Here is a 72,089-nt window from a genome sequence, read left to right on the forward strand (position 1 = left end):
GAACAAAACAACAATAAATCCCCGTGCTTTCCCTGACTCCAGTGTCGTGTCTCTCCGTGAATAGTTCGTGCCTCAGTGCTCTCCGCTCCCGTGTCTCAGCACTCCTCGTGCTGGCTGCCGTCTGGCGCTCCACACTTCTCCTGGGGACACAATAGACGCAGCTGTCAGGACACATACAGTGGGGCAAAAAAGTATTTAGTCAGCCACCGATTGTGCAAGTTCCCCCACTTAAAATGATGACAGAGGTCAGTAATTTGCACCAGAGGTACACTTCAACTGTGAGAGACAGAATGTGAAAAAAAAATCCATGAATCCACATGGTAGGATTTGTAAAGAATTTATTCGTAAATCAGGGTGGAAAATAAGTATTTGGTCAATAACAAAAATACAACTCAATACTTTGTAACATAACCTTTGTTGGCAATAACAGAGGTCAAACGTTTACTATAGGTCTTTACCAGGTTTGCACACACAGTAGCTGGTATTTTGGCCCATTCCTCCATGCAGATCTTCTCGAGAGCAGTGATGTTATGGGGCTGTCGCCGAGCAACACGGACTTTCAACTCCCGCCACAGATTTTCTATGGGGTTGAGGTCTGGAGACTGGCTAGGCCACTCCAGGACCTTCAAATGCTTCTTACGGAGCCACTCCTTTGTTGCCCGGGCGGTGTGTTTTGGATCATTGTCATGTTGGAAGACCCAGCCTCGTTTCATCTTCAAAGTTCTCACTGATGGAAGGAGGTTTTGGCTCAAAATCTCACGATACATGGCCCCATTCATTCTGTCCTTAGCAAGGATCAGTCGTCCTGTCCCCTTGGCAGAAAAACAGCCCCATAACATGATGTTTCCACCCCCATGCTTCACAGTAGGTATGGTGTTCTTGGGATGCAACTCAGTATTCTTCTTCCTCCAAACACGACGAGTTGAGTTTATACCAAAAAGTTCTACTTTGGTTTCATCTGACCACATGACATTCTCCCAATCCTCTGCTGTATCATCCATGTGCTCTCTGGCAAACTTCAGACGGGCCTGGACATGCACTGGCTTCAGCAGCGGAACACGTCTGGCACTGCGGGATTTGATTCCCTGCCGTTGTAGTGTGTTACTGATGGTGACCTTTGTTACTTTGGTCCCAGCTCTCTGCAGGTCATTCACCAGGTCCCCCCGTGTGGTTCTGGGATCTTTGCTCACCGTTCTCATGATCATTTTGACCCCATGGGATGAGATCTTGTGTGGAGCCCCAGATCGAGGGAGATTATCAGTGGTCTTGTATGTCTTCCATTTTCTGATGATTGCTCCCACAGTTGATTTTTTCACACCAAGCTGCTTGCCTATTGTAGATTCACTCTTCCCAGTCTGGTGCAGGTCTACAATACTTTTCCTGGTGTCCTTCGAAAGCTCTTTGGTCTTGGCCATGGCGGAGTTTGGAGTCTGACTGTTTGAGGCTGTGGACAGGTGTCTTTTATACAGATGATGAGTTCAAACATGTGCCATTCATACAGGTAACGAGTGGGGGACAGAAAAGCTTCTTACAGAAGACGTTACAGGTCTGTGAGAGCCAGAGATTTTCCTTGTTTGAGGTGACCAAATACTTATTTTCCACCCTGATTTACGAATAAATTCTTTACAAATCCTACCATGTGAATTCATGGATTTTTTTTTCACATTCTGTCTCTCACAGTTGAAGTGTACCTCTGGTGCAAATTACTGACCTCTGTCATCATTTTAAGTGGGGGAACTTGCACAATCGGTGGCTGACTAAATACTTTTTTGCCCCACTGTATAACCGCGGGCATACACACACTAACCTAGCTCAACAGGATGACTAACATGAAGTCTCACGGAATGATCCCGCGTCGGTGGGAGCTCCAAGACTCTCCTAAGTAGCTCCCCCGACGAGGCCTGATCAGCAGCAGGTGTGTGGCTTCAGGTGTGGCCAGACCGTCAGCAGGGCCACACCCACCAGGCCTGAAGGCGCCCGCCGAAACACATATACACACACGCAAACAGGGAGAAAGACAGCAACACCAAATATACATACAATAATAATAATATAATACATAACTGCTCAGGGATCCTGGGTCGCTCAGACCCAGGACCCTGACAGTATTGCAGTCCAAGCAATAGGAATGGCTAAAAGTAAACTGTGTTCCTTTCATTTAAAATCAATATTTTGTAACAATGCAATTTACACTCTTCAGTGTGTAAGATCAAGGTTAGTTACTGTATTTGGTATAATTTGTTATTTTGATTTTGTGATACTTCCTCTTCTTTTTATAGTTTTCACATACACAAAAATCTTTATGGTCTCTTAAAACAGTCGTAAAGTAATCAAGAAAAAAGCTGCAGAGACCTGTTTACCCCACATACTGGTTTTAGTGAGCTTTTCCTGTTTAGGTGTCTATGATGTAACCATATCTCGAGTGGAATCAGATTTCCCTAAAACTGCACGCTTTATAGTGTCATTACAGCTAGCTTTGTATCAACCTTTATTTAATCCATTAATATACGGGCTTAAAATGAAGGAAATTTCTAAACATCTAAAAAGGTTGTTTTGTCCAACAAAAATTATTTGATGCGTCAATAAATTCCTCATTTCAGAAAATGTACTTATTAAATATTATAAACTCATGAAATTGATTTGGTCCACATATTTTACACCTTTTTTTGAATAAATTAATCAGTGAATTTAAAATGTTTTTACTGTTTATGATTGCTCAGGGTGCATGTCTATTGTAACATAAATGTTATAGTTTAAATGTTATAGTTACAGTTAAAATACTGGTTTTTAGACTGCTGCACAGCACAAGAACTCAAGAGTAAAACATTTACAAATTCCAGCAAAATGAATTAAACTAATGCTGACATATACTATGTTCAGAGAGTTTTCTTCATCCGTTAATTTTATACAGTGTTAATTTTTACTTTTCTTTAAATAAATTTGCAAAATGTATAACATTTACAGCTGTACTTCTGTGAAAACAAAATTAAATCTTTCCTCTCTGAGCTTTTATTTTTAGAAATTGTATACTGAGTAGGGACAAATGTTGTGTGGTCTATGACACAATTTACAAATAACAAAATAAACCGTTTTATTGTTAAACATACATAGCTTTGTGAAGAAATCAAACAAATCAAACAAGCCTGCCTGAGGCCTGTTTGAAACTAGAACCTTGATGCTGTGACAGTGATAACATTACACCAGTAGTACACTAGTAATGCAGGGGAGTGTAAAAGAAGAGGGCGACCTGATTGCATTTCATAAAAATATTCCTTTTTTTCTCAAATATGTGTACGAGAGGTGATGAAGACTAAATCGATGAATATGTAACTGTTCTTGAGGTCTGTTAGATCAGACCTTATTGTATGAATTCTTATCTGAATATCTTACAAACTAGAGAGATTACATTGGAATTACTGTTTTATGAAGCAATATGGTCTGAACTGTGAGAAAGTCTAAAGGTGGAGAAAAAGAAAACTCCCCTTTGTTCTGAAAAGGGAGTATCACAAAATGGTAACAATACAAGAATACACTGTTAGACAAAATGCGCAAAATCCCTACCCTCACCTATGGCCACGAGCTGTGGGTAGTGACCGAAAGAACGAGATCGCGGATACAAGCGGCAGAAACGAGCTTCCTCCGAAGGGTGGCTGGCCTCTCCCTTAGAGATAGGGTGAGAAGTTCGGCCATCCAGGAGGGGCTCAGAGTAGAGCCGCTGCTGCTCCACATCGAAAGGAGCCAGCTGAGGTGGTTCGGGCATCTGACAAGGATGCCCCCTGGGCACCTCCTGGGTGAGGTGTTCCAGGCATGTCCCACCGGGAGGAGGCCCCGGGGCAGACCCAGGACACGCTGGAGAGATTATATCTCTCGGCTGGCCTGGGAACGCCTTGGTGTTCCCCCGGATAAGCTGGAGGAGGTGGCTGGGGAGAGGGAGGTCTGGGCCTCTTTGCTTAGGCTGCTGCCCCCGCGACCCGGCCTCGGATAAAGCGGATGAAGATGGATGGATGGATGGATGTTAGACAAAATAAAATAAACTGCTATCAAGCTGGCCACACTTAAGCAGTCAGTGGGTTACTGTTCTTTCTATCTTTCCTTCTTTCTTTTCCCTTTAATCTTTCTTTCCTTTTACTTCTTTGTTTCCTCTGGGCCCAAGGCTTAGTGACTGATGTGTGTTTATAGCTCTTTAGAGAAATGAGGAGTGGTGTGTGTGCAATAGGTTTCCTTTCTTCTCTACTTTTGTCCTATTCCTTGTCTCCCATGCATAAAATTGCTGTTCACATTCACACACATGCACACACGATCATAGACAGTAGGCACATTTTATCTAATCAGTTTCCTGTAGATAAATCAAAGAGCGCCTTCTACATTTATAAAAGAGAGAGAGAGAGAGAAGGTCTGTGCTACTTTTTGACTGAAGGTTCCTCTGATATATATGTTTTATTTCTGTGATGTCTTTCTGTCTCCCTGCAGACAAGTATAAAGGAGGGTGTTAAAAGTCCGCTTGTTCACTGTAGCTGTTTTATACTACGTTACCCATGATGCACCTCGGTATCCGTACTTCCTGTTGGGAACGTGTTCAGCGCAGTTCTGCACAGATGAGAGGTGTGTCGGAGGAGTAACGTATTTACTTGCATTCCTGTGTGAGTTAATACTGTGTGCGTACTTACCATGTGAGTATTGTAAGATGAGAGTGATGCTTGTTTGACTTTATCTGTGTATTTTGCTACGTAAGAAGCTAGTCCCGTTGCTATCGCTAAGATGCGTTTTTTTGGCCTACTACAGGCAGCCTTGTGTTCAGCCCATATTTCATTCCATATACGACTTACTGTCAAGCATTGTGGTTGTAGGTGGATGTAACTATTTACTATGTTTATTCTCTGAAGCGTTGTAATCTGCAGAGGTCTGGTTTGCCAATGTATATACGAGCCAGAAATTCACGGGGGCAGCAACCCAAGCAGAGATCCCTCTCCCCAGCCACCTCCTTCAGCTTGTCCGGGGGAACACCAAGGTGTTCCCACGCCAGAAAGAGATATAATCTCTCCAGTGTGTCCTGGGTCTGCCCCGCAGCCTCCTCTCGGTGAGACATGCCCGGAAATCCTTACCCAGGAGGCATCCTTGTCACCTTGTCTACTCTGAGCCCCTCCTGAATAGCCCAACTTCTCACCCTATCTCTAAGGGAGAGGCAAGCCACCCTTTGGAGGAATCCCATTTCCGCCGCTTGTGTCTGCGATCTCATTCTTTTGGTCACTACCCACAGCTCGTGACCATAAGTGAGGTAGGGACGTAGATCGACCGGTAAATTGAGAGCTTTGCTTTTACACTTAGCTCTCGCTTCATCACAGGGGCCGCATCACTGCGGCAGCTGCACCGTCTGTCTGTCGATCTCCCGTCCCCTTCTCCCGTCACTCGTGAACAAGACCCGTTGCTATCGTTACACTCGCTACACTCCTCCACTTGGGGCAGGAACTCGTCCCTGACCCGGAGTGGGCACTCCACCCTTTCCCGGCTGAGGACCATGGCCTCTGATTTGGAGGTGCTGATTCTCATTCCCACGGCTTCACACTCGGCTACAAACCGTTCCAAGGGGAGCTGGAGGCCATCACCCGATGAAGCCAACAGAACCACATCATCAGCAAAAAGCATAAATGCGATCCTGGGACCACCCAAGTGAAAGCCTTCCGCCACTTGGCTATGCCTAGAAATTCTGTCGATAAAAATTATGAACAGAATCGGTGACAAAGGGCAGCACTGGCGGAGCCCATCACCTACCAGGATCGAGTCCGACTTATTGCTGGCTATGCGGCCCAAGCTCTTGCAACGGTTGTTTAATGGACTGAATGGCCGCCCGTAGCAATGAGCCAGATACCCCATGCTCCCGGAGCACCCCCCACCCCACTGGACCCTTGAGGGACACGGTTGAATGCTTTCTCCAAGACCACAAGACACATGTACTGTAGACTGATTGAGCAAACACCCATACACCCCACAAGTATCCTTGAGAGGATAAAGAGCTGATCCAGTGTTCCACAACCAGACGAAAACCGCATTGTTCCTCCTGTATCCGAGGTTCAACTAATGGATGGCCTCTCCTCTCCAGTACCCTGGCATAGACTTTCCCAGGGAGGCTGAAGAGTGTGATTCCCCTGTAGTTGGAACACACCCTCCATTCCTCTTTCTTAAAGATGGGGACCACCACCCCGGTCTGCCAGTCCAGGGGTACTGGCCCTGATCTCCACGCATCATTGTAGAGACATGTCAACCAAGACAGCCCTACAACATCCAGAGCCTTCAGGAACTCGGGGCGGACCTCGTCCACCCCAGGGGCTCTATCACCAAGGAGTTGTTGAACTGCCTCAGTGACCTCGCCCCCAGAGATTGGCGGGTCATCCCCTTCGTCCCCAGACTCTGCCTCCGCCACAGAAGACATGCCAGTGGGATTGAGGAGGTCATTGAAGTATTCTTTTCACCGCCCGACAATTTTCTCAGTCGAAGTCAGCAGCACTTCACCCGCACTATACACAGTGCAGGTAGAACACAGCTTTCCCCTCCTGAGCCGCCTGACGGTTTGCCAGAATCTCTTCGAGGCAGTTCAAAAGTTTTTTTCCATGGCCTCTCCGAACTCCTCAAACACCCAAGTTTTTGCTTCAGCCACCACCCGCGCCACATTCCGCATTGGCCTGTCGGTACCTATCAGCTGCCTCCGGAGTCCCACAGGCTAAACAAGCCCAGTAGGACTCCTTCAGCTTGTTGGCTCCCCTCACCTCTGGTGTCCACCATTTGGTTCAGGGATTACCACCACAAAAGGCACCAACTAGCTTGCGGCCGCAGCTCACTGCAGCGACTTCGGCAATGGAGGTGCTGAACATGGTCCATTGGGACTCAATGTTCCCAGTCTCCCTCGGAATGCTGTTGAAGCTCTGCCGGAGGTGTGATTTGAAGAATTTCCGGACCGGGGCCTCTGCTAGGCATTCCCAGCACACCCTCACTGTACTTTTAGGCGCCTCCCACGCCACCTGATCCAACTCACCACCAGGTGGTGATCAGTTGACAGCTCAGTCCCTATCTTTACCCGAGTGTCTAAAACAAATGGCCTCAGGGTTTACAAACTCGATCATCGACCCGTGGCCTAGAGTGTCCTGGTGCCACGTGCACTTATGGACACTCTTGTGTTTGAACATGGTGTTTGTTATGGCCAAACTGTGGTTTGCACAGAAGTCCAATAACAAAACACCACTTGGGTTCAGATCCAGGAGGCCGTTCCTCCCATTCACGCCCCTCCAGGTCTTGCTGTCATTGCCCACGTGAGCACTGAAGTCTCCCAGTAGGACAACAGAGTCCCCAGGATGAGCACCCTCCAGTACCCCACCCAGGGACTCCAAGAAGGCTGGGTACTCTGAATTGCCGCTCGGCACATCAGCGCAGACAACGGTCAGAACCCGTTCCCTGACCCGAAGGCGAAGGGAACAAACCCTCTCGTCCACTGGGAGAAACCCCAACATACCAGCATCAAGCTGAGGGGATACCAAGATACCCACCCCAGTCTGCCGCCTCTCACCGGGGGCAACTCCAGACTGAGACAGAGTCCAGCCCCTCTCCAGGAGGCTGTTCCAGAGCCCAAGCCATGCTTTGACATGAGCCCGACTATATCTAGCTGGTACCTCTCAACCTCACCCACTAACTCAGGCTCCTTCCTCACCAGAGAGGTGACATTCCATGTCCCAATTGCCAGTCTTGGTAGCCGGGGATCGGTCCACCAGGTCCTCCGCTACTGGCCACCGCCCGACTCACATTGAACCCGACCCCTACGGTGCCTCCTGCGGATGGTGGGCCTGCAGGAAGATGGGCCCATGTCCCTTTTTTAGTCCACGGTGCCCGACTAAGGCCCGGCCACCAGATGCTCGCCCTCGGGCACCCTCACCAGGCCTGGCTCCAGGGTGGGGCCCCGGTAACCCTTTCCTGGGCAGGGTGAACTGTTCCCTTGATGGTCTTGTTATAGGGGTTTTCTAAATTGCTCTATGTCTGGTCCCTCATCCAGGACCAATTTGCCATGGGATACCGTACCAGGGGACAAAAGCCTCCAGACAACATAGCCCCTGGGATCTCTGGGACACACAAACACCTCCACCACGACAAGGTGGTGATTTTTTCACTAGTTTTGATTTTGCCTACAGGCAGTATCACTACTGGTAGCATTAGACAATACCTGGAAACTAGTTGCACATGTAGTTCAATACCTCCAGCAGGACTGGTATCTGCTCCATTGTACTAGAAGGAACAGGATTATGGAATTATTTTTCTATTATAAGTCACACACTAGGAAAAACTTAATCCAAGCAAATAATTTAATTTTACAGGAGCAATTAAATTCCTTGTGAGTAAATGCTATAAATTCAATAACCTGTGTGTGTAGAATTTAGCAGAGATAAGAGCTTTTGTTAATAGTGTGAACATATCAATCCGGGACCATCCAGTCTGGTAGTGCGTACTGTCCAGTTCGCAGACCATATTTCTCTGCTATTAGTTCTTCTTAACTGGCTCCCAGTCAAATCCAGAATTTAATTTAAAATAATTTCCTTCACATACAAACTCTGAGCACTTCCCTTTCAGACTGCAGGCTTACATGTGGTTCCTGGAGTCTTTAAAAGTAGAATAGGAGGCCAAGTCTTCAGTTCTATGGCCCATCTTGTATGGATCCAGCTTCCAGTTTGGATTTGTGAAAGACACACTCTGTACATTTAATATTAGAATAATATCATGCATAAGAAGCTTTAAAATAGACCTCATGGGTTAACAGCTGAGTTACACTGGAGACATTGTAACTGTATCATAAGTACTGCTTTAACCTCAATAACTTCAGGGTGACACTGGATACATTGCAGCTGTGGGGTTGTCACAGGAAATCATGTTTCACTAAATAAATTAATCTTCTCTGTAGTCTTGTTCTTTTTTTGTCCTGTTTGTCTCCTCAATATTCAACATTGTAGTTATATCATGTTTTATAACTTGTCAGTAAAATGACCAAAGTGAGATTTTTCAGCACATCTCTATGCACTGCACATAAATTGGTTTGTTTTAGCCCTATTTATGGTGTTCCTAAAAACTAAATTCAGACAGTGCAGTTAAATATTTTAACAGGTTTTTTTTAAGACTTGGAGCCAGCTGAATTTAGCTGTTGAACACTGGGGCTACCCTTCCGTGAATTGGCTACAGACGTTATCTTGGTGGAGGGGTTTGTGTGTCCCAGGGATCCCAGGGGCTATGTTGTTGGGGGGCTTTTGGCCCCTGGTAGGGTCTCCCATGGCAAATCGGTCCTGGATGAGGGACCAGACAACTAGCAATTCAAAGGACCCCTATGAGTAGAAAATTAAGGCAACAGTTCATCCTGCCCGGGACAGAGTTACCGGGGCCCTGCTCTGGAGCCATGTCTGGCCCATGCCTGAGGGCAAGCATCTCGTGGCTGGGCCTTAGTCCATGGGGACCGGCCGGGCACAGCCCAAAAAAGGGACATGGGCCCATCCTTCTGTAGGCCCACCACTGGCAGGAGGCACTGTAGGGGTTGTGTGCAATGTCTGCCTGATGGCAGCCAGGAGCAGAGGGCCTTGCGGACCGATTCCCGGCTACCTAGACTAGCAATTGGGACATGGACTGTCACCTCTCTGGTGGGGAAAGAGCCTGACTTAGTGCATGAGTTTGAGAGGTACTGGCTAGATATAGTGTGGGTCACCTCAACGCATGGCTTGTGCTCTGGAACCAGTCCCCTGAAGAGGACCTCTGTCACAGGCTGCAGTTGCCATGGGTGAGAGGCGGCAGGCTGGGGTCGGTATCCTTGTTTCCCTTTGGCTTGCTGCCTCAAAGTTGGGGTTTCATTCTGTCTTCTCGCTTCCTGATTTTTCTGTTTTACGTCACAATTAAACCTGGGTTTTCGGTTGCGGAACATATGCACTGTCCTGGGAGGGGCGTCTATGGACATGCACCAGCTAATGTAGTCACTCACAGTCTCTGTGTATTCATAGTTTTTGCCTGTGGGGCCTCTTTGAAAGTGCTCCAGTCTGTGGCCTCTAAGCGTCCCTGCAGGCTAGCTTTCACACTTTCAGTTCAGGTAGGGCTTTGTCTTTAGCCTTTTGTTGTAAACTGGTTTGACCCGGATTACTGTGATCAGACTTTCCAAAGTGGGATTTTGGTTCAGCTGAAAAGCGATTTCTGATGTTGCTGTAGCAGTCATCCAATGTTTTATTTCCCCTGATGGGGAAAGTCATAAACTGATGGAATTTAGGCCTATTTTTCCAGAGATTGTAATGGTTGCGTAACAGACACAAATGGTGCAAAAAAAGGTGCTCTTTACTCTACAGCTGTTTACCCTAAATATCTCAATGACTTTTTATCTGAAAAACAGGTCATATCCTATTCGGCATGTCTTTTTCAGTATTTTCTGTTTTACAGTCTAGCTTGCTCAGAGTTTTTTCTCTTGGCAGCCATGGCCTATGACAGATATGTGGCTATATGCAAATCTCTTCAATATCCAACCATCATGAGAAAAAAAGACTGTGAGTATTTTCCTGTTCATAGCTTTGCTTGTGCCTGCTTTTATATGACAATCCAAGCAATAGGGAGTGCTAAAGCTAAATTGTGTTCCTTTTATTTAAATGAAACATTTTGTAACAACAGAATTTATACTTTTCAGTGTGTAAGATCAGAATTATTTGCTGCCTTTGCTTTGGTTTGTTTGCTAGATCTTGGAATACTCCCTCTGTTATTCATACTTTACACATACACAAAAATATTCTTAATGTCTTATCGAAGTTGTAAAGAAATTAGGAAGAAAGCTGCAGAGACCTGTTTACCCCACCTTACAGTTTTAATTACCTTTTCCTGTTTAGGTTGCTATGATGTCGTTATAGCCCGAGTGGAATCAGATTTTCCAAAAACTGTACGCTTAATAATGACATTACAACTAGCTTTGTATCATCCTTTGTTCAATCCATTTGTATATGGGCTTAAAATGAAGGAAATTTTTAAACACCTGAAAAGCTTGCTTTCTCCACCCCCTGCCAAAAAAAAGAAAAAATTTGATGCATTAATTCTGAATTGTTAAGATTCTTAAGCTATTTTAAAAATAGTTTTGTTAAATATTAAAGTCTTGAAATTGATTTATTCTGCGTTTTTTGCATCATTGTTATAAATTTAATCTGCAGAATTTAAACCTGTTTTTCCCTGTTTTTTGATCACGATTTCTCTGGTACATGTTTATTGTAACATAAATATGTTATGCTTTATATTTTGAATTACAAGAACTCAAGAGTAAAAAATCTACTAACTCCAGTAGTATAAATTAAAGTGACAGGTATTATGTTAAACCTCCAAGAGAATTTTCTTTATCAGTTAACTGTATACAGCAATATTCTTACTGTAACTCAAACTAAATAAGCATTGTGTGGAGTTTCAAGATGTTTTTGTGGAGGAAATATACTACCACTAAATAAGAACTGTTTTATGTTTATTTATGTTTTATTTACAAATAACAAAAGTTATTTCTTCATGATACTTTCAGTGTTTTTACCTGCTATTTAGTAATCAATAGTTTCAGCATCCGTAGAGCACAAACATTTTGTTGCAGGTTAATTTTGATTTAAGATTCCTTAAGAGTAAAGAGCATTAGCCATAGAGGCCCATGTGAATAAGCCAAACTAAGTTTGGCATTTCACTCCCACCTCTTCATCTTCAGCCAATTAAGAATTAACCTTTAACTTAGCCTAACTTGTACTGTATTTTGGACTTACAGGCCACACAGGCCTCATGTAGGTTTGAAACCAAAATCTTGATGCTTTGACAGTGTTAACAATGCACTAGAAGTACACTAGTAGAATAAGGGGAATGCAGAAATTAAAGAGTAATCTCCCTTAGTAAGGCCAAGGCCTCCAGTAGTAAGGCCAAAATGATTTCATGACCTAATACTGAATACTAAGGTGCACTGATTTGATTGAATACACTACAAAGACATGATATCTAATGTTAAAACTGATAAACTTCATTGTAGTTTTGCAAATCTTCTTTCACAGTTAGTGGAGAAGATGACTGTGTAGAAGTGAGAAGGAGGACCCAAGTGCTGACACAGAAAGAGTAAACATTATTCTAGGGTGATAAAACAGTTTTAAAAAGGCAAATGCCAAACTAAACCATAACCTAAACTAGGAGAGCTAAGTCTAAACATAAAAAACCCCTGCAATGTGAACGTGAACATAGAAACCTGACATGAGAAACTTGAAACACGAAAACCTGCCATGAATTTATAAACCTGGAAATATGGCAAGACATGGATACAAACCAGAAAAACAGATAAGGAATGAATGAAAACGCACAGACAAAATACACATAGGAGGAGATGAGGGGAAGTGGAAACACGTGGAAAACAGCTGATACAAATGAACATAATAACACCACAGGGGACGTGAAACTAAACACAATGCACATGGAAACACCAGAGTCTTTATAATATAGCCGGCACAACCCTGCTCATGGCCGGCTGGGGCCGTCATCCGTCGCTCTGGAGCAGCTCGCGCCTTGACCTTGGACCCAGGTCGAGCAGGCTCCCCTGGCACAGGGACCTCTGTCTCCCCACACGGTTCCTCCACTGCTCCCGGCTGGAGCAGCCTTTCATACGGCGGCTCATCCCCCTCCAACAGGCACGGGCCCTCTTGCCCCTCGTTCACTTCTGGTTGGAGCTTCTCCTCCACCACTCCACTGCTCCCGACAGAAGTAGCCCTTCAGCCGGCTGTTCCCCCTCCTCTGGCTAGCGTGCACCCCCATGCGCCTCATCCACCACCTCTGGCTGCCGAAGTGCCCCACACGGCTCCTCCACCGCTTCCCCACCACCAGGTTCCACCTGTGGGGTTAGCGGCAGCAGTGTGGACCACGCCTGGAGCATCATTGCAGCTCTGCGATTTGCCCCAGATGGCGGTCAGCCTGGTCCCGCAACTATTCCTGCTGGCGCCATGCCTCCGTCACCTGCTCCAGCTGGGTGGCTGCCATTTCGGCCACCATTTGGGCCAGCTCCCCCCTTTCCTGGCTCTGGTTTGTTCCCCATCGTACCGCGTCCCGGGATTTTGGCACCACTGTGGTGTGGTTGAGACACGACAGGTCCACAGGTTGTTATTCAGAGCCATCCTTATTCATTCTGCGGCTGCAGCTCTCGGCTGGCATTTGCATATACATCACACCACAATACACAATCAATCAATCAATCAATCAATCTTTATTTATAAAGCACTTTTCATACAGAAAAAATGTAGCACAAAGTGCTTTACATAGTTAAAAGCAGCCCACCCCACCCTCCAACTCACTCCCCACACTCTCAATACACATATATCCCCCCACCCCCACCCACACACACATACACACACGCGCACACTTAAAGAGTAAAAATTGGGCTAGGCTCGCATGAGCCAAGTGAGGAAACATTATAACAGAGAGCCGTCTGCACCGGGAGCCGGTCACAGACCGCAGCCTCCGGGCTGGGCACACAGCCGGAGGGAGGCAAAGGAGCCCCCCAACCAGGCTGAGAGGACCCCCAGAAACCCAGCAGCCACGGTCAATAACAGCCCCGGTGCAGAGAGCGCCCTCCGAGGAAACACTGGAGATATGACGCAATACGATGTATACAGGGTAAAATGATAAAATAAATAAGAACAGGATACAATATAAATATAAATATAAATTGTCACGGTCCGGGGCAGCGGCCGTGTGGAGAGTGGAAGGAGGACCCAAAACGCAGCACTTATTCAGATGTGAGGGTGATTTATTGTTAATAACAAACACAAAGTGGAGATGGCAAACAGAACTAAGGACGAAACTAAACTGGGATAAACTACACAGAGGAGTGGCAAACCTGAACATGAAGGGAGAACAGCAGGGAGAACACGCAGAGGATTACACCAGGTAGGAACACAGACGACGCGACGAGGAGCAGAGGAAATCACACGCTATAAATACACAAAGAGACACTGGGAAATCACACACAGATGGGGGAAACAGCTGGACCTGATTAACCTGACGAGACAGGGGAACACTAACACCAGGGACCAACAGAGGGAGCACAAACCCAGAACCCAGTGTCTAAAATCCCAAACACAAACCATCCCAAAACAGCCACGAATAATAATGAAAGTAATAACAATAAGTACATAAACATAAAGTCACTGAGTCATGGTCGCAGGACCATGACAGTACCCCCCCCTCAAGGGCTGGCCCCCGACAGCCACAGAAACACACCACCAGATCCGGGCGGGCGGCAGGGGGCCCAGGACGGAGGGACCGGACCACGACCACGGACGGAGGCCCCAGAGTCCCAAAACAAAGATGAACACAAAACCCACAGGGGAGCAGAGTCCAAAGCACAGTTCAGAAGGCCGTCCACGAAGAAGGCAGCGGCGGCGCGTAAAGAGTTCAGGAGGCCGGCCGTGCGGAAGGCAACGGCGGCGCGTAAAGAGTTCAGGAGGCCGGCCGTGCGGAAGGCAACGGCGGCGCGTAAAGAGTTCAGGAGGCCGGCCGTGCGGAAGGCAGCGGCGGCCACACAGGCGATGGCGGTCCGGGGGCCGGCCGTGCGGAAGGCAACGGCGGCCACTCAGGCGATGGCGGTCCGGGGGCCGGCCGTGCGGAAGGCAACGGCGGCCAGTCAGGCGACGGCGCTCGGCCAGTAGCCTAGCCAGCGGTCCAGAAAACGGCCGTTTAGCTCCAGACCCAAACGAGGCTGGGCCAGGCGAGGCTGAGGGCACGGAAGCCGGGACCGCAGCAGGCGGAGATGATGATGCAGACACAAAGGCTGGACCAGACGAGGATGCAGACACGGAGGCTGGACCAGGCGAGGATGCAGACACGGAGGCTGGACCAGGCGAGGATGCAGACACGGAGGCTGGACCAGACGATGGAGACACGGAGGCTGGACCAGACGATGCTGATGATGCTGATGATGGACCAGACGAAGATGAAGATGAAACCGGGCCAGGCGAGGATGAAACCGGGCCAGGCGAGGATGAAACCGGGCCAGGCGATGAAGAAGCTGCAGCTGAAGCTGGGCCAGGCGAAATTGACGCTGTAGCTGAAGCTGGGCCAGGTGAGGATGAAGCTGGACCAGAATCAGGCGAGGATGAAACTGGGCCAGGCGTGGCTGACGCTGAAGCTGGAGCTGAAGCTGGAGCCGGGCCAGGTGAGGATGAAGCTGGACCAGAATCAGGTGAGGCTGAAGCCAAGGATGAAGCCGGACCAGGCGTGGATGAAGCCGGACCAGGCGTGGATGAAACCGGGCCAGGCGTGGATGAAACCGGGCCAGGCGAGGATGAAACCGGGCCAGGCGAGGATGAAGCTGGACCAGAATCAGGCGAGGATGAAGCCGGGCCAGGCGATGATGAAGCTGTAGCTGAAGCTGGGCCAGGTGAGGATGAAGCTGGACCAGAATCAGGCGAGGCTGAAGCCAAGGATGAAACCGGACCAGGCGTGGATGAAACTGGACCAGGCGTGGATGAAGCTGGACCAGGCGTGGATGAAGCCGGGCCAGGCGATGATGAAGCTGTAGCTGAAGCTGGGCCAGGTGAGGATGAAGCTGGACCAGAATCAGGCGAGGCTGAAGCGTCAGGCTGAGGCGTGGCAGTAGCAGGTGGTAGCGCTGCAGGTGATGGTACTGCAGGAGGCGGCGCTGCAGCCACAGGTGGAGAAGCAGCCACAGGTGGAGAAGCAGCCGCAGGTGGCCGGACGGGATCCTTGGGCCCCCCAGCCGACGTGGCAGCAGGTGTGGCATGAGGCTGGACGAGCTCCTCGGGCCCCCCAGCTGAAGAAGCAGGAGGCCGGACGGGCTCCTCGGGCCCCCCAGCCGACGTGGCAGTCAGTGTGGCATGAGGCTGGACGGGCTCCTCGGGCCCCCCAGCAGGCGAAGCAGGAGGCTGGACGGGCTCCCCGGGCCCCCCAGCAGGCGAAACAGGAGGCTGGACGAGCTCCTCGGGCCCCCCAGCAGGCGAAACAGGAGGCTGGACGGGTTTCTCGGGCCCCCCAGCAGGCGAAACAGGAGGCTGGACAGGCTCCTCGGGCCCCCCAGCGAAAACAGCCGCAGAACCAGTGGGCACCGGGGCCCCCGGCACACATGAAACAAAACCAGCAGGCACGTGGGCCTCTGGCACACATGAAACAAAACCAGTAGGCACGTGGGCCTCTGGCACACATGAAACAAAACCAGTAGGCACGTGGGCCTCTGGCACATGTGAAACAAAACCAGTAGGCACGTGGGCCTCTGGCACACATACGGAGGGCTGCAGCTGCGCAGAGCACTGACCCTGCTCAGGCAGTGACAGCCCGGTGCAGTTCACAGCTGGCATCTTGGCCACCAGGGGTCCAGAGTAAGCTGAGGGCAGCAACCCCGCCTCTGGGGAAGCCCCGGAGTGAGTAACAGTCACTAATGTTGCCAGCTGTTGAGGAACAGGTCCGTAATGTAACAGTTTGTCTCCCTGCTCAGAAACGGCGGTGGAAAAATAGTGTGAAAATTGTGGCTTAAGGGAGGCTAATGGTTGAGCTACAGACTGGGAAGCTTGTGGCTGGACACAGAACTGAGCCGGAGAATGGTGATAGAGTCCTGGCTCAGAAGGAGCGGCAGAGAAACAGTCTCTCGGTTTCACAGAGGGTCTGTACACGCCCACTTGCGAAGGGTCCGTTACCACGAAGGTGGGTAAGCGATCCGAACAGTCTCCCATCCCGCTCTGGATAGCCCCAGAAAACAGAGTCTCGGAATCTGGGGAAGCCAGAACATGTCGCTCGCTCACCGCCTCGGACTGCTCGGAAGTAAAAGCAGACGGGGGGGTGAAGACCGAGGTCCAGAAGGAGGAACTCCCGCTCCCACGAACAAAGCGAGCCCAGAAGCCATGGGAGACTGGTCACCAGACGCTGTAGCCGCCTCTCTACAGCGCGCTGGGACGTGCCACCCGGGCTTTCCAGCCACAGGTCGATCAGCTCCTGTGTGGCATCGATGAGATTTTCCCGTAGTTCCCTGGATGGATTAAGCGCTGCTGGGTCCATGTTGTGGTCGCGTCGTACTGTCACGGTCCGGGGCAGCGGCCGTGTGGAGAGTGGAAGGAGGACCCAAAACGCAGCACTTATTCAGATGTGAGGGTGATTTATTGTTAATAACAAACACAAAGTGGAGATGGCAAACAGAACTAAGGACGAAACTAAACTGGGATAAACTACACAGAGGAGTGGCAAACCTGAACATGAAGGGAGAACAGCAGGGAGAACACGCAGAGGATTACACCAGGTAGGAACACAGACGACGCGACGAGGAGCAGAGGAAATCACACGCTATAAATACACAAAGAGACACTGGGAAATCACACACAGATGGGGGAAACAGCTGGACCTGATTAACCTGACGAGACAGGGGAACACTAACACCAGGGACCAACAGAGGGAGCACAAACCCAGAACCCAGTGTCTAAAATCCCAAACACAAACCATCCCAAAACAGCCATGAATAATAATGAAAGTAATAACAATAAGAACATAAACATAAAGTCACTGAGTCATGGTCGCAGGACCATGACATAAATAGAGTAAGAAGATTAAAAAATGAATAAGAATAAAATCAAGAAATATTAGGTAAATCCTAAATTAATAATAGAATAACAGGATAGAATAAATAAGCATAAAAAATAAATAAACGCTAAGTAAAAGCTAAATTAAAAAGGTGGGTCTTGAGCCTGTTCTTAAAAACATGTACGTTCTCTGCGGCCCTGAGCTCCTCCGGCAGGCTGTTCCACAGACGAGTACCATACCACTGAAAAGCTGCCTCTCCGTGAGTATGTGTCCTGACTTTAGGGACAATCAAAAGGCCAGTACCAGAGGACCTCAGGGTCCGCGAGGGTTCGTATGGTAAAAGCAGATCTGAGAGATAAGAAGGCCCAAGACCATTAAGACATTTAAAAACCAAAAAAAGAACTTTAAAATCGATCCTGAAACACACGGGGAGCCAGTGCAGCGATTCTAAAACCGGTGTAATGTGGGCCCGCCCTCTGGTCTTCGTCAGCACACGAGCTGCCGAGTTTTGCAAGAGTTGTAAAGTTGAAATATTCTTCTTAGGAAGACCAGAGAGCAGGGCATTACAGTAATCAATGCGACTGGTAATAAAAGCATACATCAGCATCTCCGTGTTGGCCCGAGAGAGAATAGGGCGGACTCTGGCTATATTTTTTAGATGATAAAATCCAATTTTGGTTACATGTTTAACATGTGGGATAAAACCAAGCTCAGAGTCAAAAATAACACCCAGGTTTTTCACTTGTAGCGAAGGACATAGTGAAAATGCCTCTAATTTAGACAAGAGTTTCTCTCTCTGAGCCTCAGGACCGACAATTAAAACTTCAGTTTTGTCCTGGTTAAGCTGTAAAAAGTTTTCTGCCATCCAAGATCTTATATCCAAGATACAGTTAAAAAGGGCATCCATTGGTCTGGTGTCATCAGGAGACACGGAGATGTACAGCTGCGTGTCATCAGCGTAACTGTGGAAGTTCACTCCATGCCTCCTGATGACACTGCCGAGAGGCAACATATACAAATTAAAAAGTACAGGGCCTAGAACCGACCCTTGAGGCACACCACATGTCATTTTATGGATCTTAGAGGAGCATGTATCCATACTCACCATAAAAGTTCTGTCAGAGAGATAGGAAGTGAACCAGTTATGTACAGCACCAGAGAGGCCCACCATGTGTTTCAGTCTGTTTAAAAGAATAGCGTGGTCTACTGTATCAAAGGCTGCGCTTAGATCCAGTAGCACCAGGACTGAGAGCTTTTGGGAGTCCCAGTTACATCTAAGATCATTTAGAACCTTTAGGAGAGCAGTCTCTGTGCTGTGGTTCACCCTAAATCCAGACTGGAATATCTCCAGGATCTGTCTATCATTGAGAAAATCAGTAATCTGAGTAAAAACAAGTTTTTCTAAGACTTTACTTAAAAATGGTAAGTTGGATACAGGTCTGTAGTTATTAAAATCATTACAATCCAAATTGCTCTTCTTCAGAAGGGGCCTCACCACCGCCGTTTTAAAGGCAGCAGGGAAGACACCCAACTGAAGAGAGCAATTCATCATGTATAAAAGCTCAGCCTCAAAAAATCCATAAAGTGTTTTAAAGAGTGAAGAAGGAATTGGATCTAAAAGACATGTGGTGGGTCTCACTGTGGAGAAAACCTTCTGAAAGTTCTCAGCATTAACCAGGACAAAGCTGTCCAGTGTCTCCTCAGGTACAATCGAGCCCTCAGATGTGTTTACAATCATATTGCGATTAGATAAAATATCAGATCTGATGGCGCTGATCTTTCCCCTGAAGTGGTCTGCAAACTGCTCACAGAGCGAGTCTGTGGGGGTTCTTTTGGAGCTTTTAAAATCAGGGTTAAATAAATGATCTATGGTGGAAAAGAGGACCTTGGGATTATTTTTGTTAATACTGATTATTTTGGCGAAGTATGAATTTCTTGACTTCCTTAATGTATTATTGTACATTTTAAGTTGCTCGGAAAATATTTGATGGTTGATATTATTTTTATTTTTCCTCCATCTCCTTTCTGCTGCCCTGCAATTTCTTTTGAGTTTTTTGACTTCTTCGTTTCTCCAGGGTGATGCATGTTTTACGTTAATCTTTTTGGTGGTGAGTGGAGCAACGGAGTCAAGGCTTTTCTTCAGTTTGCTGTTAAAATAACTAAAAATCAAATCGCAGGGTGCAGGTAAAATCACAGGGGGGCATTCGTCTAAAACCCTGGTAAAATTTGCAGCCACTACAGAGGTTAGATAGCGCCTCCTCACAGTTCGCACCGAGGTCTTCCGCTGAATAAAACCGGTGATGTTAAAAAACACACAGTAGTGGTCAGAGACAGCCAAGTCAACAACAGAGGACACGCTGGTGGACAGCCCATGGGTGATGACCAGGTCCAGAGTGTGTCCTCTGTTGTGAGTCGGCTGCGTGACGTGCTGGATAAAATCCAAACAGTGAAGAATGTTTAAGAATTATTTTGTTGCAGGGTCAGAAGGATTATCTATGGTTGCCACTGGTTGCCACTCTGCCCAACCCCTAATTCCCCAACATATGCTCCCATCCAAGTAAGGTCTATTTCAGGGACGTCCTTGCTTACTTCAGAAGGACATTCTGCATGTGTTACAATACGATAACTGAGACCCCGGACTGTTGAGCAACTGAAATTGTACATGGGAGAATGGGAAAAAATTCCACCTATGCAGCTTCAACAATTAGTGTCCTCTGTTCCCAAACGCTTATTGGTGTTGTTAAAAGGAAAGGTAACATAATACAGTGGTAAACATGCCCCTGTTGCAGCTTTTTTGGAATGTGTTGAAGGCATCAAATTCAAAATGAGTGAAGATTTTCAAAACAACAATAAAGTGTATCAGGTTGAACATCAGATAATTAGTCTTTGTAGTGTATTCATCTGAATATACTCGAGGTTGAAAAGGATTTGCAAATCATTATATTCTGTTTTTATTTAAGTTTTACACAACATCCCAACTTCATTGGAATTGGCATTGTACAGGGTGGGCCATTTATATGGATACACCATAATAACATGGGAATGGTTGGTGATATTAAAGTCCTGTTTGTGGCACATTAGTATATGTGAGGGGGGAAACTCGGCAAGGTGGGTGGTGACCATGGTGGCCATTTCATCAGTGGCTGTCCTAGCTTCATTTAGCAAGAGCCCACAGCGTAGCACTCGCCGCATGTCACTGGAGAGTGGCATTAGTCGAACATCCCTTCGGTGGATATTAGCTACTCACAAATGGCACCCTTACAAACTCCAGCTACTGCAGCATCTCAACGAGGATGACCCAGATCGGCGCACAGAATTTGCAGAATGGGCAAAGCAAAAATTGGAACAGGAACCTCATTTCACGCAGAAGAGTTTGTTCAGTGATGAGGCAAACTTTTATGTGAATGGTGAAGTTAACAAACAAAACCACCGCTATTGGTCTGACACTAACCCACATTGGATGGATCCCTCCAAGACTGTTGGACCAACAAAAGAGATGGTTTGGTGTGGTATATGGAATACAACGATAGTGGGTCCATTCTTCATCAATGGTAACCTCAAGGCCACTGGATATTTGAAATTGCTACATGATGATGTGTTTCCCTCTTTATGCACTGAAGCTGGCACGTTCCCTGAGTTTTTCCAGCAAGATGGCGCACCACCACATTATGGGTGCCAGGTCCGAGCATTCCTAGATGAACAGTTTCCTGGAAAGTAGATTGGTCGTCATAGGCCAGTTGAATGGCCCCCAAGGTCTCCCGATCTGACCCCCTTAGACTTTTGTCTTTGGGGTCATCTGAAGGCAATTGTCTATGGTGTGAAGATACGAAATGTGCAGCACCTGAAACTACGGATACTGGATGCCTGTGCTGGCATTTCTCCTGCGGTGTTGCTATAAGTATGTGAAGAGTGGGAGAAGAGGTTTGCATTGACAATCCAACACAATAGGCAGCACATTGAACACATTTTATAAGTGGTCAGAAACTTGTAAATAACTCATGAAAGAATAAAGTTACGTTGAAACCAAGCACACCGTTGTTTTTCTTGTGACATTACCAATAAGTTTGATGTGTCACATGGCCCTCTTCCTATTGAAAAAAAACAAAAGTTGTATTCAAGATGGCCGGCTTCTAAACGGCCACCATCGTCACCATCCATCTTGAGGAGTTTGCCCCCTCACATATACTAATGTGCCACAAACAGAACTTTAATATCACCAACCATATAACCCATGTTATTACGGTGTATCCATATAAATGGCCCACGCTGTACATCCCCAGAGGTTATTGAGAATGTCCAAGCTAAGATCCTGAAGGAACTGCAAATAGAAACAGACAAACTATTGGCTTTTAACCAACGGACATAGTAATCTTCTCGTCGTGTTCGGGTCAAACCTGACCGATTTAAGACTTAACACACTCATAAATATTGTCTCAAGGCCTTATTGTCTCAAAGCTTTATGATATCCTCCACACTATGCACTTGAACATATAAAAGTGATGAATACCTCTTTCACTGAATTTTGAGTGTTTTATTCAACCTTGTTACACCTGTGGTGTTCCCAGTCAAACGTGACCACCATAGAATATGAATGGGAATGCATGCATTCACTCACTCACTGACTGAACGACCCACTGAGTGACCCACCGAACAACCAAATGAAAGACCCACTGAACAACCCACTGAATTACCCACTAAACAACCACTGAACGACTACTAAGGAACCCACTGAACAACCCAGTGAGCGACCCACTGAACTGAATTTGGTGGTTAAAAATGTTTTTTGTGTTAATTTAAGAGCAGCTAAAACGGACCAGTCGATTTTGACCGGGAACACTAAAGTAAGGGGCAGGAGGTGAACATGACCGGAGGGTGGAAAGGCAAAGTAAAAAGCCTTTAGTGACAGATGTAGCTATACCAAGTGATATCAACATCAGTGTTGTGATATTTTGATACCATGATAGCATTTACAGGATATTGTTTTATAGTGATATCATACATGAAACTGTTACTCAATAAGGCCCATTTACTAGTTGTTTTTCTCTTTCTCTCTGACCCAAGAATTGATGTGTAAGAATCACAGGCTGGTACCCCAAGGTCGAAAACACCACAGAGACGAGACCACTTCCTTACTCCCATCCTCCCTTTTTCTTTATCTCTTAGAAAAAGGCTCGTTAAAGGCCAGGTGGTTTGTTTCAGAATTCACTAATGAAAGAACTCTGTATTCTATGTCTAGGAGTGTATTTTGCTGGGATGATCATAAATTGTAACTGAAGAGATAAACTACACAAAGGATACTTCTCTGCTCACAAGGCAGGAAGACGTTTCCTTATTTGGTCTGTACTGGAACTTGCTGACACACGAACCTTTTTTTCCTCTATATAAGCTGTTATGTACTAAATAAACCTTTGAGTCGATTGGGAAGGCAACCTAAAGCAGTCTCTGTTTTCTTGTTCTCCCAAGCTGCTCCCGAGCTCGTACTAACACGCTGAATGGCATACCTGAGTGTTACTTTAAATAATTAGGAATCTTAGAAGGAAAGGACAGAACTCTGCTTATCGCTCGTGCCTTGGAGGGAAAACCGGGATGGACATTTTTTTCCTTCAATTTGGCGTCAGAAGTGGGATGGACTGACAGAAGGTAAATATGCGTCTTTCATATTTATATAAAGACCGTATTATACCTCTCTCAGTGATCGATCCATAAAAAAAACGGGATATGCTGACGAAGTTTCACTTAGTGATCCAGAGAGATACACTGACGACTTCCTCAGTCCCCGAATAAAGTAAATTAACCCTTGTGTGGTGTTGGTGGACCCGCTAGAGTTGTGGCTTTCCAAATTAACACTATCAAACAATTTTATGTTAAATTACTATGAATTAATGTGCTTCTCGTTTTTCTTTTATATAAAATGTTATAAATAAATCAGTTATAATCAAGTGGAGTGAGTGGAAAGACACAACACATTTATACGTAAAAAAAAAAAATAATAATTAATTGTTTAATTTTTCTTTTGAAAAAAACAAAAAAAACCAAAAAAAAAAACAAAAAAAAAACACGGGTCTCAAGGGTTAAAAGCAGTAAATTAAAAGCAGAAAGACACAGGAAGTTGCCTGTTGTTTTGCGAGAAGTTGCTCGTTAAGCGAGAAGTTGCTCGTTAAGTGAGAAGTTGCTCACCAAAAAGTGACACAGGAAGTTGCCTGTTGTTAAGCGAGAAGTTGCTCGTTAAGTGAGAGTTGCTCACCCAAACAAAAATTGCTAGCAATAAATTTAAAGTGACCTCAGCTGTGCCGCAGCGAAAATACTAACCTAAATCCTCCTAGCGTGTAAACCCCTCTGGAAATCACTGAACATGGGTCAGAATTATTCAAAGACCACAGACAGGTCCGATAAAAAATCTAAAGTACCTGTAAAACCAAAAATTAATAAAATACAAAATAAAGTCTCAAATAACGGCTCAGTACAACTCCCATTTCCGGTTACGTGTAACCTACGTCCGCGAATCGGTGAAGACGTCCATGATCACGTATCCAGAACATGCGGAAGTGCTTATGTGACTGACTTTGTTTACAACTTACGGACTGTAAGTTCAATGCATTCTAATTTATTTCCGGAGCCCTATCCCGAACGATTATCGCCAGAAAACAGGTCAGTAAAACTGAAGGCCAGTGCAGATACTACCACGAAAGCTAAAAGTGTTAAGATAAAGTTGAATTTTGATGTAGAAGGCTCAGAGGAAAGTGAGAAACTAATGTATGCAGGATTACCCGCTCCAGCACAGCAAGGAAGTTTCAGAGGACGGAAGGATAAAAGTAGAGATATGTGTTTTTATTGTGGCTCAGTTTTCCAGCAGCCGCAGACACCCAGAGCAAAAATGAATTTGTGTATTTCATTTAACATAAAGGGTGAAATGTTTGCTGACACTGATAACAGCTTATGTTTTCTCTGCCCTTTGCATCGACATGATGGAGAAGGAACATCCTCTGTGTCAGCTGGACCCTCAGCAGAGAATGAACTCAACATCCTTTTTGTCCGGTACTCTATGTCACACACTGTGCCAAAAAAACGTGTACAAATACAACAAGCCACACTTTTGTTTCTCTCACACTGTTCAACAACATGATAACTGCTCACACAAGTGAAGGTCAAACAGTGATTTTGTCACATAACTCAGACATAGGTTACGAAATATGTCGACACATAGATGTAACCTACCTTATATTGACTTTATACCTTAAATACAACAAGCCAGTATATGTCAGGCAATGTCCCATTTCTGTCGAAAAAGCCTCAGCCCTAGATGTCATGATAGGAGATTTATTGACTACAGGAGTAATAAAGCCCACACTCCTGTCAATCCTGTGCCAAAGCCTAACAAACCTGGCGTATGGCGTTTCATACAAGACTTAAGGCAAATTAATGCAGTCAACATTCCTCTGCCACCTCTCGTTTCAGATGTTCACAGCATATTGACATGCATTGCATACACATTTTACCGTGGTGGATTTATGCTCCGCTCCTTTTTCTCAGTACCTGTGCATGAAGACACACAGCCGTTATTTGCATTCACACATAGAAATAAGCAGTACACTTGGACTCGTCTGCCTCAAGGCATGATAGACAGCCCTGCTGCTTTCTCAATGGTGGTCCGTGCTACCCTGGACAGCTTCACTCCTCCAGGGCTGTACTGGATGACCTCCTCCTCTGTGCTGAAAGTGAAAAACTATGTCAAACTGCTACACACATGCTTCTCCAGCACCTCCAAAAGACTGGCCACAAAGCATCAGCAAAGAAAATGCAGTACTGTCAGACTTCTGTTCAATATTTGGGATTCACACTGTCTCACGGAAAACGTTCCATGACTGCAGACAGGGTCAAAGCTGTGACCTCTGTCCCTCGTCCCACTACACAGAAGGAAATGTTGTCCTTCCTGGGCATGGTGAACTATTGCAGACAGTGGATACCAGACTGTTCTTTTCATGACCACATTCTGCGTGACTGTTGTAAAAAAGACAAGCCTCCTCGAATACTGTGGTCCACAGAAATGACTGCCTCTTTCAATGCATTAAAGGGAGTGCTGACCTCCGCCACTCAAAGGTGCTGCCTGAATTGTTCAGGGAATGCCGGCCTGCCTGAGGGCAGTAGCAGCTTGCTCTATCATGATAAGGGACTGCGAGAAGCTTACACTCTCACATGACACTATTCTACACACCAATCACCAGGTCACGACCATTCTAGCAAACATAACTACACAACATATGCAAATCTCACTATAAAAGCGAGCAGCACACCTGATTCGCCAGAACATTTATTGATCCTATGCTGTGTTCTTATGACCGACAGGATGGCTCAGACAGGCTTGACGATCATGACTGCATGACACGTATACAGGAATCCACAGCACCACGTCCAGATTTAGAGCAAACACCTATCCCAGACTCAGCCACGGTTTATGTGGACGGGTCCTGTTCAAGGCCGAATGACAACTCATTTCTTTGTGGCTATTCAGTGGTAACAGTGCCTGACATCATACTAGAGGCTCACTCATTACCATTTCACTCAGCACAAAAAGCAGAGCTCATGGCTTTAATACGCGCCTGTGAGCTCCATGTGGATAGGCGTGTGACGATTTACACAGACAGCCGCTATGCATTTGGCGTCGTACATGACTTTGGCACATTGTGGAGACAAAGAGGATTTAGATCTGCTGATGGAAAACCGATTGCTAATTCTGATCTTGTGCAAAGATTTTTGCAGGCTATACAGCTACCATCGGCCGTTGCAGTTGTGAAAACGAAAGGACACAGTACAGCTGACACAGACGAAGCAACAGGTAATGCTCTAGTAGACGTGACAGCCAAGGCTGCAGCTGCATCACAGCTCCCACCTCCGCAGGAAGTATTATCTGTGCCCCTACAGCTGCCACTTGTTACACTCCCAGACTATTTAGAAACAAATGTTGATTTAAAATTCATACAAGAGCAAGCCTCTGCATGTGATTACACCTATTGGGAGAATAATGACTGTACCTTAGATGACAGAGATGGCTTATACAAAATCTTAAGGGTTTGATTGCCCTCCCATATTCCCTGATGCCAGTCCTTGCCCGACATTTTCACTGTGTGAGTCATGTCGGACAAAGAGGGGTAATAGGGGCAATAAAATCAAGATTTGTAATTGAGAAAACATCACATGCAGTAAAAAGCATATTAGCAACCTGTCTAACATGTGCGCGAACTAATGTAGGTAGCTCAAAAGCAAAACATCAGCATTTACCACAACCAGATTTTCCATTTCATACATTATGACTCCATCTGCAGTAACCAAATTATTTCCATTTGAAATAAGACTATTTCCAACACCATGGTCAGCTTCCAGAGGGGCACCGCTAGTAGAAGGTGATGTAGATATTGCATTGTCCGACTATGTCTACAATCTGGTAGAAACACTGAATAATAACTATCAGAAAGTTTGTCTCTCTCAGCCTTTCCCCTCCACAGTTCCACCAGTGGAGACAAGGAGATGCGTGTTGGTGAAGTCGCTAAAACCAAGGACACTTTGGGAGGCCGCGCGTGTTCCAGCCCCAGACTGTACTGGCAGTGACGAAGAACCAGCATCCTCACAGACGGACAACCTCAGTGGATTCATGCCAGCAGGGTTAAGACCAGCCCAATCGGACCATCTCAGGCGTCGATCAAGCAGATGACATCTCCGGCGGGCCAGCGCCAGGATCCAATTCAATCCACATACACACACAATCACTGATTAACACACAACGCCTGAAAGAGCCAAGACTCAGAGAGCTCTTTGATGCTTCACCTGAACAACAACAAGGTACTCAAACATCCAGCAGGAACAGAAAGCCAAAAGTACCACATGATGTCTAACCTGATAAAGCTAGACTCATTCCATCCTGATAATGGAGAAAATGAAATGCCCATTGTCATCATACGACGCTTATTCTGTGTCTCTCGAACCTGGGACCAGGCCAGGAGACGACTGAAGAACTGTTTTTCTTATATATTTAGGTTATTTATCATATCTATCGCATTAACCTTAGGATTTTTCTTTGCTATTTTGTATTGTAAACTGCAACCATGTTCATATTTCTGCAGGTCATATTTTGCTGACGATACCTCATGCTCTATTTTGCAAGACACCTACTTAATGCACTCATTACGTTCCCTAAAATCAGTAAATAGCAACATAGACGCCACTAATAAACCATTTTATGCACCCCATAGAGCAGGAGTCAACTCCTGGTATGAAAATGCCAGAACAGCCGCTCGTGATTTAGGAAACAGTAACTGTTATGTCTGTTCAAAGGCTAATCCAGAACAGGTAATAGTAGGATACCCCATATCCGGTTTCCCCCTCACTGAGGGACTAGAGGAAATCGGCGGAGATAATGCTCTCCTTAAAGACGCTTTACAGTTGACTCTGAGCCCTCTCGACTGCCTACTTAGACACACACACCAACTAACCCTGAGACTCCATTAGGCGAATTATTGAAGTTATCTAATGACACCGCAGGGACCTGCGCCCCAATGAAACGCCCCAAGAATAGGTTAAAGCCCTCACTGCCCCTAGGACAGATCCCTTTCCATTTTAATACTAGTATGATATGTCTGCGCAGACTAAAGTTAACTGGCCCAGACACACACATAGATTATACAAAGGATAACTATACATTCTTCTCTGACTCCCCAGGTGCACGCTGTAATGAGACATGGCTAGCTGTCTCTGTGGCTGAAGTTTTATCATATCTGGAGGAACACACACACAGTTCAAGTTCGAGCAGAGACTCGATCATTGTTCCCCCAGACGGTGTATTAAATGACACTGACTGGGGGGAGTTAGTTAAATCACACATGGTCACGCGCCTAACTAGAGCAATCTCTAACGGTTATTGGATGTGCAATAATACCCTTAGATTAGCTTTACCTGTTAATTGGACCGGTACCTGTGGTCTAGTGACCGTTGATGTATGCTGTACTTTCATTCCCAATAATACCGCTCCTAACGGTTCATTCACACAAGCTATGAATAGACTTGAAGCATTGAAGATAGAACTAATTGCCAATGCAGGTCACGGTCAGTGGCTACATAAGTGGCTACAGGACACGTTTGGAAGATGGAAGGAACTAATTGTAGCCTTTGTAACCGTTGCAGCATGTATTATTTTGTTTTCGATGATTATTGTCTGTTGTGTGATACCATGTATACGCTCTCAGAATTTTTGATATTAAGCTTACTCGAAGGACTAGTTACATTTATGATTTGTTTTAAGTTTATGATTTGTCTTTATATTATGTTACTACATTCTGTCTTTATACTATGTTATCATTTCATGATAAAAGGAGGGAACTGTTGTGATATTTTGATACCATGATAGCATTTACAGGATATTGTTTTATAGTGATATCATACATGAAACTGTTACTCAATAAGGCCCATTTACTAGTTGTTTTTCTCTTTCTCTCTGACCCAAGAATTGATGTGTAAGAATCACAGGCTGGTACCCCAAGGTCGAAAACACCACAGAGACGAGACCACTTCCTTACTCCCATCCTCCCTTTTTCTTTATCTCTTAGAAAAAGGCTCGTTAAAGGCCAGGTGGTTTGTTTCAGAATTCACTAATGAAAGAACTCTGTATTCTATGTCTAGGAGTGTATTTTGCTGGGATGATCATAAATTGTAACTGAAGAGATAAACTACACAAAGGATACTTCTCTGCTCACAAGGCAGGAAGACGTTTCCTTATTTGGTCTGTACCGGAACTTGCTGACACACGAACCTTTTTTTCCTCTATATAAGCTGTTATGTACTAAATAAACCTTTGAGTCGATTGGGAAGGCAACCTAAAGCAGTCTCTGTTTTCTTGTTCTCCCAAGCTGCTCCCGAGCTCGTACTAACACGCTGAATGGCATACCTGAGTGTTACTTTAAATAATTAGGAATCTTAGAAGGAAAGGACAGAACTCTGCTTATCGCTCGTGCCTTGGAGGGAAAACCGGGATGGACATTTTTTTCCTTCAATCAGGAAAAAGGAAGACTAAAGCTTGAGAAATACTAAAGGCAGAGCTGGAAAAGATAGGGAGAGTGAAAGCAGCTATTATAAAAGCTGGAGCTCCACAGGCTAGAGTGCAATGGGAACAGTAGTAAGCAGCATTTTAAACAATGAGCCAACCCTGGCAGAAAAGAGCAGTGAAACTGAACTAGATTACGCCTAGTGACCTATAATAGCAAGTGCACTTTCTGAGCTGAGGATGAAGACTGTGCCTAGACTCAAGATAACGATAAACCAAGATGCTATTTTCCCACCTTTGCAGATGTGAAAAGTGCTCTATGTATCATCTCTACTGCCAGTGTCACTAAACCAATGAGCTCATATTCGTCACTTTCACAGTAATCCTAGAAGCACTCGGGTCAAGCATGCACGTAGAGTAAGCCCCCCATGGAGAAGAAGGCTGTAAGCTAAAATCAGGGAATCCTAGATGGATGTTCACTAGTTAACTCAGGTGCAGAAAGCAGGTCATGAGAGACAGATCCGGGATCAAAAAGAGGTACAACAAGATGTTCATAACTGAGTCTCTTGAAACCACCAAATAATGGTTCACAGCTCGTTCTGCTAGGGTGAAGAGAAACTCCAGCAAAGCAGAGACAGGCTACAAAAAAGCCTATGGCTCAATTTCCCAAACATACTGGATACTGGAATGCTTGGCAATGTACAAGACTAATAGTGGACTAATTGCATTGATCAGTAACTTAGGCACGCAAGAGAATAGTCCTCCACAGTGAATTCAAAACTTTGTAAAAGATTTTGAAAATTGTAGTTAGTCATCTGGAACGTCATGCTGTTTAGGTGGACAATGTACTTGCACAATCATTCTTTTATTGAACATCTCTTTGTAGACTGACTGGCCATTAACTTAACAAAATGTGGGTTTACCTGTGTAAAAGCAACACACATTGGACATTTGTGGACCAGAGTCAGATGCAGCCAGTACAAGCAAAAGTGCTGAGTATGGAACTCTTCACTGTGACAAAAAACATAAAAGTAGCTGATGCATTTCCAAGGTATGTGTGGTCAGTACAGCACTGAAATAAAACACAAGGTAGAGCAGATAATCCTAAATGCCCACAGTGAACTCATTGGCTGGACACATTAATTGTACACACCGTGTACAGTCAACTATAAGAGGCTGAGCAATGCCATTTTAGACCTCCTCCTCTCTGGAGAATGAATCAACCTGATAAAAACCTTCTCAAGACTCACATGATTCATTATGTATATGTGGTTCATGAATGATAAAGATATAATTCAAGTTCAGATATCTTTATGAACAGGACACACAACACAGGGTTTATGTTACTGTAATTTTGTTTAGTTTGGTTTGGTTTTTTAAATTGTTTTATGTAGTCTGGTTATTCAGTTTATTTTTTTTATTAAATAGTTTTTGAAGACAATAATGGATCAAGAGTTAAATTTTACATATGTAACTCTGGACTGGTATGTGGACATTAACAAGTACAGATATGTTTTCTTTTTTATTATGTTTGCATTATATAGTCTAATAATCTGCACTAATTCTACTATTATGTACATAATCTGCATTCATAAAAACCTTCATGAGCCTATGTACATTTTCATTGCAGCTTTATTACTGAACTCTGTTCTTTACAGTACAACTATTTACCCAAAACTCCTGATTGACTTTTTATCTGAAAAACAAGTCACAACATATTCAGCCTGTCTCTTTCAGTTTTTTATGTTTTACACTCTAGGTGGTTCAGAGTTCTTTCTCTTGGCTGCCATGGCCTATGACAGATATGTGGCAATATGTAAACCTCTGCAATATCATATTATCATGAGAAAAACCACTGTGAGTATTTTTCTGATCATAGCTTGGCTTGTACCTGCTTGTCATATTGCAGTCCAAGCAATAGGGAGTGCTAACATTAAACTGTGTGACTTTAATATAAAGGGAATATTTTGTAACAATGCAGTTTACACTCTTCTGTGTGAAAGATCAAGATTAATTACCATCTTTGGTGTGGTTGCTTTACTAGATCTTGCAGTACTTCCTATGCTCTTTATAGTTTTCACTTATACAAAAATATTTATAGTCTCTTATCAAAGATGTAAAGAAATTCAGAAGAAAGCTGCAGAGACTTGTTTACCCCATCTTTTAGTTTTAATCAGTGCTTCTGTGTTTTTTGTGTATGATGTAAGCATAGCTCGGGTGGAAACAAATTTTCCAAAAACTGTACGGATAGTAATGACATTACAAGTAGTTCTGTATCATCCTATTTTTAATCCATTCATCTATGGACTCAAAATGAAAAAAATTTCAAAACACCTGAAAAGGTTCTTTTCCAGGCCACAATCAATCCTTGTATTAAAAGTAAATGCCTAGTACAACATTGCTGTTATTTTTTGGCTACAGTTACTTAAAACACTTTTCATATGACAACATGAAATCATCCAAACTATCATGTTTATATATTTTATGTATGAACAAGAAATGCAAGAAAATGTAAAGTTTAAAACATATCACTGTTGTGTTTTTGAAGAAGGGTATTGTAGTTACACCATTCTTTCAGACAGTGGACCTCATCTCTGTAGGCAGTGTCGTCATCGTCGGTGATGAGCCCCATCAGAGTGGTATAATCTGCAAATTTGATGGTGATGTTGCAGGGATGTCAGGGGGTGCAGTCTCTGGTGTAGATGTAAGTGTACTGTTAATGTTCATGGCGTCAGTTACACGATGGACCCATAGCCAACATAACAGAGCCAGCAGTGCACGGGCAGGAATTCATTTCTTACTTAGAAATTCAGACACCTCTTGATATTTAAAGAAGAAAGGGATGGGCGAAATCTGATTGTTTAACACAAACTCTGTTTGCCAGCAACCAAGCTGCTCTCAGCATCAAAAGACTCCACCTCCAACCTAAAGAAATATCAGGAAGTAAGTTCATTTTTAAAAACTAAAGTTAGCCTACTACAGTTACTTTGTTTTAGTTGTTATAGCATGAACAACCTGCTAGCTGCAAATAATTATTTGCAGTTCTGTAAGGACTAACCTCAGCTAACACCAGCTAACAATGTTAGCTCAGTGGTGAGCAGTCTTCAGTAATAGTAATAAATCACACAACAATAGTATGTAGTTGTAAAAAGCATGACAATATATTAAGTAATCCAAAGTATTCAGAATGCACACACATTGTGTAACTTAACCCTTTAGAGCCGATCGGAGCGGGAACGCTCTGTTATGCGTAACTATTTTTAAATCCCGGTAGCACTGCAACCACGTAAGCTAGCGCAAAAAATTTTTTTGCATATGAAACCGGAGGAGTTGTACTTACATATTGTGCCATCAGCTTGTCCTAGGTCACGGTTTCCTTCCACATAAAGCTTTGCAAAAACTGCATAAAAAGCGCTTGCAGGAACAAAAACATAATATTCCAGAAACACGCTTTGCCGGTCCGATCAGCTGTTCAAAACACTTCCTACGTTGGAATAGACGTCAGCGCGAACTTTTGCATTTCCGCCATTACCTGGCCGAAACCGGAAGTGACGTCATTTTCGCGGAAATGTAGTCTTTTTTGCGATCAGGGCCTCAGGGCCTATACTGCTCTTTTTAAAAGTTATCTTTGACTTTATGACTTTCTGTGTCGTTTCTGGGATGCTTAGGACTCATATTGCACTGCTGGAAATAGTTTATTTTGATGCATATGCTGCTTTTTTGCAAATTTGCAGTATAATATTTATTTTCGTTTTTCCTGCAGTGTATAAAAATTGGTGTATTTCAAAAATAAAACTATGAAGACACTCAAAATAAATTTCCTGTGGTGGGAAACTATTTTGTGCAACTTTTTTGTATTTACAGTTTTGAGGGATAAGCCTCTTAAATTTCTCTAACTACAAATATATGTTAAAAAATCAAAAACGATTTTCAATTTTTTTGTAGTTTATTGCACTTTTTTGCAATTTATGTAATTACTATGCACTTAATGAATACATATTATTAAAATCTGGGCTATAATGGTTGTATTGATGTATAGCAACTTGAAATGCTCCCAAAAATGGCTCCACAGCATGTAAAAATATAATATAAGCTCTGGCGGACTTGGTTCTATGGTAGGTCTTAAAGGGTTAATGGAATACGCTACTGTTACGTCCCTCTGCAGCCCCTAATCATCTCAATGTTTTCAGCTGGTGCTAATTGGCCACACCTAGTCAGGTGTGGATAAAAGCATACCTGAGGCGAGCTTCCCGGGGAGCTCACTTGTCTTTGCCTTGGTGGCACCAGCCATTTTAGCCAACCTGGTATTCCATTTTAAGACAAAACCTCTTCTCACTAACACTCTGGTATTCATCTTTTATTTTATGTTGTGGCTTTTGAGCCTGGTTGTAACATAAGTGGGGGCTCGTCCAGTAGTGATGGGCAGATGAAGCTGGGCAGATGAAGCTTCAGTGCGCATGCGCCAACCAGCGTGCAGCCTGTTACAGTCGCTCCTGCGACATTGAACTGTGTGCTGTTGGACTCAGGCCGTATTATTTACCCAGGGAATTCTCTCATGTCATCATGGTGGCTGTTTATGTTCCTCCTTCTGCTAACCCCACAACTGCATGTGACACTATCCACTCTGTCATAGCCCGGTTAGAGACTCAGCACCCGAGTGCCTTTATTGTAATTTCGGGTGACTTCAACCATGTATCACTGGACAATACGCTACCAACATTCAGACAATATGTGGACTGTCCGACCAGGAGAGAAAAAATTCTAGACCTACTGTATGCTAATGTCAAGGATGCATACAGCTCCTCCTCCCTCCCCCCACTTGTTAGGTCAGATCATAACCTGATTCACCTCACCCCCCGCTATGTGCCAATTGTGAGGAGGGAACCTGTGACCACGAGGAGCATTAGGAGGTGGTCAGAGGAGGCCTTAGCGGAACTACAGGGCTTTTTTGAGGTGACCAACTGAGAAACACTCCGTGAGCCTCACGCCGAGGACATCAATGGGCTTACTGAGTGTATCACAGACTACATAACTTTCTGCACAGACTCCATTGTTCCAGCTCAGACTGTTCATTGTTACCCAAATAACAAGCCATGGGTCATCAAGGTTCAAGGTTCAAGGTTCTAGGTTCTTTCAAGGTTCTTTATTATTTGTCACATGCATAGTTATACAAGTATAACACACAGTGAAATGTAGCCTGACACGCTCCTCGACATGTGCAAAAATTGGGGGGGGGGTGTAGAGGAAGAACATCAAAGGACATCAAAGCCCTCCTCAACAACAAGAAGAGGGCTTTCAGAGGGGGCAATGAAGAGGAGGTGAGGAAGGTCCAGGTGTTACTAAATGACAAAATCAGAGAGGCTAAGGACAATTACAGGAGGAAGCTGGAGTGGAAACTCCAGCAGAACACCCCTCCACACATGAGAGGTGTGGAGGGGCATGAAGACCATCACTGGATTCAGGCCAACCAACAGCAGTGGAGCTGAGGGAGGTGAGGATAGAGCTAACGAGTTGAATCTGTTTTTCAATAGATTCGACACTACAGTGTCTGCTCCCACCCCCACAACCTCACCTGTAGTCAGCCTGGAATCCAGAGCCACACCACTGTGCCAGCCTCTCTCTTCACATGGCGCTGTTGCCTCCTGTATTTTTCCTGACACCCCTCCCCCACCCATCACCTTCACTCAATACCAGATTGAGATGCAAATGAGGAGACTTCACTCAGGCAAGTCTGCTGGACCAGACGGAGTGAGTCCCCTCATCCTCAAGACCTGTGCCCCCCAGCTGTGTGGAGTCTTTCATAAACTGTTTATGCTGAGTCTGAGTCTGCAGAGGGTACCAGTGATGTGGAAGACATCATGCTTCGTCCCTGTACCAAAGATGCCACGTCCCAGTGGCCCCCAGGATTACAGGCCCGTGGCACTGACCTCCCACATCATGAAGACCCTGGAAAGGCTCATCCTGGACCAGCTGCGACCCATAGTAAGACCACATCTGGATCCCCTTCAGTTCACTTATCAGCCTCGTCTCGGAACTGAGGACGCCATCATCTACCTGCTCAATCGTGTCTACACCCATCTGGACCAGCCGGCGAGCACTGTGAGGGTCATGTTTTTTGACTTTTCTAGTGCTTTCAATACCATCAGGCCGACCCTCCTGGGTGATAAGTTAGCAGCGATGCAGGTGGATGCTTCTCTGGTGTCCTGGATTGTTAATTACCTGACAGGAAGACCACAATATGTACGTCTCCGACAGTGTGTGTCTGACAAAGTAATCAGCAACACAGGGGCACCACAGAGGACTGTCCTCTCCCCCTTCCTCTTCACCCTCTACACCACAGACTTCAGCCACTGCACAGAGACCTGCCATCTTCAGAAGTTTTCTGATGACTAACGTTGAGGTATGGACAGCTACACACTGAGGCTTTGAGCCTCAGTCCTGCCCACATTGTATTCTGTAAAAATTAAATTTTGACTGCTTTTATGACCTTTGTAGTGGGGAGAACATAGCTAGGATTTAACGATTTAACAAATCTTTTAAATCCTTTGTCCTCCACAATGCTAAATGGCTGGGAGTCCTCAATCACCATGCTAACCAGGTCTTCATCTATTTGAGATTATTCTCCTGAGGAAAGACAACAAAAACAAAGCACAAATATAAATATCACACACGTAACTTATAACAGCTGTATAATATTGTTATATCATATAGTAACATTACTGCATGCTATATTATCATGGCATTTGATGGCTCACCTGGTCTTGCTCCACAATCGGTGTTCCCCCTATTCTCATGCAAAGCTCTGTAGTGCCTAAGCATGGATGAGGTGTTGTTGTTATATCCCAGCTCCCTGGCACATAGCAAACACTTCGCCTTGTACAAAAGTAAAGACAGCTTAACATAAATTGTATTGCATCATCAGTATTATGAAAATACATCTTCTGTAGAAATTTACATACCTTGTTGGGAGGAATAAAATCAAAATGTTCACACACAGGGGAGGACATACTCCTCTTCTTAGCTGGCTCCATTCTCTCCTGACTTTCTCTCCTCACTCTCATAAACCTCCAAACTGTCTCCAAACTGTCTCCAAACTCTCACTAACTGCAACTCTCCATCAAACACCCACATTTCTGAATGAAGTCTGAGGGGTTTATATTGCTGTCGTAGCTCGCGGCAAAGTTCGAACCACTTCATGAACCAGTCACGTGGCAGAGCCGGGCAGCGAGGCTTCGGACGTCATCATTTTCAGCTCCTCCCATAAATGAAGCAAGCCTCGATACGCGCATCGCGGAAACACCCCTCAATTACTCGACACAAGCTTCGAAGCCTCGATACAGAACGTCACATCACTATAGTCCAGGATCTTTGGACATTTTAGTGGAAACTGAATATTAGTTTGTTTTACTTTTAAGTGGGTGAGTGAAGGTGTTCACTGTGATTGAGCAACGTCCCTTTAGTAAGTGTGTTTCAGCTGGGTGGCTGTGCTGCCCCTCCATCGAAGCACTTGGTTGTTGTTTTGCTTTATTGTTTTAGTTTATTGTGTTTGGTGGTTATCCTGGGTGGGGGTACGCTTCAGAGTTTGGTAGGAGATTATATCCCTGGTCTGCTGCCTACCCTTGAGATTGCGTTTAAAGTTGCCTTGAGATCATTGTCTGGTGAGTGTTTTGTGCTGTGACCTTTAGTGTTGTGGGGAATATGGCTACTTTTGTTGGATCACTTGTGAGTGTTGTTGGCCAGGTGATGGCAATAACACTGTGAGGTGATGAGTAGGGATGGGTACCGGTCTCCGGTGCCATCATGGCACCGGTTCTGACATAAACGGTAGTAACCAGACCGAAAAGCAACGCACATTTCGGTGCTTTATTTCGGTGCTTTATTTCAGTGCTTTTTTTCCTGTCCTGTGCTGTGATACACTTTAGATTCTAGCCAATCATTTTACATTTCCGAGGATAGTAGGCGGGTCCAGGTACATACGTTCTTTTAGAGCAGAGCTACAGATTAAAAATGCCCAAGGCGAAGCGGTCAAAAGTCTGGCTGTACTTCACAGCAAAAGATGCAAACTCAGCAGCCTGCAACAAGTGCTTTAAGCTGATACTGTGATACTGTGCAAAGGAGGTAACACCTCAAATCCGATGAAACACCTGGCGACGCATAGCGTTTTTTTAAAAGCTGAGAAATGCGCCGTATTTGATGCTGCAACACCTCACACCGTGCACATCTACTGCGGGTATGGTGCCTGTTATTGGACCCGGAGTTAGCAACATCCCCCAAAAACCTGAAGAGGAGAGTCCTGGCCCCTAGCCCTGCCAGTTTAGCAGAAATGATGACGGCTGATGATGGCAGCAGCAGCCGTTCTTCTCTGTGTGAGTAGCTTAATGTTATTCGTGTGTAATTTACGTTGAGTAGGCTAACCACACTATTACACTAATGCATGTAAGGTGAACTAGCAAACACCGTCGTAGTTACATGCGGCTGTCTTCTTGTTTGATGGCAGATACTCCCTTGGACAAAGTTTGTGTTTTTTCCATTGTTTAAGCACTGCTTCCAGCCAAGAGTGATACCATATATGCCCCATAGCTGCAGAAAAGGCTAACATTGTTATCTTTTTACAAAGAAACCAGCTGAACATGAGAGGTTTTTGGACAAAGTTGGTGTTCTCCATTCTTTAAGCACCGGTTTGAGCACCGTTTAAGCACCGGCACCGTTTCAAAAGTACCGGTTTGGCACGGGTATTGGATAAAACCTAACGATACCCATCCCTAGTGATGAGCCACCCTTGTTGTGATCATTGTGTGGCCATAGCTCTCCGTTTGTGGTTGGTCACTAGCATGCTTGCTTTACTGAACTTTGGAGTTTAAAGTAACTTGTTGTGGTATGAGGCCACTTGTATGTGACCATTTGTGTGGTGGAGACAACAGATCACTTGGTTGTGGTTATTTGCTACTATTTTTGGTTTTGTGTTGTAGCAGGTCAAGTAATCATTTTGAGTTGTACTGTTGTACAGTGTTGGTCACATGTTACTTTTTGTGTGTTCAGTGTGGCAACTTCAAAATCCTCATGTAGGGGCATCCATGCTTAAAGATGCCAACTATAATGTGAACACCGTGCTTCTGTTGGCTTTTACTTTTTTTTCAGGTTTGTGGGTCAAGGACCTGAAGGTTTCAGAGAGGCTTTTAATAAATTTAGGGGTCCTAGAGGAACCCTTTTGAGGGAGGAGGTGTTACGTCCCTCTGCAGCCCCTAATCATCTCAATGTGTTCAGCTGGTGCTAATTGGCCACACCTAGTCAGGTGTGGATAAAAGGACCTGAAAGCAAGCTTCCAAGAAGCTAACTTGTCTTTGCCTGGGTGGCACCAGCCATTTTGGCCGGCCTGTGATGCCATTGTAAGATTAAAACCTCTTACTATTTACACTCTGGTATTCGTCTCCTTTTTTATGTTGCGGCCTTGAGCCGGATCGTAACAGTTACAAACTACATTTTGGGGCATGTATTCTGTAATACGTAGTGGAATACATTTTAAAAGTAACCTTCTCAACACTGAACATAAATGTAAAGTAATTTTCTAGCCTGCATTACTACAATGCTAAAACCTTGATGTTAAAACAAAGAAGCTTTCTGAAAAATGTGCGTCACTATTTCCAGTTATTTATTGGTATATTTACATCTTAAAGGAACACTTAGGTAAAAAGTTATGTTATATGCTGATACAGTTTGCTTTTCAATCCATCCATTCATTCATTCATCTTCTTCCAATTAGCTGGGTCATGGGGAAAGCAGCCTAAGCAAAGAAGCCCAGAGCTCCTTCTACCCGGCCACGTCCTCCAGCTTGTCCAGAGAAACCACAAGGCGTTCCCTGGACAGCCAAGAGACAAAATCACTCCAGCATGTCCTGGGTCTACCACAGGGCCTCCTCCTCCTAGTGGGACATGCCTATCACAGTTCGCGCTGGCAAACCGCTCCCTCATGCCTGTGTACTCCGTGCCTGCCGCTCTCTCATTCCTGCAGCCCTCCTGGGAAAACAGAGGCAGCCGTTAGTACCATTAATTTCACTGGTAAGCTCACACTCACAAACTGACAAGCTGGAGAAATGATGGGAAGTCTTATGCAATGATCCAGCTTCAGAGAGAGCTCCACCATACTCCTAAGTAGCTCCTCTGACTAGGCTTGATCAGCTGCAGGTGTGATCATTTCCTCAGGTGTGGCCAGCCTCTAGACGGGACACACCCACCAGGCCTGCCTGAAACTAGGGCTGGGTATCGTCACTGATTTCTAGAATCGATTCAATTCCGATTCCCATGGTCCCGAATCGATTCGATCCACGATTCGATTCGATTCGATTTGAATCTGGGAAATTTTGACAGTCAGAAATATTATAATTCAGATCAGTACATTTACATATTTTTGTATCTATAAAAAGGAAGCTGACACACGCAAGACTTTATCAAAGGTGTGAGCATCACAGGAGATGCCTTTGTGTCAAAGTAGCTGAAACTAAAACACAGAAAAACATGAAGGTGATTTTTCCTGGCCGGGGATTTTATAAAAATATTCTGCAGTACATCAAAAACGAAAGAAAACCATTAATCAACATATGAAAATCACCTCTGAAGTTACAGAGGTTTTATTAGAGACACGGCTAAGCGTTTTGCATTTTGCATAATTTTAAAAAGTTTAAATTTGTTCAGTATTGAACAGCAGAAATGAGGCTTTCTTTTCGGAAGTAAGTGAAAGGAAACAAACAGCGTCCGACAGGCTGTAAACAACGGTAGACTTGTGCGTAACAAGCAAGCGAATAATGCAGAAAACAGATTTTTAGACGGGAAACTGTTCTTGAAGTACAGAGAGAGAGAGAGAGAGAGAGAGAGAGAGAGAGAGAGAGAGAGAGAGCTGTGTATGAAGTGTGATTTTTATCGAGGTGGAAGCAAAACAGGAAAAGTCAGAGGAAATTCATGACGATGTTAATTTGAAGCACAGTTTGGATCTTCTTTTGCTGCTGGTTCGGTCAATATTGTTTGGAGAGAGATGAAACTAACAGCTTTAGAATCAGCGCAAAAGGGGTGTGAACACAAAGTGCGGACCCGCCGACAGATCAGAATCAGCGAGCTGTCGGCTTTCAGCCCCGACCGTGTCCGTGCCGTCGGGTGAGAAAGGCGACATCTCACTGATTCTGCGCTGTGTGTTTACGTCTTTGTGCAGAATCTGTGTTTCTGTTCTCATTTACTGTCTTAACTGTTTGGTGGTTGTTGAAATTTTGTGAGGTTTGAGTTATAGTAACTGACGGTAAAAATTCACCACAATGAAAATAAACTACACCTAAACTTGGTTTATACCTGCCCCTGATAGACTGCAGGTCATAACTTCTTCAATCAATCAATCAATCAATCTTTATTTATAAAGCACTTTTCATACAAAAAAAATGTAGCACAAAGTGCTTTACATAGTTAAAAGCAGCCCACCCCACCCTCCAAATCACTCCCCACACTCTCATTAACATAAATGATGTGAATACACACATATCGCCCCCCCCCCCCCACACACACACACACACGCACATGCGCACACTTAAAGAGTAAAAATTGGGCTGGGCTCGCATGAGCCAAGTGAGGAAACACTATAACAGGGAGCCGTCTGCACCGGGAGCCGGTCACAGACTGCAGCCTCCAGGCTGGGCAGGAGCAGGAGGAGGGAGGCCAAGGAGCCCCCCAGCCAGGCTGAGAGGACCCCCAGAAACCCAGCAGCCACAGTCGATCACAGCCCCGGTGCAGAGAGCGCCCTCTGAGGAAACACTGGAGATATGACACAATAGGATATATACAGGGTAAAATGATAAAATAAATAAGAACAGGATACAATATAAATATAAATATAAATAGAGTAAGAAGATTAAAAAATGAATAAGAATAAAATCAATAAATATTAGGTAAAGTCTAAATTAATAATAGAATAACAGGATAGAATAAATAAGCATAAAATAAATAAACGTTAGGTGAAAGCTAAATTAAAAAGGTGGGTCTTGAGCCTGTTCTTAAAAACATGTATGTTCTCTGTGGCCCTGAGCTCCTCCGGCAGGCTGTTCCACAGACGAGGACCATACCACTGAAAAGCTGCCTCTCCGTGAGTATGTGTCCTGACTTTAGGGAAATTCAAAAGGCCAGTACCAGAGGACCTCAGGGTCCGCGAGGGTTCGTATGGTAAAAGCAGATCTGAGAGATAAGAAGGCCCAAGACCATTAAGACATTTAAAAACCAATAAAAGATCCTGAAACACATGGGGAGCCAGTGCAGCGATTCTAAAACCGGTGTAATGTGGGCCCGCCCTCTGGTCTTCGTCAGCACACGAGCTGCCGAGTTTTGCAAGAGTTGTAAAGTTGAAATATTCTTCTTAGGAAGACCAGAGAGCAGGGCATTACAGTAATCAATGCGACTGGTAATAAAAGCATACATCAGCATCTCCGTGTTGGCCCGAGAGAGAATAGTGCGGACTCTGGCTATATTTTTTAGATGATAAAATCCAATTTTGGTTACATGTTTAACATGTGGGATAAAACCAAGCTCAGAGTCAAAAATAACACCCAGGTTTTTCACTTGTAGCGAAGGACATAGTGTAAATGCCTCTAATTTAGACAAGAGTTTCTCTCTCTGAGCCTCAGGACCGAAGATTAAAACTTCAGTCTTGTCCTGGTTAAGCTGTAAAAAGTTTTCTGCCATCCAAGATCGTATATCTAAGATACAGTTAAAAAGGGCATCCATTGGTCTGGTGTCATCAGGAGACACGGAGATGTACAGCTGCGTGTCATCAGCGTAACTGTGGAAGTTCACTCCATGCCTCCTGATGATACTGCCGAGAGGGAGCATATACAAATTAAAAAGTACAGGGCCTAGAACCGACCCTTGAGGCACACCACATGTCATTTTATGGATCTTAGAGGAGCATGTATCCATACTCACCATAAAAGTTCTGTCAGAGAGATAGGAAGTGAACCAGTTATGTACAGCACCAGAGAGGCCCACCATGTGTTTCAGTCTGTTTAAAAGAATAGCATGGTCTACTGTATCAAAGGCTGCGCTTAGATCCAGTAGCACCAGGACTGAGAGCTTTTGGGAGTCCCAGTTACATCTAAGATCATTTAAAACCTTTAGGAGAGCCGTCTCTGTGCTGTGGTTCACCCTAAATCCAGACTGGAATATCTCCAGGATCTGTCTATCATTGAGAAAATCAGTAATCTGAGTAAAAACAAGTTTTTCTAAGACTTTACTTAAAAATGGTAAGTTGGATACAGGTCTGTAGTTATTAAAATCATTACAATCCAAATTGCTCTTCTTCAGAAGGGGCCTCACCACCGCCGTTTTAAAGGCAGCAGGGAAGACACCCAACTGAAGAGAGCAATTCATCATGTATAAAAGCTCAGCCTCAAAAAATCCATAAAGTGTTTTAAAGAGTGAAGAAGGGATTGGATCTAAAAGACATGTGGTGGGTCTCACTGTGGAGAAAACTTTCTGAAGGTTCTCAGCATTTACCAGGACAAAGCTGTCCAGTGTCTCCTCAGGTACAATCGAGCCCTCAGATGTGTTTACAAACATATCGCGATTAGATAAAATATCAGATCTGGTGGCGCTGATTTTTCCCCTGAAGTGGTCTGCAAACTGCTCACAGAGCGAGTCTGTGGGGGTTCTTTGGGAGCTGTTAAAATCAGGGTTAAATAAATGATCCATGGTGGAAAAGAGGACCTTGGGATTATTTTTGTTAATACTGATTATTTTGGCGAAGTATGAATTTCTTGAGTTCCTTAATGTATTGTTGTACATTTTAAGTTGCTCGCTAAATATTTGATGGTTGATAGTATTTTTATTTTTCCTCCATCTCCTTTCTGCTGCCCTGCAATTTCTTTTGAGTTTTTTGACTTCTTCGTTTCTCCAGGGTGATGCATGTTTTACGTTAATCTTTTTGGTGGTGAGTGGAGCAACGGAGTCAAGGCTTTTCTTCAGTTTGCTGTTGAAATGATTAAAAATCAAATCGCAGGGTGCAGGTAAAATCACAGGGGGGCATTCGTCTAAAACCCTGGTAAAATTTGCAGCCACTTCAGAGGTTAGATAGCGCCTCCTCACAGTTCGCACCGAGGTCTCCCGCTGAATAAAACCGGTGATGTTAAAAAACACACAGTAGTGGTCAGAGACAGCCAAGTCAACAACAGAGGACACGCTGGTGGACAGCCCATGGGTGATGACCAGGTCCAGAATGTGTCCTCTGTTGTGAGTCGGCTGCGTGACGTGCTGGATAAAATCCAAACAGTGAAGAATGTTTAAGAATTCTTTTGCTGCAGGATCAGAAGGATTATCTATGTGCAGGTTAAAATCACCGGTTAAAATTATCATATTATAGTTTGAATGTATGTTTGTTAAAAATTCTGAGAATTCCTTGATAAAAGCAGCGCTGTCTTTAGGTGGTCTATAAATTGTGACAGATAAAACTGGAGGGCTGCTGAAAACAATAGCATGGAATTCAAAAGTGGTAAAATGATCAAATAAAATTTGTTTGGTGGTGATTGTGTTGTTGGCTAAAGATTCAGTCCCACCACCTCTCTTACCACTTCTAATAGAAAAAGAGAAATTAAAATTTGGTGGGGAGGCCTCAGTGAGAACAACTGGTGCATCCGAACCCAGCCATGTTTCAGTTAAAAATAAACAGTCAAGTTTATTATCTAAAATTAAATCATTAATAATAAAAGACTTGTTCGACAGAGAGCGTACATTTAAAAGTGCCATACTGATTGAGACTGGTGGATTTTTGACAATAGAGTTGAATGGATGTTGATATTTTTGAAGAGGCCGGAGGTTATTAATGTTTTTGGAGTTACTGGATTTATGATAATTCTGTTGCTCTCTGTTTGTGATTATGACGGGTATTGTGTTGACTGTGGGAGAGAGAGGTCCTAGTCCAGAGTTTTGTGTATTACTGTTAAAAGTAGAATATAGGAGCTGGGACCATGGGAACATCAGTCAGTGGCAGACGGATCAGCAGGTAATGTCAGTTTGGGGTAGTGACAGGGCGATGTGCGGGAGTGCTGTACGCCAAATGCCAAATTGGCGGACAGCAAACGGCGTCCCCAGGCGTTGAGGTGGAGCCCGTCTGCCCCAAAAAGATGCCTCCTCTCCCAGAAGGCATCAAAGTTGTTAATAAAACCCAAGCCGTGGGAGACACAGGCGGAGGAAAGCCAGGTGTTAAGGCTGAGCAGCCGGCTGAAACGGCCTATCCCTCTGCCACAGGTGGGGGTGGGCCCAGAGATAAAAGCACTCACCTGCAACTGACCAAGGAGGCTGAAGAGTTGGAGGAAGTCCAACTCTTCAGCAGCTCAGATTGCTGTTTGGGGATGTCATTGGTGCCGATGTGGATGATGAGCCGGTTAACCTGTGGGTGGGATGCCAGAATGTTGGGAATTCTGTCCACTATGTCAACAACAGTGGCTCCCGGGAACGACAGCGTGAGCGCCCCCCTCATCCGCACGTTCCTGACGATGGAATCCCCGAGGACCAGCGTGGAGAGAGGAGGTGCCACCGGGGGCTGTTGGCCATCTGAGACGCCCGCGCCGCGACACTGGGGGTGTTCAGATGGAGATGCGCCAGCCGGACTGCGTGAGTGACTCCCAGGTAGCCGCGCCGTGGGTCCTCTTCTCCGAGGAGCCGGGGTAAAGCACAGCTCTCCGCGGTGAGTTTGCACCACAGCGTCGGGTTGCCCGCCGCGGCTCCGGGGGCGTAGTGGTGGAGATGGCGCAGACCTCAGCGACACAGCGGGATGGCGAGGGCTAGCGGTCAGAGGAGGAAAGTCCACAGGATCCAGGACATTGAATTTATTCTCCAGAGGGGTGAGGGTGCGAGAGACGGATCCTCCTGCCCCCTCTGCAGCCACCACGCGTCTCAACCACGGTCCATGGCGCTGGTTGGAGTGGAGTGGAGCTGACCAGAGCCTTGTGTCTGGCCCCTAGCTGAAACCAGGAGTTCTCGTCCTTGGCAGAAGCACCAGCGACGCAAGTTGAGAGCCTGTGTTGACTGTTGGCGGGATCTTGGGACACAGCAGCTGGATGGTGCACTGTGTCAGCGCTAGTAGCGGTGGTTTGAGCTTTGCCAAGGAGGATCGTGTCAAGTTCGCATTCAGCCCCCTGGATTTGGTATAGCGTGGATATCCTTTGTTCCAGCTCGATCACTTTTTGGCTCAGGTTGATGCAGCTTTCACAGCTGGATGTTGAGGTAAGTGGTGCCATTCCGGAATCTCGTACCGGCGACAGCGTCAAAAACAAAAATAGAAACTGCCACTTTAGCTTACGTTAGCTAAAAAGTCAGTCGTGACGCAGCAAGAAAAGAGTTTCAGATCAGTATCCAGCAAAGGCAAAACCAAGCTTCCAAAACTTTTCGATGCACGAGCGCCTTCAAACTTCAGGCCTCAACAGGCCTGAATCCTTCCTTCTTACCTGAAGTTCACCTGACACTCGGACCAGCGACCGCCTCTGGTCTCTCCTCCTCCTGTCTCCCCTTTCCCTCATCCACCTGCTGGCCTTTATGGAAGCTCTGCCATAGCCACCATCAAACAACTGAGTTATTTGTACACATTGGCCAGCATCTGGCCACCACCTTTCATCGTTCATACCGTTACACCCCCCCCCAAAAAAAAGAAAAAAAAGAAAAAAAGAAATTGGCCTCCACCCATAAAAAAAAGAGAAATCAGTATCGGCCCACGGGGCAAATGCCTGGTATGCCCGATGGCCAGTCCAGCTATGTCTAATAGTGTCTTAGCAATATAGATAAAAAAAGTCTCTGTCTGGCTCATTTGGAAAGTATTCGGATACAAATGCTAGTTTGTGATTTAAAATACTGCCAGTGATAAGTGCCAGCCAGCCATTTTCATCATTTGTGCTATACCTGATGGCCAAGTCAAATTTCCTCTTCAGCAAGATACAAACATCCTTGGGTTTATTTGTTGCACAGGATGAAATATATAGCACTAATAAGACATGATAATCTGCAAAACATATCCCTCTTTAGCTATAACTGTTACTGCTTTACTGCTTTCAGGGAGTAGAGGCTGTGTGTGTTCCAGGGAAGAACTGAGGTATAAACCACCAACACCTTATATGGAAATGAGAAGTTGTGCTACAAGTTATGAGAGTTGTGTGTCTGTGTGCCTGACTGGAGCGTAAATAAAACTCACTTCAAAAACACTCATCAAGTGTTTGTATTTTTTTTTTTTTTTAATTCCACGACAAGATATAGGTGAATATTCATATCTGTGCATTCCCAGGTGCTGCCAGCTAAATCTAGTTTTTATCACTCCCACTTTTCCATTCAAGCACTCTTCATCTCCACCACCAGGGACCGTACTACTTGACAAGCTGTTGTTAGAATTAATTTAATATTACTTTCTAGTATCAGCTGATGTTTACTGGAGCCACAGCCGTAAAAGCTGTTTGTCATGATGTCGGTTTGGATATCTGGTGAGAGGGAAACACGAAGGTGAAATCAAGAGATGTCCTTAAGTGGTCATATGATGTAAACTGTTTAGAACTTATGCATATATACCAACAAGACAGTGTACATCACTGTCACAACAGCGTTTGTTATCATCCAAAGGCTTTATGGTTTCTCCTATAATACCTGGTGGGCTTGTCTCTAGTCAAAATGCCCAGACTGACTTTTTTCTCCCACTCCAGCTGACCAGGTGGTCAAGGTGCAGACTCAAGGCACATCGTTTTTGACACCCCCCCCCCCCCCCAACCCCTTTGCAGTCTTTTGCTACTCGGGTTAAACATGATATATAAGTCACTTAGATAACTTCTAAATGTCAATGTTTGGTTTATTTCAGTGTTTGATTTGTTCCTGAGTAAAACTTCATAACTAGACCGTTTTATTTAATACTGAAGTCTTACTTGGAGAGCTGTCAGTATATTTTGAATTTCACCTGTTAGATTATGAAAATGTTTCCTCCTGAATTTAACTATTTTTTAATATTATACTTAATTCAAAGTCAGCTGTTTAAATAAGAACAGAACATTTTACATCAGGGGATACGACAGGTGAAATTCAAAAAAATAATTGTCTGATTTCCTGCATAAGAGAGTAGAACCGCTGCAGTGCAGACCTCCAACTGAGCCATCTTACATCATTGTATTACACAACATCTCCGTATTCTGGATGTTGAGTAGAAGCTGTTCAAACTGGCGGTGGCACAAGGCTTTGGAGAGAATATAATTAATAGCCTTTATCACCGGTTACATAACATGGCCATATTTTAAATGTTTAGCACAGAGTGCTTGTTGGTGAATAATACAGTGGAGTTTTATAGCTTTACGTCCTTCTTTGCTGACTTTGTTACAGACTAGGGTTGTTAATTCCTTAGTGAGTATTTCAGGCAGCAGAAACCCAAGAAAGAAGAGGAGCAAGGAGAAGAACCATCATGGAAGGATAGGCCCCTGCATGGTATGTACCAGTAGCAGATAGACTTGGCTAACATTCAAAACAATCCAACCAGTAGCTGGACAAAGCTGGACTGAGAGACAGCACTGAGTCATGAATCATGGCATCACAGGAACAAGCTCTGAGCACAAAATTCATAGAGGCTTGGGTCTACCAACCCAGGAGAGACCCCATGTGCAGACTGTGCAAAGATGCCCCTGAGACAATTCAGCACATAACAGCTTGGTGCAAGATGCTAGCAGGCAGGGCATACATGGAATGCCATAACCAGATGGCAGACATAATATACATGAACAGCTGTAGTGATAGATTTCTCTATACAAAGTGATAACAATATCAGGAAGAAGAAACATGATAAGCTTGAGAGTAAAAAACTGAGAAAGTAACTTGAGAAGATGTAGCGGTTGAAAGCCACAGTTGTTTCTGTGATGATCAGAAATACTGCATGGTACCCTTAAGTTCCCAGGTCTCAGCTTGAGGGGACTCGCAGGTTGAATAGAGTTAGAGGTCCAACCCGCAGCTATAAGACTTTGATCATCCTCATTCACATATCGAAACAAGAAAAAAAAAGACCTTCTTATTCAAGGTGTTTCTTTAGCCTTTTTGTCATAATGCCGACCTTTTGCCTATGCTACTAAGCCTTTACTAGTCCCATAGATTGAAAAAAAATGTGTGAGAAAACACAATGAAGGACATAGGACTATAAATGTCAACTGGTGTCATGGTCCTGGGTCATTTTGACCAGGACCTGGTCCAGCTTCAGCTTCGCCTGGTCCAGCTTCAGCTTCAGCTTCGCCTGGTCCCTCCTCGCCTGGCCCTGCCTTGCCTGGTCCTGCCTCGCCTGGGCCTGCGGTTGCTACGCCACCATCCAATGTACGTCCAGCCCCTCAACATCGCCGGCCACCTTCCAGGCCACTGGCTGGGTGTCGCCGCCGTTGTGGGCGGCCTCCGGTCCAGCTCTGTTGTCGCCGCCACTGCCTTCCGCACGGCCGGCCTCCGGACCAGCTCTGTCGTCGCCGCCGCTGCCTTCCGCGCGGCCGGCCTCTGGACCTCCATCGTCTGCGTCGCCGCTGCCACTGCCTTTCACGTGGCCGGCCCCCTGAGTACCCTGTGTTTGACTTTTGTGCTGTCGGCCTCCGGGTCGGCTTCCTGAACTTTTTGATTAGTGGACTCATGATTGACCCAGTGGGATTTGTTTTGAGTTATTCCTGTATCTCTGTTCTTGGGCTCCTTGTGTTTTGTTTTGTTTCTCTCATCCAAGAAGCTTCTTCAGTTCTAAGGTCAAATGGTGGGGAGTCCCAGATATAAACCTAGTGGGAGTATCCCCCTACAGAGGGACAAAAGGACCCCCTGATGATCCTCTAATCGCCTGAGCCAAGGTGTGAAACTGGGTGTGGGTCCCAATCAGTCAGAGTTTCGGGTGAGTTCATTGTGAAACCTGGCCCCACCTTATCATGTGAAGGTGACCTTAGAACTGAAGAAGCTTCTTGGATGAGAGGTGAAACGTCTTCAAGTAACTTAAAGAAGTCAAGACACTTTTCTTTGCAAGCTCCTTTGACTACGATGACCTGGATGACTGAGAACCTTCACAGACATTTCTTGTTTCCCATTTTATTGTGAAAGGTTTTGCCTCATCTCAGTGTGTCTAGCTTTGCTCCCCATGTATTATTAGCACGAACCCTCCCAGCTGTGTCTCCCTCCTGTTTTCCATTCCCTGATTACTCCCCTGTGTATATAAGCCCTGTGTTTTCCTGTGTTCCCTGTCGCATCGTACCCTCAACTAGCTGTGTGTTCTGCTTCCGTGTTTCTAGTGTTTCTAGTGTTTAGTCATCTGCTCCAGTTTAGTATTTCTTTTCCAGTGTTTCCGTCCTCAGTTCCTCTGTTCAGACTTTTGTTGGTCTTTTGGTGAGTTTAGTTAGTACAAGGTTTTTCCCAGCAATAAAGCTGCGCTTTAATTTTCACTTCCGTGTCTGAGTCCTGCATTTTGGGTCCACCACTCCTGCTTGCCTGCCTGCCACACAACCAATCATGACAACTGGTTAGATTTCCTGAAGTCGTTTACATGTTAGTGGAGAACTTAATGAGTCCCACAGAGGATGGAAGGTTTTCTGATAAAACAAAGCCACATAGTCACTTACCTTCTTAGTTTAATGTTAGAAATATATTACTCCAACACTTGTCTTTTCATTTGTTATTCATGAATACAGTTTATGTAATCTAGTTCCATGGTCAATAACATTTTTGTTCATTCAATGGATGTTGAATTAAATGTAACATTGTTAACTCTTGGTGGGTTTGCAGAATTGCACAAATACAGGTATCTCTATTTTGTGGTTATATTCACACTTTATATTCTGATACTCTGCTTTAATTCGACTATAGTGTGCCTTATTTGGACTTGCAAAAACCTTCACGAGCCAATGTACATTTTTATTGCAGCTTTGTTAATCAACTCTGTTCTTTACAGCATGATTATCTATCCGAAGCTTTTATCTGATGTTTTGTCTGAAAAACAGATTATATCGTATACGCTTTGTCTTTTCCAAGGATTTTTATATTACACCTCAGCTGGGTCAGAGTTTTTACTGTTGGCAGCAATGGCATATGACAGGTATGTGTCTATATGCAAACCCCTGCAATATCCAGTTATAATGAATAGAATAACTATATATGTCTCTCTAGTTTTAGCTTGGCTTATACCTGCTTTTGAGACAGCAGTGTCAGTTGTGTTGTATTCTGAAGTAAAACTCTGTAGCTTTACTCTGACAGGAATTTTTTGTAACAATTCAGGATACAAGCTTCAGTGTGTGACCTCAGTGGCAATATCTGTATATGGTGTGGTCATGTTGATAAATATTGCCCTTCTACCTTTGCTTTTCATACTTTTTACATACATCAGGATTGTTAGAGTATCTTACCAAAGTTGCAGAGAAGTGAGGAAAAAAGCTGTAAAGACATGTTTACCCCACTTGCTGGTGTTAATCAACTTTTCCTGTTTTATTGTTTTTGATGTAATTATAGTTCGACTGGAATCTGATCTATCAAAAACTCTTCGCTTAATACTGACTTTTCAGTCAATTTTATTCCATCCTCTTTTAAATCCAATTATATATGGACTCAAAATGAATGAAATTTTTAAAAACCTCAAGATATTGTTTTGTCATGTTAAATAACACTGGTATTGCTGCCCTATTATCAAATGTATGAGATTTCATCGGCAATTGTAATGCAAGTTAGATAATGGATAATTATGCCATGGCATTTATATAAATGTTAATGCCTGCTATTCTAGCGATGACATAAGTGATGGTCATAAAGCAAAGATAAACATTTTCTTAAACTGTTGCTGGTAAAATTTGATGTCTAAACAGCTTATTTGCCTGCATTTCACATTTTCCTTTTTTTTGGTTAGAGATTATTATTTACTATTGTTGGTTGTAAATGCTCAAAAACAGTTTATTAAAATAAATCAAATTCTACCAGTCTCTCAGTGATGCAGAACGCCCTCTTTAGTATTGTCACTGACATATCAATGTCAATGAAAGGGAGAAAAAAATTCTTTTTTTTTCAAATTCAAATTATGGTAGCACTTTCTATGCAATTACCGAAGTAATAACCACTTAATATCAAGCATCATATCCGCAAAGATGAACAGGCACATGCGCGGGGCACAGAAAAGAATTGGCAAGAATACCAGAAGCACAAAACACTATCTCCTGGTAGACCGTGTAGTCACCCCAGACTGCAAGGCCAGATTGGTTAATCTGTGCACCGCTTGGATTAATACAAGAAGGCCCATGACTCGATGCCCATATGCAGATCAACTGGATGCTAAGAGCCTTCATCAAGAACTCAAACTCAATGGGGATGTGGCGTACAACACTTGAGGCCAACTTCAAGCAATAATCAGCCATCTCCTCTACAAGATGACATCAAGCTGTAAATGGACTGATTCTTATATAGCACTTTTCTACTCCCTCGGAGTACTCAAAGCACCGTATACAACATGCCTCATTCACACCCACTCGTACAAGCTCTTCTAAACACAAGTGCAAACTAACCTACATTCACACTCCCAATAAACGCATCAGGGGGCAACTTGGGGTTAGTATCTTGCCCAAGGATATTTGACATGCAGACTGGGGAAGCCAAGGATCGAACCACCAACCTTCCAATCAGTAGCTGATCTGCTCTACCATCTGAACCACAGCCACCCCTTGTATTCCAAGAGTCATTGATTCACTAATCCACACCATCAGGATATACATTGGAATGTTGTTCAGACTAGAGAAGTGTAGTCGGATGGTTTACCCAGTATTTTTCTTGCTAATGTCCGTTCTCTGGCAAACAAAATGGATGAGATACGGCTCTCCATCACTAACAACAGACGGATTATGGACTCAAATGTCATGTTTTTCACCAAAACATGGTTGAACAACAGCTGCCCGGACAATGCTATCGAGTTAGCAGGACGCCACACACACCGAGCCGACAGGCTAGCAGATGACTCCGGCAAGACCAGAGGTGGAGGTTTGTCCATTTATATTAACAATGCTTGGTGCATGAACTCCACTACTACTGAGAGTCACTGCTCACCTAATGCGGAGTTTTTAATGGTCAAATGCAGACCTTATTATCTCCCCAGAGAACTCACTTCGATCATACTCACTGCCGTGTATATACCCCCCGACGCTAATGCTAGGTTGGCCATGAAAGAACTTTCTGCAGCCATTAACAAACACCAGAATAAACACCCCGAGGCTGCTTTTATTGTTGCTGGCGACTTCAACCACACCAACTTAAAGACAGTCCTCCCCAGATTCCACCAACATGTCTCCTGCCACACCAGAGGAGACAAGACTTTAGACCATGTGTATTCCAACCTGGCTGGAGCCTACAAAGCCACACCCCTCCCCCACATTGGACAATCGGACCATCTCTCCCTGTTCCTCACACCTAGGTATTCACCACTCATCCAACGTGTGAAACCTGCTGTGAGGACAATTAAAGTGTGGCCAGAGGGGACAGACGCAGTGCTCCAGGACAGATTTAAAAACACAGACTGGAATATGTTCACCCACACAGACCTGGACCAGTACGCCTCATCTGTACTGGATTACATCTCCAAAACCACAGACAGTGTCACCACCCAGAAACGGATTACCATGTACCCCAACCAGAAGCCTTGGATGAACCAGGATGTTCATCTCCTCCTGAAGGCCCGCAACACCGCCTTTAGGTCAGGAGATGCACACGCCTACAGCACAGCCAGGGCTAATCTAAAGAAGGGCATCAAAAAAGCCAAACACCATTACAAAAAGAAGGTAGAAGAACACTTCTCCAACTCCAACCCCCGACGCATGTGGCAAGGACTCCAGACCATCACAGACTACAGGACCACCAAACCCTCCCCCGCATCCTCTGATGTCTCCTTCCTCAACGAGCTCAACAACTTTTATGCTCGTTTTGAGCGAGGGAACCCCACAACCACAACCAAAGCAGACATGACGCCAGACCACCAACCTCTGACTCTCTCCCCCACTGATGTAGGAGCGGTGCTGAGCAGGATCAATGTCCACAAGGCTGCAGGCCCTGATGGCATCCCCGGGCGTGTTCTCAGAGCGTGTTCTGGGGAGCTTGCAGGAGTGCTCACAGACATATTCAATCTGTCCTTGGCCCACGCTGTGGTACCGCCCTGCTTCAAATCCACCTCCATCGTCCCGATACCCAAAAACTCCAACCCATCTTGCCTCAATGATTACCGCCCAGTAGCACTCACCCCCATCATCACTAAGTGCTTAGAGCAGCTGGTCCTAGCACACTTCAAATCCTGTCTCCCCCCCACCCTGGACCCCCACCAATTCGCATACCGCCAGAACAGGAGCACAGAGGATGCAGTCTCCATCGCACTGCACTCTCTCCTCTCACACCTGGACAACAACAACACCTACGCCAGAATGCTGTTTATAGACTTCAGTTCAGCATTCAATACAATCCACCCCTCACAACTCATCAGGAAACTGACAGACCTGGGCATCAGTTCCCTCATCTGCAAATGGTTACTGGACTTCCTGACCAACCGCCCCCAACATGTCCGGCTGGATAACCGATGCTCATCTACAATCACGATGAACACTGGTGTACCACAAGGCTGTGTGATGAGCCCTTTCCTCTACTCCCTCTTCACCCACGACTGCAGACCTGCTGATGGTTCCAACACCATCATTAAGTTTGCAGATGACACCACGGTGATTGGCCTCATCAGTGACAACGATGAGGCCGCCTACAGGGAGGAGGTGGATCGTCTGGCTGAGTGGTGCGACAGAAACAACCTGCTGCTTAACACCGAGAAGACCAAGGAGCTCATCGTGGACTACAGGAGGAATGCTGACCCACATTCACCATCCACATTAAGGGGACGGCTGTGGAGCGTGTGAGCAGCTTCAAGTTCCTGGGAGTCCACATCTCCGAGGATCTCACCTGGACGACCAACTGCTCCAAGCTGGTCAAGAAGGCTCACCAGCGCCTCTTCTTCTTGAGGACTCTGAGGAAGAACCACCTGTCCTCAGACATCCTGGTGAACTTTTTTTTTTTTTTTTTTTAAGTTAAAAAAAAAAAAAAAAAAAAAAATCCTGGTGAACTTCTATCGTTGCACCATCGAGAGCATCCTGACCAACTGTATAACAGTCTGGTATGGGAACTGCTCTGCCTCGGACCGGAAGGCGTTGCAGAGGGTCGTGAAAACTGCCCAGCGCATCGCCGGAGCACCACTTCCTGCCATAAAAGACATCTACAGGAAGCGGTGTCTGAAAAGGGCTGGGAAAATCATCAAAGACCCCAGTCACCCATCACATGGACTCTTCACCCTCCTGCCCTCTGGGAGGCGCCACAGGAGCCTCCGGACTAAGACCACCAGGTACCGGAACAGCTTCTTCTCCACAGCTGTCAGACTCCTGAACTCTGCTTCCTGACATCTGACCCACGTTAAACTCATGGACTGAACATACACACACCCACAATGGACAACTGTACCCTCAAACACACAATAATAACATGGACTGAAACACCACTCACAACCACTAGCACTTTATATAGCCTCTGTAGAAACTATCTACACCCTCACTGTCACGGTCCTGGGTCGGGTCGACCCAGCATTTTGAGTTTCTTATGTTTTGGTTTATTTTTGCATTATGGATTGGTTATTCTCTGGTGATACTGTTTTGATTACAATTATATTCTGATTCTTTAGTTATCTGATGATGATGTTGATGACGATGATGATTATGTCTGGTTTAGGTTTTGTTATCTTGCCCTTATGTTTGATTTAGGTTGCCTGTGCTTGGTCTTCTCTGCCCGTATGTCCCTCTGTTTGTCCATGACGTCATTATGCCTGTTTACGAGTCTGTCTCTGTCTGGCGTGTGCTTCCTGTCTTATTTTGTAGGTCTGTGTCCTTTGTCAGTGCGTTCAGCTTTGTGCTCTCCCTGTCTCGTCAGTGTAATCAACGTCAGCCGTGTCTCCCAGCTGTTTCCTCTTTGCTCCGTTCACCTCTTGTATTTAGTGTCTTCCCCTACTCTGTGTCGCATCGTTAACGTCTGTTCACCCTCACTTGCTGCGTGTTTAGGATTTCCAGTCCTCCTGCATCTCTGTTTAGAGTCTTGTTTGCTTTTGTGAGTTTTATTTTATCTTGATGTTCTGCTCCAGCAATAAAGCTGCATTTTCTGTCTAAACCTCGTGTCCTGAGAATCCTGCATTTTGGGTCCACCACTCCTGCCTGCCTGCCACACAGCCGACCATGACACTCACTTATCTTAACTGCACTACTGTATAGCTCTGTGTAAATAATCATTCTGTACATTCGATAATCTTTAATCCTACAACTTTTTACAACTTGCATAGTTCCCATTTCTGTATATCTCAGATTCTGTAAAGTTATTTATTTCATATTCTGTATAGTTTTTCATATTTATATCCTGTTCATAGCCTGTACATAGCTTGTACTCACTACAGCCTGTACATACTTATAGTTATAGAATATTCACAACATACTTCATACCGTGTACATTATAACATACCATAATAGACCCATTTCTGTAATATACTCACATATCTATATTATTGCTAATATATATTGTAATATATCTATATCACTAAAGCACTTCTGGATGGATGCAAACTGCATTTCGTTGCCCTGTACCTGTGCATGTGCAATGACAATAAAGTTGAATTCTATTCTATTCTATTCTAACAAAGGGAGGGAAGGTAGCCAGAAGCAAGGGAATCGCACTATTAGAAGGCAACATTGCAAACATTGAGGAGAGCTAAAAGTAACTGCCAAATCCCACAGGCAAATGCGAACCATGAAGAGCCCGCTAGGAAAGCTGCAGCCAACAAGTATCTACAGAGGGTCAGGCAAGTTCTGAGGAGTCATCTGACAGTTAAGAACAAGATCTATCAACACCTACACCGTGATCAGATACCCTGCTGAGATAAGAAGCTGGCCAAAGGAGACGATAGAAGCCACTAACATCAAGACGAGGAAGCTCCTTACCATGCATGGAGGGTTTCACCCCAAGTCCAGCACCCTGAGGCTGTATGCTAAGCGGAAGGAAGGAGGCAGAGACTAGTGAGTTTCAGTACTACAGTCCAGGATGAGACAACAAACATCCACAAATACATCAGAAAGATGGCCATGACAAATCACCTTCTCAGGGAATACTTCAGGTGGCAGAAACCCAAGAAAGAGGAGGAAGAAGAACCATCATGGAAGGATAGGCCCCTCTACAGTATGTACCACCGGCAGATAGAGGAAGTGGGTGACATCCAAAAATCCTACCAGTTGCTGGACAAAGCTAGAATGAGAGACAGCAAAGAGGCATGAATCATGGCATCACAGGAACAAGCTCTGTGCACAAGATTGATAGAGGCTTGGGTCTATCACACCAGGCAAGACCCCATGTGCAGGCTGTGTAAAGATGCCCTGAAACAATCCAGCACATAACAGCAGGGTGTAAGAGGCTGGCAGGCAGGGCATACATGGAGCGCAATAACCAAGTGGCCAGCATAGTATACAGCTACACAGCAAAATCTCCAGTGTTAAATTAACACTAGAGAGTGTCTATATGGGTCCACACCTCTGAGTGTTAAATACAACACTGTTGAGTGTTAAATTAACACTTTTGACAGTGTTATATATTTAAAAGTAACCTAGTCAGTTTTGAAGATTAACAATGGCTAACACTGAGCAGTGCTGATTTTCTAACACTGGAAAATAACTCAAAATGTTAGAAATATTCCAGTGTTAGAAAATCAGCACTGCTCAGTGTTAGCCATTGTTAACCCTTTAGAACCGAGCAGAGCGGCCCCGCTCCGATTTGCCTAACTATTTTTAAATCCCAGTAGAACTGCAACCACGTAAGCTAGCGCAATAATTTTTTTTGCATATGAAACTGGAGAAGTTGTACTTACATATCACACATGCAGATTTTCCCAGAGAGATGTTTCCTTCCTCTAATATGTTTGCAGAAATCATGTAAAAAGCGAACAAATAAAAAAAAACATAATCCTCAACCAGACTCTTTATCGATCTGATCAGCTGTTCACATCACTTCCTACTTTGATTATGTCTCGTCACGTTGTCACCGTGACCTATCACGTGGACCTGTACAACAACAACAGGAAGTGACGTCATTTTCCCTGGGAAATTTAGTTTTTTCTCTCGCTCGTGTATATTGTCGCTTTTTCTAGAAACATACACTCGTACAAAACACAGAACACACACTTTTTACACACTCAAACACATCCACCCATTACATTATTATGCAGCAACAATCCAGACACACCAAATACTTCACATTGCGCGAAGCTTTGGATCTGATTACCGCCCCTCCTGAATACGGAGCTTCTGGCCATTTGTCGGATCCTGATTCTGCCGACAGTAAGTAAGTAAGTAAACTTTATTTATTAAGCGCTTTTCGCAGACAGGCAATCACAAAGCGCTGTACACAAATATTAAAATATTAAAATAAACAATAAAATCAATAGACATTATATACAATGTAAAAGATCAAATGTAAATAATGTAAAAAAAATAAAATAAAATATGTAGATCAACAAAAGGCTTGTTTGAACAGAAGAGGATGAGGCCGACTTCGTTGAAGGGATTGACCCTTGCCAAGACAAGTATGTATATTGTTTGAAATAAAATAATGTTTTTTATGGAAGAGAAACGTAGGAAAAATTACGTTTGCAGTGCAAAAGAGGAATTTCGCACTGCGACACAATTTTGCCCAAATTACGCACCATTATATAACTCTCGTGCTATACAAATTGAACAGATGGTATAATTTCTTTTGTGTATAGTGTTGATAATGTTGAAGAGGAGGGAACTGAAGTCTCCTGCTCAACTGAAGCAGCCCCTACTCTGGAGGGAAGCAGAGGGAGGGGAAGGAGTCGGATGACTTGTCCTCCGGCAAAAAGAGGCAAGCGCTCCAGGTCACTTTCCGGTGATGCAGCTGCCTGGATGAGTGAAAAGGACCCTGACAGCTTGCCTCATTCTCTACCGAATTTCTGTCCAAAAAGAAAGCCAGGTGTGCAGCTGCCATTTTCAGAATGTGTGGACCGTCCATCGCCATCTGTGTCACGGCTGCCGAGGCGAGCCGTGTGGAATAAATGAGGATCCAAGCGCAGGCAGTCGTAGAGGAGTGAAGGTGATTTATTGAACACAAAAGAATGTGGACAAACAGCAAACGGGGCTCGAACTAAACTAAACTGGGAAACAACTAAACTACAGAGTACAAACCTGAATGAAAACGAGCAGAGGAGGATGACGATGAACAGCAGGGAGAAGACACGGTGGATACATAGACTGACACTGAGTAATACAGACGAACCGGCAACAGGCAGGAGAACACACAGGGCTTAAATACACACACCAGTAATCAGGGGATGAGAGACAGGAGGGCAACACAGCTGGGAGGAATCTGGGCTGACGGGACAGGGGAAACGTAAACTGATCACACTCACATACGACACGGACCTTCACAATAAAACAGGAAACTCAGATACATGGAACCAGACAAGACATTGAACTAAACAGACAGATTCACAAACAGATGGGGAGACACCATAGACAGACAGGTACAGACGCAGACTTAGAGGCAGATCGAAAATAACACAGAACTTAAACAATCATCATCTAGAAAATGATAACAAACTAAAAGCGCTGGGTCACCGACCCAGGACCATGACAATCTGAACTATTCAAGATATACTTTGACCATGCTGCTATAAGAACACTGTGTGTCAACACAAACAAAAATGCAGCTAAAAATATTGCTGCAGGCAAAAAATTCACATGGACTGATCTCACAGAGGCTGAACTGTACCATTACATTGGCATAACACTCTACATGGGGGTTCTAAAGCTGCCTAAAATGAGAGATTTTTGGCGCGTGAATTCGATTTTTCATGTGCAATATTCCTCTGAGGTCATGACCAGAGACCGGTTCCTCACCATCACTTGGAATATTCATATGAGTGACCCTGCGGAAGACACTCTCAATGACAGAAAAAAAGGAACTACAGATTATGACTGCCTGCACAGACTACGTCCCCTGTATGACAGTTTACGTGTATCCTGCAAAGCTGTATACCACCCACAGCAAAACCTCTCTGTGGATGAGCGCATGGTTTCCACTAAAGCCAGAGTTGCCCTGAAGCAATACATAAAAAGCAAGCCAACAAAGTGGGGGATAAAACTTTTTGTGCTATCTGACAACACAGGCTACACAGTGGATTTTAACATTTATACAGGGAGGTCAACTCTGGTAACTGGGAAGGGGCTGTCATTTGATGCTGTGATGGCACTTATAAACAAAAACTACCTGGGAACAGGATATCACATTTATTGTGATAACTTTTATACAAGCCCAGCACTTTTTCACCACCTTCATGATCTGGGGTTTGGAGCATGTGGGACATTTCGGGACAGTAGAGTTGGAGTCCCAAAAACCAAACTTAACGCCCTGACAAAAAAATCTCCACGAGGGACAATCAGGTGGATCAGAGAGGGCCCTCTCATTTTTATTAAGTGGATGGACACAAGGGAGGTGAGTGTGTGCTCAACTCTGCACAGTGCCTTCTCAGGAGACACCGTGAAAAGGATGTGCAAGGCTGAAGGACAACACAGAGCAATTGAGGTGCCAGTGCCATCAGCTGTAAAGGACTACAACCGCTTTATGGGAGGAGTTGATCTGTCAGACCAGCTGATTGGCTCCTATTCTTCATGGAGAAAGAGCAGGAAGTGGTATGTGACAGTGCTGCACCACTTTATAGACATTGCTGTCACAAACAGCTACTTGGTCAGCAAGGAGCTCTGTGGCAGACTGGAGCAGCGGCCAATGACGCACCAGGATTTCCAGGAGCAGTTGATCGCTGAACTCTGTGGGGTGTCCTCACAATCAGGAGCGAAGAGCTACCAACACATCCCAGTTGCCATTGTTGAAGGGGCATCTGGTCAAAACAAAGCCACAAAGGGGCGCCGGAAGTGCAGGCTGTGTGGGAAGTGCACACCCTTCAAGTGTGAGGCATGCAAAGTGGCTCTGTGCGTCATTGTGGACAGGAACTGTCACAGGGCCTATCACACCTCCACTACTGCTGCTGAAGAATGATATTTGACTTTTTTCTCTCTCTAAAAGTAATGTGACACTTAGAACTTTTACTGCACTATTGTAAACTTTTTTTTAAATTATTGTCATGTTGCCAAATTGTGCAAAATATTAATTAATTTATGTTTTGGTTATGCTCCACCGGGACTACTGAACAGCAATATTTGACTGTGCCTTTCTGTATATAAATTCCTGTGACACTTATAAGTACTATTATTGTATTGTACTATTATAAATAGTTCATTTTGATGTTGTATTTTTATTGTCATGTTGTTAAATTGTGCCCAATATGCATTTTATTGATTTTCGTTTTTTACTACTGTTTATAAAAATGATTATATCTCAAAAATGAATTGATGAAAAAACTCCAAATAAATTTTGTGTAGTTTGAAAGGACTTTGTGCAACTTTTTTTCATTTACAATTTTGAGCTATATAGCTTTGATATATTTGTATCAACAAAAATATGTGAAAAACAAAAAACGTTTTGCAATTTTTTTGTGGTTTATTGCACTTTTTTAGCAATTTCTATAGTTAGTATGGATTTGTTACACACGTATTATTAAAATGTGGGCTTTAAGGGTTGTATTGATGTATATATAGTAAGTTAAAATACTCAAAAAATGGGCCTACAGTATGTAAAAATGTAAACATAAGGTCTGGCGGACTTGTCCTATGGTAGGTCTTAAAGGGTTAATCTTCAAAACTGACTAGGTTACTTTTAAACATATAACACTGTCAAAAGTGTTAATTTAACACTCAACAGTGTTGTATTTAACACTCAGAGGTGTGGACCCATATAGACACTCTCTAGTGTTAATTTAACACTGGAGATTTTGCTGTGTACATCTGTGCCGATTACGACCTGGAAGTGCCAAGTTCAAAATGGGAAACGCCCCCTAGGGTGGTAGTGAATGAGCAAACTAAGATCCTGTGGGACTTCCAGAAACAGATGGACAAAATGATGGTGGCTAACCAGCTGGACATAGTAGTGGTAGACAAGTAGAAGAAGATGGCCATTGTGATAGACGTAGCGATACCAAATGACAGCAACATCAGGAAGAAGGAACACAAGAAGCACCAAGGGCTCAGAGATAAGCTGGAGAAGATGTGGAGGGTGAAGGTAACAGTGGTCCCAATGGTATTTGGAGCACTAGGTGCAGTGACCCCTAAGTAGGGCGTGTGGCTCCAGCAGATCCCAGGAACAACATCCGAGATCTCTGTCCAGAAGAGCACAGTCCTAGGGACAGCTAAGATACTGCACAGGACTTTCAAGCTCCCAGGCCTCTGGTAGAGGACTCGAGCTTGAAGAGGGTTCTGCAGGGGCGAGTGGGGATTTTTATAGAAAGGTAAATACAAAAAAAACCCCACTAGAGAATAAATAGATTTTTTATTTGAATGGTGTTTTAAATACAGTTTATGAAGTAAAACATATACTCAACAATTTCAACTTTTTGCTTGATTTTCAATCCAAAATTCACCCACAACCAGTCACAGCAGAACCTAGTTCTGCCAGAGGTTTCTTCCTGATAAAAGGGAGTGTTGTGATATTTTGATACCATGGTAGCATTTACAGGATATTGTTTTATAGTGATATTATACAGGAAAACTGTTACTCAATAAGGCCCATTTACTAGTTGTTTTTCTCTTTCTCTGTGACCCAAGAATTAATGTGTAAGAATCACAGGCTGGTACCAAGGTCGAAAATACCACAGAGATCACTTCCTTATTCCCATCCTCCCTTCTTTATCTCCTAGAAAAGAGCTTGTTAAAGGCCAGGTGGTTTGTTTCAGAATTCACTAATGAAAGAACTCTGTATTCTATGTCTAGGAGTGTATTTTGCTGGGATAATCATAAATTGTAGCTGAACTGATAAACTATACAAAGGATACTTCTTTGCTCAGAGGGCAGGAAGACGCTTCCTTATTTGGTCTGTACCGGTTTGAACTGAGAATCTGTTGACACACGAACCTTTTTCCTCTATATAAACTGTTGTCTGATGAATAAACCTTGGAGTTGATTTTGGGAAAGCAACCTGAAGCAGTCTGTGTTTCCTTGTTCTCCCAAGCTACTCCCGGCGCTGTAACTAACCTGCTGAACGGCATACCTGAGTGTTACTTTGAATGATTTTGAATCTTATAGGGTAAAGACAAAACTCTGCTTATAGGTGCCCACGCCTCGGAGGAAACCCGATCCACGGAGAAACCCGGGACGGAGATTTCTTTCAGGGAGCATCGCCAAACGCTTGCTCAAAGGGTATCATTTGATTGTTCGCGTTTCTCTTTATTGTTGTAGGCTTCTGCAAACCTTACAATGGGGTGTCTAAATTCATAGGCTGCATTCTCCCGACGCCACATTTGAAGGCCGATTACATCACAGCGACGCACCAAAGGCTGTCCAAAATTGTAGACTTCTCCAAATGCAGCCAATAAATGCGTTTCCTTTTCCCGGGATCTGAAGGATGGGTCAGGTGTATCCTTCGTGGACCACCATATCTCAGAATTCATAGCGTGGCCCAGCCAATTCCAGTTTCCAACAATGTCAGCAGCTACTTTAATATTACTCTTATTAATCTTTGTGGGTCACAAAATAAACTTTTAAGATATTTTCAGGTGAGAATGTAGGTGTGTAAACTTCAAATATCTGCTCGGTTTATCATGACATCACATGCTTGAAAAGTGCTCTGAAGTTTTCTGAGACGTCTGTTACCCACCAGCTCGATAGTTAGTCGGGGCGAGAATAGCGAACTCCTGGCACATCGTTTTCAAACCCCCCGCGGTCTTTCACTGGTCAGGTTATACATGATATATGTCACTTACATAACTTAAAAATGTTATTCTTTGGCTTGTTTCAGTGTTTTATTTGTTCGTGAGTAAATTGGTTTGGCTGAGATTACAGCTGAATACACGTCAAATGGAAAGCATCTTGTTGCATTCTCAAACATTCAGGTAAGTACATCTCCAAAAGTTGATTCCATTAATCTCGAGGTAGCGTTTTCAGTGGGAGAAACGTTTTGACACTCATCCAAGTGACTTCTTGTCACTTGGGTGAGTTATGGGCGACCATGGTTCAGGGGGTTGGGAAGCTCATTTTGTAACTGGAAGGTTGCCGGTTCAATCCCCAGCTCTGTCTGTCTTGGTTGTTGTGTCCTTGGGCAAGACTTCACCTGTTGGCCAGAGGGGCCGATGGCGCGATATGGCAGCCTTGCTTCTGTCAGTCTGCCCCAGGGCAGCTGTGGCTACAACTGTAGCTTGCCTCCACCAGTGTGTGAATGAATGAATAGTGGAATTGTAAAGCGCATTTCAAAGCCTTTCATTTATCCACCCATTTGCTGTCTCTCAGCATGAAATGTGGTTGTAGTATTTGTAGTGGATCAGTAACACACACTCACATTGTGGCTTGTTTACATGTACTAGTCTACAGCTGACCACATGACCAATTGCTAGATGACTTCCTTCAGCTACACCAGGGGCCAGCAACCCTGGGCACGCGTGCCACAGCTGGCACTCAGATGTCTTGTTCTGAGTATTCACGGCAGCCGTGCGTTCTCCAAGATCTTCTCCGTGCTGCACTCAATGAGCCCATTTTGAGAAACTCATGCCTCGTCCCATCATTTCAATCCCAGTGGGCAGCCTTTTGGGGGTTTGAACAGCTGGTTCCACTTCCTTAATTCTTCGATAAGCCAGGGCCAAGCCAGCTCCGATCAGCAAGAACCCTGTTATTATGGTTCCGAATAGGTAGATATCTTCAGCAGTCAGGCTCACCTGAGCCCAGATTCTCGTTGAGAAGGGGTGTCAATTGCATTCAGAGACCAGTTGATCAAATCCATAATTCCTCTTTTAGGTTTTAGAGAACAGACTGTGAGAGAGTGTTCCAGGGAAAAGTAAGAAAAAACACAAGACAAGACAAGGACATAAGAAGCTAAGCAGGGAAGATAGGGGCAGGAGAGCTCAGAAGATAAGAGCTGAGAGCCAAATAAAAAAACATGCACTAGTCTACAGCTGACCACATGACCAATTGCTAGATGACTTCCTTCAGCTACACCAGGCAACCCTGGGCACGTGTGCCACAGCTGACACGCGAAGGGTTAAGTGATGGCGCGGCATGTAGTGAAATAATCTGAAAAGGTGTATTTAAAATTAATATCTACGGCTGGGCCACCAATACACATCACAAATTATCTCACACAGAGCTAATGACAATACAGCTAATGACAGCGCGCCTTAATGACAGTATCTTAGCTAATAAGCCTCACCTCCTTGTTTTACTTGTAACTGGCTAAAAATTACACAGACAAGAGGGATGTAGCTAGCTAGCCAGTCCTGTGAATTATAGCCTCGAAGCGAGCAAAAAAAGATGATCCCCGGTCTTTTATGCCAATTTGGACAGAAGACTGGGGTTTTGTGCAACAGAAAGATCGTGCTGTATGTGCCCTTTGCCTTGAGAGTGTTGTTTGCCGGACTTCCAGTGTTAAACGACATTTTGAGACGAAACATCAAAAAACCTTCAAGGATGAGGCAGAGAAAGTTGAATCAATTACACGTCTGTGTCAAGATATGAGAAGCAAGCAAGTACTCTTTTTTTTTTTTTTTTTGCAGCTGCAAAACATCATGGAACTGAAGCAAGTTATCGTATTGCACACTGTATTGCTAAACATGGAAAGCCGTTTACAGACAGAAAATTTGTTAAGGAGGCTTTTCTCTCAAGCTCAGAAGTGTTATTTAATGGGCTTCCAAAGAAAGATGCAATTAAAGCAAGGATACAAGACATACCTGCATCAGCCAGAACTGTGGAACGACGCATCCAGGAAATGGGTGACAATGTCAGAGCCCAACAAACAGCTGGTTTGAAAGAAGCCCAGGTGTTTAGTATAGCTTTGGACGAAAGCGTTGATATCAATGACGGTCCACTTTTGGCTGTTATGGTAAGATACTGTGATGTGGCAGTACAAGAGGAACTCTTCTATTTAACCCCAATGCCTGAAACAACGCGAGGTGAGGATATTGCCAAAGTTTTTAAGGAGTGTTTTGATGAGCGAGGCATTAACATTACAAAGATTTTTGCTGTGACAACTGATGGTGCACCAGCTATGGTTGGGAAACACTTTTTCACTCTTTGAGGTCGGGAAACCTGCTTTTGACAACTTCTGAGAAAGGCCGCATCTGAGGCCTCGGAGTTTCCTTCCTGGTTGGCTGTGGTGACCTTAGCGGTTGCGTCCGGACAATCAAGTTCTTTCACTAAAAGTCCCACCATTTGCCCTTTCTTCTTTTCTTGCATGATGGCAGATAAGAGGGAGCAACGTCGAAAACGGGGCCAGGCCGGTGCGGGTGGTTCACAGAGCCTGGAGCTGGGTCATGACTCTCAACGTGACGCGGCTATCACGGAGCGCATCTACGAGCAGGGTGCAGGCGCACCGCTCGGCGAAGTCACATTTACCAGAGCATTGGAGGTTCTGAAACGGGACATCTGCAACAAGCTTGACTGCAAGATTGATACAGTTACCCATACACTGTGGTCAGAAATATCATCTGTGAAGGCTGAGTTTAAAGCTGCAATAACCACCCTACAGGCCACCGTTAATGCTCAAGGGACCACCATTAAAGATTTGGAGCTTTCAGCTACAACCTGCAGTGACGACCTGACTTCTCTTCAATCTGCTGTAAGTGTCCTAACGGAGGAGGTCAGACAACTGCAAGATAAATGTGAGGATCTAGAAGGAAGGTCAAGGCGCAATAATATTCACCTTATTGGCATCCCCGAAGGTTTGGAGACTTCTAACCCTAGGGAGTTTATTTCCCATCTCCTGCAAGATCTTCTGAAACTGAATGAAGCACCTCTGTTGGATCGGGTTCACAGATCCCTTGGACCAAAGCCCGGAGAGGGAGTGCCTCCTCGCCCACTGCTCATTAGAGTCCACTACTTCCATGTCAAGGAACAGCTGCTACGTCTTGCAGGGGCAAACTCTCCTCTACTTTACCAGGGCAGAAGGATCTCCATCTTTCCAGACTTCACACCTGCAGTGGCTAAAAAAGGTTCACAGTTTACTGGTGTCAAGCGCCTTCTGCACTCTTGTCCTGGGATCAAGTTCGGCCTGTTCTATCCTGCGGAACTGAGGGTGACATTTCCAGATGGAGTTGTACGTAAGTTTACTGATCCTGCATCTGCCACGGACTTTGCCAATAAGATCCTGGGGGTCCTGCCTCTCAGGGCACATAAGTGTCTTAGCCCATTGGGCTGATATGTCCATCTTGGTTAATTTCTGTGAAATATTTTATTCTATTTGTTTTTCTCTTTCTTCACTGTTTTTTATTTTTTATTGTATCTTATTGTAGTTTTTTTAAGTAACATACTTATGCTTATTTGAGGTGAGCTTGATTTATAGGATGTGTCTTGTTCTAATATGTTTTAATTCAATCGTTGATTTGTCTCTGTCTTGTATTGCATGGAGCTTGAACTCAACTGGGACTTCGAATAGTTGGGAGGAAGTGCTCAGGGGTGTGTTTGGTGGGGGGTGTGTGCATCTTGTTTGGGAAGATGCTTCAGCATTTAGGGGGAAGTTTGGGTGTTCTTTGTTTTTTATGTTGTACTGTTCTGTACGCTGACTTTGTTTTTCCTGTGTTTTTCATTGGTCAGCTTTTGTTTTTTTCAATCTATGTTCTAATATGGTATCGCAATTAAATATTAATAATCAACAAGCAGGTCACTCGTTTAAGTTCTGTAGCTGGAATTATAAAGGTCTGAACCAACCTATTAAAAGGAGTAAGGTCCTCCATCATTCGCAATTCTTGGGCGCCCAGGTTGTGTTTTTACAAGAAACACACCTAAAAATTTCAGATCATTTTAGACTTCGTAAGGGGTGGGTGGGCCAACTCTATCACTCTACATTAGAGCTGGGCGATAGAATGATAACGATATGTATCGCGATATAACTTTTACTCGATAGAGAAATTAAACTATCGCGATAGACCTCGCCGCTCTTGTCCTCTTAAAAAAAAAAAAAAAAAAAAAGGTCAGCCAATCCAAATTAAGTAGCGCAGAGCCGAACCAATCACAGCCGCAGCGTCACGTCGCGTGACTTGTTACGTACAGCACAAGTGCCAAGGCGCACATGTGTATTTGTTTGGGAAGCAGCCAGCCACCGTACCGCCCGGGTAATGGAGGAAATGAGTGTGCCGACTAGAAAAATCAACCGAGCGTGACCGAAGGTTACCGAAGAGAAATCAGATGATGGTTCCAATGCCGGAGAGATTGTCGAACGGAAGAGCCAGAGAAGTTCCGTAGTGTGAAGGTATTTCGGCTATTTCAAGTCTGACAAAAAACAGAGTAGCGTGCACTGTAAATTGTGCCGAAAGCAAGTCTGGAAATACAATAAACTGGTGCATGCGTCACACTGTGCGCCACGTTATTGTTTCGGTGAAATGAATTTCTACAATACTGTTACTGTTAATTCTCCTCTCTGCAGTGTTTAAATGCTTACATATACACACAGTTACTGTCCCTCCACACATACGACTCGGTTCTGCTTCTATGCCCCAGCTTTGTTTACTTTTTCCCACCGAGGCTTCTAGACTTCTGATTGGCCAACATTTCTGCACGGTTAGGAATCTAGCTCCACCTGCTGCTTTGGCATGTTCATAGCAGCGTTTTCCTTCATTTCTGCCTTTATGTGTGGACGGGATTATTTTTTAAAACGAAAACGGAAAATCTCCGATTTCAAAAATACCCGTGTACGTGTGGACGTAGCCTCAGTCTCTGACTGGAAGCGCTAATTCGTCATTCGGCTTTTGTCAGACTAAAGTAACTGTTAAAACTGTTTGAAAAGCTAAGCTATACAACAAGGAGAGATTGAGAATTTCCTTTTAGTTCTCAGTTTATTTGATATTGACAAAAGTTAGTTTTGTCTGTTCTTCTGTAAAACAAACTAAGATTTATTTTTAGAATTAATATTTTGTTTCTAAGTGGAATTGACAATTTAGTAGTCTGTTTCGTTTGTTCTATTTTGAAACTTAAACGCTTTAGCGGCTGCCTTTTGTGTAGTTTGCAATATTTGCCTTTATTTATCTGAAAAAGTCTCATGTTCCTTAAGTACATCTACCCTGTTGAACTTCATCCATCCATTCGCATCATTCATCCATTCCATCCATTTGTAAATGCTTAATGGATGAACTTATTATGGGAAATAAATATTTAAATAAAAACAAGCTGCTGATTATTTCACATTTTACTTGTGAGCAACGGCACATTTAAATCTTACAAATATAGTTATTTGGCTTATATCGTGATAGATATCGTTATCGCCTGAAATGAAAAAAACATATCGTGATATGAAAAAATCTTATATCGCCCAGCTCTACTCTACATTTAAATCCAAAGCTCGTGGAGCTGCTATTTTAATACACAAATCATATTTGTCGTATTTTGAACACTAAATTCATTTTTGCCAACATCTATGCTCCCAATTGGGACGATCAAAATTTTTTTTGCACTTTTTTCACTAAAATTCCTGACTTGTCTTCCCACTATTTAGTTCTTAGTGGCGATTTTAATTGTTGGCTCGGGCCGCTGGATTGATCCTCAAATAGGCCTGGTAGGCAATCCAACTCTTCCAAAATTATTAATATGTTCCTTGAAGAATTTTCTGTTATTAATGCCTGGCATTTTCTCAACCCCACGCGTAAAGAGTACACCTTTTTCTCCCCTGTTCATCATACGTACACTCGTATTGATTACTTTCTATTGGACAGTCGACTTACTTCACAGATTCGCTCTTGCTCTCATAGTGCCATTGTCATTTCAGATCATGCTCCGTTGACTCTAGATTTGGCAGTGGGCCAAAGTTCTCCACCAGCTCCATGGCGTTTGAACACACGCTTGCTGTCACACGATAAGTTTATCACATTTGTGACTTCCAAGATAGACTTATTTATAGAGACAAACATTACACCAGGAATATCACCCTCCATTTTGTGGGAAACGTTTAAGGCTTTTATCAGGGGACATATTATATCTTATGCTGGTTTTGAGGCAAATCAAAGGAAAGCAAAGTTGCCCAAGCTCATAACACGCATATCACAATTAGATGAGTTGTATGCTGTCTGCCCGGCACCAGAGGTCTATTATGACAGGCTGTCTTTGCAGTCTGAGTTTGATCATCTGTCCTCTGCTCGGGCTGAAGAGATGCTGCTGAAGTGTCAGTACTCCCAGTATGAGTATGGGGATAAGGCCAGTAAACTGCTTTCCCATCAGCTTTGTATTCCATTCCTCGGATTCAGACATCAAGCAGTGTTTCTACGGATCCTAAAATAATTAATGACCAATTTCTGGACTTTTATTCATCTCTTTATGCGTCTGAGTGTGCATTTAGCACTGAGGCTTTGGACTCCTTTTTCAATCATCTTAAGCTCCCATCAATTGATCAAACACACAGTCTTCGGCTGGAGGGACCAATAACTGTAGAAGAGATCCTGCAAGCTATCAGCAAATTGCAGTGTTCTAAGTCTCCCGGACAGGATGGGTTTCCTGCGTTCTATCGTAAATTTATGCCTAAACTGGCCCCGCTCATGATAAATATGTATAAGCATTCACTGGAAATTGGATCCCTCCCACCCTCTCTACTGCAGGCATCTATATCCTTGATCTTAAAAAAGGATAAGGATCCATTACAATGTGGCTCATACCGTCCCATTTCTTTGTTAAATGTGGACTATAAAATCCATGCTAAACTTTTAGCGATGCATGTGGAAGCAGTCTTGCCATCTGTAATTAACCCGGATCAAACAGGATTTATTAAAGGGAGATATGCCTTCTCTAACCTTAGACGTTTGTTTAATGTTCTTTACAATCCCTCAGACTCCAACAGCCCTGAGTTTGTGATCAGTTTAGATGCTGAGAAGGCTTTTGACAGGGTCGAGTGGGGATACCTTTTTTATGTTTTGGAGAAATTTGGCTTTGGTAAAATAATCATCTCCTGGTTGAAACTTCCAGAGGTGGGACCAAGTCATTGTTTTGCAAGTCTCAAGTAAGTCTCAAGTCTTTATCCTCAAGTCTCAAGTCAAGTCTCAAGTAATGTCAGGCAAGTCAGAGTCGAGTCTCAAGTCACTGGTGTAAAGGTCCAAGTAAAGTCACAAGTCTGAAATTTTGAATTTCAAGTCCTTTCGAGTCATTAAAAAAAACAACGAAAAAAAAGCATGTTGCAGTTATATGCTAAATGTAAATATTAGACCATGTAATTTTTAAATCTGTGTTTTTCTCAACACATGACAAAATAGTGAACTTAGAAAATATACACAAATTGTGAAATTGCACCTCTTTAAAATGCAGCTCAATTAAACCTAGCTCCAAGAATAATTTTCACCGACAGTTCTGAGATAAGCTGCATGTTATTCTTGGATGCGCTTGTAGGACCGGCTTTAAAATCGCATGACAAAAATATCATACACATTAAAAAAAAAACTGCATCACCAACGTAGCCTGGACAACATTTGCTAGTTAGATGAAGTCAGCTATCTCATCGTAGCATATTTATATGCATATTTATAATTATACGGTTCTTGGAGTGAGTGCACACACTCGTGAAGTTTAGTAACTTCAGGCCACTGCAACAAGCCCAGGTACAGTTTACCGACGGATGGGTGCAGGACCTTGAAATGCACCGTGTAGAACGAAAGACCATCGTACCTATCATAAGTTTACCAGTCTCACAAATTGTCTTCATAAATACACATTCGTTAACCGTTTATTAATAGGACCTTTGAGCTCAAGGGTAATTAATTAGCAGTGGAAATAATTTCTGGTACCCATCACAGAAATGTAGCAGTGACAATAATATTGTATGCTGTAATCGTACTGCACTGAAAAAAGAAAATAGTTGAACCAACTTAATTGAATTATTTCAATTGGTAACACCAAATTTAATTAAGTTCCTTGAAATGAAGTTAATACATTAGATTAACACAACTGATTTAAGTTACATGTACTTAATAAATTAATTGTTGTCAAATAAACATTTTGCATTAATCCAACTTAAAATTAAGACATTTCAACTTAAAGTTTTCAGTTTTTCCAACCCAATAATTTGCATAACCCAAAAGTAAAATATTGCTCTTTGCTAACCTAATAATGTGGTTTAGTGTAAATTACTTTTTGTAGTGACTCTAAAATGAAATTTTAGTTTGTTTAATAAAGCTTAAATCAAAATTTTAAGTTGGCTGAAAATATTTTTCAAAAAATTCAAAATCCAATGTTTCTTTTGTTTTTTTTTAAATGCTTTATTGTATAAATGTAATAAAGTATTACCTTTATGGCAACCAACACAGCTTTTGGTCAAACACATTACACATTTGTCCTTTTTAAAACACATATGCA

The 72,089-nt window shown here is 44.1% G+C and overlaps 3 protein-coding genes and 1 pseudogene across 3 annotated transcripts; all 4 read left to right on the forward strand.

Annotated features, from left to right (window-relative positions):
* Positions 1 to 2,575, forward strand: part of LOC146615744 (olfactory receptor 13C2-like) — a 3,130-nt pseudogene extending 555 nt beyond the window's left edge.
* Positions 2,576 to 9,792: 7,217 nt separating this feature from the next.
* LOC146615745 (olfactory receptor 6N2-like) lies at positions 9,793 to 11,092 on the forward strand. The gene is made up of 2 exons (XM_085373827.1): positions 9,793 to 9,796; positions 10,311 to 11,092. The coding sequence occupies exons 1-2, from the start codon at positions 9,793 to 9,795 to the stop codon at positions 11,090 to 11,092; spliced, it is 786 nt and encodes a 261-aa protein (XP_085229953.1).
* A 17,649-nt stretch (positions 11,093 to 28,741) lies between these two features.
* Positions 28,742 to 31,987, forward strand: LOC146615746 (olfactory receptor 13C2-like). Its single transcript, XM_085373833.1, has 2 exons — positions 28,742 to 28,753; positions 31,034 to 31,987. Exons 1-2 carry the CDS (start codon positions 28,742 to 28,744, stop codon positions 31,985 to 31,987), a joined length of 966 nt encoding a protein of 321 aa, XP_085229959.1.
* An 18,316-nt stretch (positions 31,988 to 50,303) lies between these two features.
* On the forward strand, positions 50,304 to 51,233 carry LOC146615747 (olfactory receptor 6N2-like). The gene has a single exon (XM_085374384.1). It carries the CDS (start codon positions 50,313 to 50,315, stop codon positions 51,231 to 51,233), a length of 921 nt encoding a protein of 306 aa, XP_085230510.1. The 5' UTR covers positions 50,304 to 50,312.
* The last annotated feature ends 20,856 nt before the right edge of the window (positions 51,234 to 72,089 follow it).

Source organism: Diplotaxodon limnothrissa, linkage group LG16, assembly GCF_057381915.1.
Source record: "Diplotaxodon limnothrissa isolate DT_005_m linkage group LG16, D_limnothrissa_male_GT1.1, whole genome shotgun sequence".
Lineage (NCBI taxonomy): Eukaryota > Metazoa > Chordata > Actinopteri > Cichliformes > Cichlidae > Diplotaxodon > Diplotaxodon limnothrissa.

Bases quoted from the DNA above. Each gene is read 5' to 3' on its own strand.
- LOC146615747 (XM_085374384.1), top strand. From the start codon at position 50,313: ATGGATGTTGAATTAAATGTAACATTGTTAACTCTTGGTGGGTTTGCA.